At 28.5% G+C, this 58,716-nt stretch overlaps 17 protein-coding genes across 17 annotated transcripts; 11 read left to right on the top strand and 6 right to left on the bottom strand.

The window, feature by feature from the left end:
- Positions 1–6,460: 6,460 nt before the first annotated feature.
- OCT59_029863 (uncharacterized protein) lies at positions 6,461–6,679 on the top strand (the record flags this gene model as incomplete). The annotated part of the gene is made up of 1 exon (XM_066146267.1): positions 6,461–6,679. One exon carries the CDS (start codon positions 6,461–6,463, stop codon positions 6,677–6,679), a length of 219 nt encoding a protein of 72 aa, XP_065994930.1.
- A 1,090-nt stretch (positions 6,680–7,769) lies between these two features.
- OCT59_029862 (uncharacterized protein) lies at positions 7,770–8,000 on the top strand (the record flags this gene model as incomplete). Its single annotated transcript, XM_066146266.1, has 1 exon — positions 7,770–8,000. The coding sequence occupies one exon, from the start codon at positions 7,770–7,772 to the stop codon at positions 7,998–8,000; it is 231 nt and encodes a 76-aa protein (XP_065994929.1).
- A 1,981-nt stretch (positions 8,001–9,981) lies between these two features.
- On the bottom strand, positions 9,982–10,401 carry OCT59_029861 (uncharacterized protein; the record flags this gene model as incomplete). The annotated part of the gene is made up of 1 exon (XM_066146264.1): positions 9,982–10,401. The coding sequence occupies one exon, from the start codon at positions 10,399–10,401 to the stop codon at positions 9,982–9,984; it is 420 nt and encodes a 139-aa protein (XP_065994928.1).
- Positions 10,402–13,837: 3,436 nt separating this feature from the next.
- Positions 13,838–14,334, bottom strand: OCT59_029860 (uncharacterized protein; the record flags this gene model as incomplete). Its single annotated transcript, XM_066146263.1, has 3 exons — positions 13,838–13,902; positions 13,988–13,999; positions 14,088–14,334. The coding sequence occupies 3 exons, from the start codon at positions 14,332–14,334 to the stop codon at positions 13,838–13,840; spliced, it is 324 nt and encodes a 107-aa protein (XP_065994927.1).
- A 536-nt stretch (positions 14,335–14,870) lies between these two features.
- OCT59_029859 (uncharacterized protein) lies at positions 14,871–15,545 on the bottom strand (the record flags this gene model as incomplete). Its single annotated transcript, XM_066146262.1, has 3 exons — positions 14,871–14,886; positions 14,964–14,979; positions 15,344–15,545. The coding sequence occupies 3 exons, from the start codon at positions 15,543–15,545 to the stop codon at positions 14,871–14,873; spliced, it is 234 nt and encodes a 77-aa protein (XP_065994926.1).
- Positions 15,546–17,381: 1,836 nt separating this feature from the next.
- OCT59_029858 (uncharacterized protein) lies at positions 17,382–22,079 on the top strand (the record flags this gene model as incomplete). Its single annotated transcript, XM_066146261.1, has 18 exons — positions 17,382–17,630; positions 17,712–17,759; positions 17,853–17,864; positions 17,946–17,972; positions 18,056–18,233; positions 18,310–18,528; positions 18,619–18,734; positions 18,833–18,922; positions 19,004–19,076; positions 19,283–19,375; positions 19,449–19,534; positions 19,629–19,922; positions 20,010–20,108; positions 20,182–20,291; positions 20,400–21,145; positions 21,230–21,354; positions 21,441–21,588; positions 21,664–22,079. 18 exons carry the CDS (start codon positions 17,382–17,384, stop codon positions 22,077–22,079), a joined length of 3,129 nt encoding a protein of 1,042 aa, XP_065994925.1.
- Positions 22,080–25,788: 3,709 nt separating this feature from the next.
- On the top strand, positions 25,789–28,079 carry OCT59_029857 (uncharacterized protein; the record flags this gene model as incomplete). Its single annotated transcript, XM_025333332.2, has 9 exons — positions 25,789–25,819; positions 25,902–25,921; positions 25,991–26,302; positions 26,390–26,570; positions 26,657–26,668; positions 26,758–26,805; positions 26,874–27,479; positions 27,548–27,629; positions 27,716–28,079. 9 exons carry the CDS (start codon positions 25,789–25,791, stop codon positions 28,077–28,079), a joined length of 1,656 nt encoding a protein of 551 aa, XP_025173328.1.
- Positions 28,080–29,926: 1,847 nt separating this feature from the next.
- Positions 29,927–30,776, bottom strand: OCT59_029856 (uncharacterized protein; the record flags this gene model as incomplete). Its single annotated transcript, XM_025309455.2, has 4 exons — positions 29,927–30,289; positions 30,349–30,380; positions 30,537–30,584; positions 30,725–30,776. The coding sequence occupies 4 exons, from the start codon at positions 30,774–30,776 to the stop codon at positions 29,927–29,929; spliced, it is 495 nt and encodes a 164-aa protein (XP_025173327.2).
- Positions 30,777–32,252: 1,476 nt separating this feature from the next.
- OCT59_029855 (uncharacterized protein) lies at positions 32,253–32,579 on the top strand (the record flags this gene model as incomplete). The annotated part of the gene is made up of 1 exon (XM_025311266.1): positions 32,253–32,579. The coding sequence occupies one exon, from the start codon at positions 32,253–32,255 to the stop codon at positions 32,577–32,579; it is 327 nt and encodes a 108-aa protein (XP_025173326.1).
- Positions 32,580–33,034: 455 nt separating this feature from the next.
- Positions 33,035–34,140, top strand: OCT59_029854 (uncharacterized protein; the record flags this gene model as incomplete). Its single annotated transcript, XM_066146260.1, has 3 exons — positions 33,035–33,208; positions 33,878–33,909; positions 34,005–34,140. 3 exons carry the CDS (start codon positions 33,035–33,037, stop codon positions 34,138–34,140), a joined length of 342 nt encoding a protein of 113 aa, XP_065994924.1.
- A 205-nt stretch (positions 34,141–34,345) lies between these two features.
- OCT59_029853 (uncharacterized protein) lies at positions 34,346–35,409 on the top strand (the record flags this gene model as incomplete). The annotated part of the gene is made up of 5 exons (XM_066146259.1): positions 34,346–34,369; positions 34,466–34,514; positions 34,629–34,681; positions 34,892–35,037; positions 35,094–35,409. The coding sequence occupies 5 exons, from the start codon at positions 34,346–34,348 to the stop codon at positions 35,407–35,409; spliced, it is 588 nt and encodes a 195-aa protein (XP_065994923.1).
- A 355-nt stretch (positions 35,410–35,764) lies between these two features.
- OCT59_029852 (uncharacterized protein) lies at positions 35,765–36,729 on the top strand. Its single transcript, XM_066146258.1, has one exon. The coding sequence runs from the start codon at positions 35,870–35,872 to the stop codon at positions 36,185–36,187; it is 318 nt and encodes a 105-aa protein (XP_065994922.1). The 5' UTR covers positions 35,765–35,869; the 3' UTR covers positions 36,188–36,729.
- A 908-nt stretch (positions 36,730–37,637) lies between these two features.
- On the bottom strand, positions 37,638–37,985 carry OCT59_029851 (uncharacterized protein; the record flags this gene model as incomplete). The annotated part of the gene is made up of 1 exon (XM_025327008.2): positions 37,638–37,985. One exon carries the CDS (start codon positions 37,983–37,985, stop codon positions 37,638–37,640), a length of 348 nt encoding a protein of 115 aa, XP_025173323.2.
- A 2,423-nt stretch (positions 37,986–40,408) lies between these two features.
- On the top strand, positions 40,409–41,879 carry OCT59_029850 (uncharacterized protein; the record flags this gene model as incomplete). Its single annotated transcript, XM_066146257.1, has 2 exons — positions 40,409–40,523; positions 40,609–41,879. The coding sequence occupies exons 1-2, from the start codon at positions 40,469–40,471 to the stop codon at positions 41,877–41,879; spliced, it is 1,326 nt and encodes a 441-aa protein (XP_065994921.1). The 5' UTR covers positions 40,409–40,468.
- Positions 41,880–43,122: 1,243 nt separating this feature from the next.
- OCT59_029849 (uncharacterized protein) lies at positions 43,123–43,855 on the bottom strand (the record flags this gene model as incomplete). Its single annotated transcript, XM_066146256.1, has 6 exons — positions 43,123–43,156; positions 43,238–43,244; positions 43,296–43,317; positions 43,387–43,514; positions 43,593–43,677; positions 43,760–43,855. 6 exons carry the CDS (start codon positions 43,853–43,855, stop codon positions 43,123–43,125), a joined length of 372 nt encoding a protein of 123 aa, XP_065994920.1.
- An 11,585-nt stretch (positions 43,856–55,440) lies between these two features.
- On the top strand, positions 55,441–56,887 carry OCT59_029848 (uncharacterized protein; the record flags this gene model as incomplete). The annotated part of the gene is made up of 3 exons (XM_025308828.2): positions 55,441–55,464; positions 55,546–55,995; positions 56,072–56,887. The coding sequence occupies 3 exons, from the start codon at positions 55,441–55,443 to the stop codon at positions 56,885–56,887; spliced, it is 1,290 nt and encodes a 429-aa protein (XP_025173321.2).
- Positions 56,888–58,024: 1,137 nt separating this feature from the next.
- On the top strand, positions 58,025–58,492 carry OCT59_029847 (uncharacterized protein; the record flags this gene model as incomplete). The annotated part of the gene is made up of 2 exons (XM_066146255.1): positions 58,025–58,163; positions 58,278–58,492. 2 exons carry the CDS (start codon positions 58,025–58,027, stop codon positions 58,490–58,492), a joined length of 354 nt encoding a protein of 117 aa, XP_065994919.1.
- Between the last annotated feature and the right edge of the window lie 224 nt (positions 58,493–58,716).

Below are 58,716 nucleotides of genomic sequence, written 5' to 3'. Positions count from 1 at the left end.
CTATATACTTCTATGCAAAGGTCACACAAAAATGTCCGTCTGTCCGCCAGCACGTGACTATGTACCACAAACCTTTGTTTCCGTTTCCTAGTTATATTATATATCGCTTTATTTTACAGTTGATTTAATAACATTTGTGTAAATAAAACATATAAATGCACTAATTATGCTTATATAATCACATCTTGCAATTCTTTGATAATGCCCAACATTTCCACATTCCCTACATCGACGTTGCTTGAAATTAAGTTTTGACTCAGATTTGAAACGCTTAGTACAAACTGGTCGACCTTACCACGGTGTACCTTAGGATTTTGTAAATTAATTTCAGGGTAAACGTTTTCTTTATCTATAATCTGTTAATCGATTTCATTGCTTATCATTATCATCTTCAGTAAAATCTTGAAGTAAATCGATAAGTTGTTGGGAATTTGACTTGTTTTATAATCATGTGATCATGATTGAGTAGGCTTTATATTATGGCAGCACGAAAATCACGTGTTGGTGCAGGACCCGCTCCCTATAATCAGCTGCCATGTGAACTGTTTACCGAAGAAATAAAGCCGTATTCCATGGATTTTTCCATAAGTGACCTTCTGCTCAAAAGCTGTTAAATTCTCTTCACGAAAATCCATTCTTTCTTGACATAAATATGAAACCAAAAAATTTTCGGATGTTTGGATTTTGTATACTTATCTGCAACAAGAAATGGTTCTAGTACATTTGTACAATACCATCGTGATGGTAAAAGCCGAATATGGAACTTTGCATTACTTGTAGCCAACATAGTGCCTATATACAAAATAATATAAAGACATGAACATAAGTGTGAATTATTTCGAATCCGTGTGATTGTTAGAGACGTTATGTTCTTATGAATATTACAATTTACATCTACTCCGATTGAACTGTTATATAATCCATGCTCAAACTGATAATCGGTAAAAAAAGAACTCATCGGTTGGCCAGCTTTGGAGTCATTGGATCAGGTTTTATTATTTGGTACCAAATGCTTTTTGTTTATGTGTACTGTCATCTAATAAGGGAAGGAAGTTAGAAAAGAGTGGGACATTGCTTAATATGATCATGATAATGATGACGCCATGACGGTGTTCATCCTCAGGCGGTATTCAATTTCGATAGGGTTACGGTACATTTTGCCGAAGCCATTTCGCCGAAAATGATAGAAATGATAGCGATTATCACTTTCATAAAAATATTAATCGCGCAATGAAAATAAAAAATTTTTTTTATTAATTTATTAAATTACATCAGGAACCTTAATAGATATTCTGATTTACTCGAATATACAAATGACAAATGTATAAAATAAAACTTAGATGTTGAATAATATCTTCGATTCTTGATTGTATTTACATTTTTTAGTTTCTATTTTACATTCTTTGCCACGTCACCTATTTTTGCAATAAAAAATAAAAATTAAATAAATGTTTAAACAAAAAATTCTAAATGTCTTTTCTTCTATGATAATATCACTTTAACATTCAAGTAACTGATATTAATTGTTACGTAATAACTTTATTTTCCTGAAAACGTTTGAATATTCACGAAAAAGTAATTATATTTCGTGTCTAATAACATATAATGCTTTATGCACAAAATATTTGTATAATACGTTTATTTATATACTGTATATATTTTTTTTTTAAAAAAAAACAGATGATTGATTTCTTCAATTAGTTAAAAAATCAACAGAAAATCAAAAACTTCAAAATCATAAATGATAATGTTCAAATCTATTTCTGATCATAAAATTCACCATTCTAAGACTTCTTTCCATTCGGCGAAACGGCTTCCGGCGGAATGTCCTGATACTGTATAGAAGATATAGCTAGTAAGGGGGACGGGGAGGCGACAGAAAAAGGACAGTTTTAATTATGTTAATTATCTTGATTTAAGTAGTATTATAATTTATAACGGAAGTATTATCTAAATTTATGAAAAAGGTGCAAGTCTGTGAGATTGAGGCAATATATATATATTTTTTACCGTAAAGGCGTAAACTTCTATACCAATTGCTTTTATTACTTTAGCATTAAAAATAAAAATTTACAATGAACTAATTTCTAGAAGCGTGTATGACAGAAAAAACCCTCGCCGTAAATTTAATAAAGTAAAATAAAATACGCTTAATATATATATGAAAAATTATTAGAAAATGGAGTTTTTTTTCTTTAGATTACAAACTAAGATAGTTTAATTTAAATAATTCGTGATTAATTATCACTTTTAATTAAATGTCTAAGAATATAGTTATAATTTTAACAATACCTCAATTTTTGAATAAAGTGTTGGATTAATTATCGTCTGAATTCAAATTTTCTATAATATTCCGTTATTAGACTAATTTAAAAATTAAATTATATTATATTCATAGTGATAAAGTTTTACTTACTAATATCGACCAAAATCATATTGCGTACTATCATAGACTTTAAAAAAAAATTAATTCACAAAAAAAATGATTAAATACATCAAATTCTATATAACTTCTTGTTCCTCAGTCTATTAATTAAATAAAATAATCAATAACGTTAATTAAACTGTATATACATTTAGTATTTGCGTAAAGGTTCTCCATTTCATATAAACTAGTCGTTTCGCTAATTTTTTTCACGTGATATTATATAATTTTCTAATAAATAACGTCACATTTCTTTTCGCATCGTTGAATTTTTTATTTTAAAGATATTTTTTCGAGTACATGGGATGAAAAAAAAAACTTCTTTCAATTAGAAATAATTTAGTCTTTTTTTTTTACGAATATTCTTAAACGGTGGTATAGACCGTATAGTGACGGTATTGGAAAAATTAAAAATTAAATAAAAAGGTTTATGTCTTTGACGATTATTTTGCAAAACATTCTTACTTTATTTAATAACGTTGATACATTTAGTAAAAAAAAGTACAAATAAATAAATAAATAAATAAATAATACATACTAAAACTTAATTGGTTAATGCTGCAACGACGACATACTATTAAGGAAGAGGATATCTTAATATACTTCAAATCTTAATTTTTAATTTCTAATACATATTGACTTAAATATTTCTTCAAATAACATTTGAGATTCTCTTTTTGATTGAAATTTAACACTAAATTCTCTTGTTCCATATTTTGTTGAAATTCAATTCCAAGAAAGTTTTTACTCAAACAATTATTAATCACGAGAGGAGAAACAATTTCACATGATATATGATAAAACTGGTTATTATATTGTTGCTGATAATAGAAGATACTTTCATTTTCATTGGATTGAACGTTACTTTCTTTTGATGATTTATTTAATAGGTATATTCAACGGTGTCGTTTGAGATTTCCTTGCAAATAACACGATAATGATAACAATCATTTGGTGGCCGATAGAAAAAAGTAGTAGGATGAGTGAAAATAAGAGAAGGTTGATTGTTTTCCGAGTTAGAAATTTGAACTTGTGAGTTCATATTTCGATAGCTGATAATAATTATACAATCAAGAATTTTTAATATTAAACTCCGGCCGAAACTTATAAAATTTTCCTTAAGAAGTAGTAATTTTGCAGATCGTACGAGTGACCGAAATTTTTTTTTTTTTTTGAAGTAAAAGATTTTGAAAGGAAGGAAATTTTTAATGATATATATATACAAAGAAAACCAATGTGTATGTTATGTAACAAATAACCATGCAATTACGCCAAATTATTAAAAAGGCAATTGTTCAAAATTTAAAAAAAAAATCCGAAAGGAATACGCGATATCATGACAATAAAAAAGCACTAAATAGGCCTAGCAAATAGGATTTCACGTACAGCACACAAAAAAAGGAAGGGAAAGGGTGTGTGAAAATATGCAAAGATCAACAAATGAATACTCATCCAACCGAACATGACAAACAAGTCAACTAGGGTTGTGAGAGTTACGTTACATAGGTAACATCGACCCCTTGTAACTTACATCTTATATTATTATATAAAATAGATTTCTGTTGGTCCAAAATTTGCACATCATGAGATCAAATTTTCCTAAATAAAATGCACGAAACGAAAAACTTTATCAACTTTATTTATTTTTTCAAGAAATTAATTACATTTTACAATATTGTATTTTTAAAATTAATCTTGAAATTCATTTAATTTTTCATCCAATAATTCCTCCACTTCGATTCTTTGTAAAAAATGGCAGTTATTTAAGTATTTGTAATAAAATTTAGTTTTTATACAAACTTGCATCTCAAGGTTGAAGTCAAAAAAATAGAAAAAGTTAGTATAATAGAAACATTTCAAATAACTGTTGTTTTGTTAAATAGAATATTAAAACAGGTGGATAAAACCTAAAGAATAAAAGTTTACTAAGGTCTGTAAAGGCATTATTTGAGAGAGACATTTGTGGTTTTCATAGATTATTTTTTTTGTGTTATTTTATGTAATTCGGGTATATTACGGATTCCATTGGCCACAAATTGCTTACAAATGAACGTTAGGTTAGTTTTTCCGGTATTATTAAAAAAAAAGATGGATAAAAAAAATTTTTTTAGCTGATCTTATGACCTTTTATTTATTTTGGTTACCAGTTTAACAATGTAGATCTAAATAATATTCAGTTTAGTAATCCAATTTTTTACTGTCATCACTACTACTGAACAACATGTAGATTCTTGTGCAAGCTGGACTATAGATATAGATTTTATTTTTTTCTATTTTTGTTTCTTTTCATTATTTCTTTATATAATTATATTAGATAGAGCTTATATGTTGGTATGTGTTAATAGCTGGGGACCTTGTAGCTCACGTGTTAGGTTAAAAGTTTCGTAAATAAAAAAATATTTTTATTATTGAAAAGAAAATAATGAACAATGCTGATCAAATCACGTGATATTATCATTATTTTCCGCCACTACTATATGCACCACCACCTACATATGAACAGACTATAGAGGAGGATATAGGGTGAAAAGCTATATTTCTGCCTGGAGCAGAGCATGGGAGAGTTATTTTTGGGCATATCATATGTGTGGGGAATGGGAATAGGTATACACTTATTAGTATAGGAGGTATTATAATAAATAGAGTGCGAATGTCATACTTATTATTATTGGAACTAGTACCTGGATAACCTCTGCTCAGTCTGCAGGCAGAATACTACAATATGCCAAAATTGCGTAAGAAGGCTAGTAAAAGGGACGGAAATAGTGAGAACGAGACAATGTTAATTATCTTGATTTAAGTAGTATTATAACGGAAGTATTTATCTAAATTTATGAAAAAGGTGCAAGTCTGTGAAGTTGTGATTTTTTTTTACCGCAAATTTCTAAACCAAACGCTTAGTATTAAGAATAAAAATTTACAAAAAACTAATTTTTAAAGCGCGTACTACAGAAAAAGCTCTCGCTATAAAATTAATAAAGTAAAATACGCTTAATACGTATATAAAAAAAGAAAATGTATTTTTTTTATAGATTACAAACTAAGATGTTCTAACTTAAAATGCTTTAAATAATTCGTGCACTTATAATTAAATGTCTAAAGATATAATCGTAATTAATTATAAAAGTTTTGAATAAAGTGTTGGGCTAATCATCGCCTATAAATTTAAAATAAAATTATAATATATTCATAGTGGTAAAGTTAAAAATACTTTTACTTACTAATATCGTCCTGGATAATAAAATCATATTGCGTACTATCATAGATTATTTTTTTAAAAAAATAATTTACATCAAATTTTATTTATTTATTATTGTACCTTCTTGTTCCTCTATTAATTAAAAGAATCAATTTAATGTCAATTAAAAAATTTTATACACTGTATATACACTTACATTAGCATTTTTTGGTTCAGGTAAATTATAGAATTGAATGACAAGTCATATATATATATATTGAGTCATCAAGTTTTATAAAAAGGAAAGGTTAAAGGTGGAATATTAGGTGAAATTAAAGACTAAGGTTATTAGGTTTAGCTTTGGTCTCTGAAGTTTCCATCAGATGATTTGGCCAACACAATCTACTTATTAACCGTTAGGATGGAGCTACTTTACTGACAGCTTTTATTGCTTCGGGGGAGCATCAAGCTCTAGGCTCTGTCTTCTCGTTAATTTTTTCATGTGATATTATTTTATGGACGATAATTTTCTAAAAAAAGCAGAAAAGCATCTACTAACATCAATTTTTCTTCACACTATTGAATTTTTTTCTTTTGAAGATACTTTTTTCGAGTACTGTACATGGGATGAAAAAAACCTCTTTCAATCAGAAAATAATTAGTTAGTCCTTTTTTTTACAAATATTCTTAAACGGTGCTACTAATGAAGTCTTATTGTAAAAAAGCTTAAGTTTAATATACTATAATCAGATGTAAATACTGAGTTTAAATCAATCAATCAGTGATCTCAATATTAAGTTTATTATGGTATTTAGATATAAATACTTCTTTTTCTCTTCAAACATTTTTAAAGCGTGATGGCAGCCTCCAAATACTTTACCCTTTTCCCTTGTGAGTTTTGGTCGTTAGAAAATTTCTTTTCTTGCGTTACCTTTAACGCTAATGAAGGTGACGAAGATCACTTGGATAAGATTTACCATGCCTTCTATAGTGCTTTAGGCACTATTAAGTCAAACTCTCCAGAAATTTATAATAAAATTGAAAAACTTCAGCAGAGTACAAAGAAGGTTAGTTAATTTCTATAGAAATATGGTCAGTGTAGTGGTTTCTTACACCCCTTGGAGGGTTCGTCCTGACAAGGGTGGGCTCAGTATCCTCTGTAAGAAGCCAAGGTAACTTTTTACCAGGCTCTTCGCTCTTTATTGGGTTCGTCCTGGTGGGAGGTGAGGCCCTGCATCGTGCATTCCTTTATATATAACAAAAAAGTTAATGTGTCTATGTATCTATATCTAGCCATTCTGACCTTCATTTTCGCACATCCTTGAAATTTTTAATATTTTTTATTTTTACGATTTATGATTTCTTTTTATAGTAATTGAGTTTGCTTTTTTATAAACTATTACTATATTTACAAAATTGTTAACTTGAAAGCTAGATGAATTTTAGAAAATTAAACGAGTTTGAAGTTGTATTGACTATATTCAGTTTAGATTTGGCAAAAATCTAATTAACTTACCCTAGTTCTTATATTTATTAGTTCCAAATGTGCGAATATGTTTCACTTGATTTTACTATCTGAGGTACTATTTCTCACTTCTATTCTTTTTTTTTTGCAAAGGCTGATACTAAAAGGGTAAGTAAGTTATGGAAACAACAAAATACCTTAAAAGACGTGACTAATGTTGTATGCAATGAACGATGCGGAGAGAATACAACATCATCGGTCCCGTCAAAAAAGAGAAAGTCCAATAATAGAAGATACTATTTTGCAACAAAGTCAAAAGGACAACTCTCTTTAGCAGCAGGACTATATAGAGTTACCACGTAGGATTAATTAGTTTTAAATTGGTACTAGAGTTCGCAAAATATCTCAAAAAAAATACGATACGAATGAAATGGACCAGATCTGGATTGTATTCCAATTTTTTTCATAAAATTTTGGCTGAGAAACTTGTTGGGTTGTCAGAAATTTTCACTGTAAAATCTGATTTAGTCATGATATTTTTTATTATAATTTTATTAAATCGGATTTCGAATCAGGTGTTAGATCGTATTTCGGAGATATCTATGTGGAGTTGGTCGTTGTTCTCATTATACCATTTTCTTTATTTTATAGATTCCATAACCCGGTCTGAAGTTTAAAAGAGTATAAACTTTAAACAAGCCATGATAGAAAAGCTTCTATATCCTGCCCATGAAGTATCAGAAATTCCCAAACCTGTTCGAGAGTACCTAACTAAAAATCAGAGACCAGACAGCAAATCAGCTGAAGATGTAGTCCAAACATGGTTTAATGGACTGATGAAAGTTTCAAGTTCAGCATGGAAGAGTGTAACTGCAGTGGACACCCATAAAATGCTTATCTTGGAGGATATATGCCGGATATTAGTGTTTTAAATAATGATGATGCTGTAGAAGGCTTTTGTCCCCATTTATGTCCGTACGATTTTGGAAGTAAAGAAACAAAAAAGTATATCCGGTTTATCTGACGAAGATGTTGGATTATGCGAGAATATAATAACAAAAAAACCATATCTCGGCTAAATTGCCACAACATCGCATGACTTGTAGCGCAGCAAATAGGACAGAGACGTAACTTTCATGGAGAGGAATTTAGCATGCTTATTCACAGAATTACTTAGTTCAACTAAAATGATTTTTATATGATTATTTCTGGCAACTAGTGAGGAGCCATTATATTTGTCAATTAACATTTTAACATTCAAATTAAAATTTCGATTAGATGGATGATTTTTATACCAAGTTCATTTTTTTTTCATTATATTTCGGCATATTATTATACTTTATTTGTACATATAGTTATTTTTTCCAGAGACTATTACTTTTTTGTTCTTTCTTAATGATTCAAATATTTACAATTTATTGTAATTATTTACATTATAGTGACGAAAAATAATTCTTATAAATAAAACTTAAGCGAAAATCGTCATGAGAAAGAGACGTTTGATCGACGCCAAAAGAGTGCCGTTCAATATTTCAGATCTTTACCATACCTTATTTTGCATTTAAATTATGATAGTACTTAGTTTAATACTTGTAAATTAATATTGCTTAATTGCTTTGTTGTATAAATATATAGAATTGATATAATAAATAATAATTGGATAATATAAGTTATGGTGAAAGAGATAGATATCTTAATATATACAGTATATATTCCAGCAAATTTTGAAATATTTTTAATATTAATCGATTATTAATCGGGGTAAGGTTTTTTTGATCGGTTCCAACCTCTATTTTAAAAAATTCAGCTTCCGGACCGAATTCACACTTTAGGTGAGGAGAAGGGATATTTTTACCGGTACAATAATGACAACAATTATTATTTGGATTAAATTTATATTGATTGATTTTAAAAAAACAAAAGAACACAATTAATGTTAATGAATTATATTTTATTTTGCATATATATTAATAATTAAATATTGCTAATGATGAACGTAATCTATATATCATAATAAACCAAACAATAAAATATTAGTTATTATTTCTTAACCATATCACCATTATTTTCTTAATAAATAAATTATTTTAATAAAAAATTTCGTTGATTCTCATTTTTTACGCGTATTATTGTTAAATTACATCCAGTTTCACTTCCTTTTTCTGTTTTAATTAAAAAAATTTCAATTAGAATTATTTTTCAAACATATTTTGTGTTAAATTTCGCTCCCTTTTCTTTTTAATTAAAAAATTTTAATAAGGATCATTTTTCACACACATTTTCGCTAAATTTCATTAATCTTATTCCCCTACCTCATTTCATAAAATATTTCAATATTACCTTCCGCTTCCACATGTTTTTATTATTTAATTTTCTTTGACAATACTTCTTTGACTTACTGAAAGCTAATTAAGCCTTTTTCTTGTTTCGACTAATTGTAGAAAAATAACGGAAGGGTAATTATTTAGCAGTAAGTACAGTATAACCAAATTTATTATGTTCACACAATCAATAAAATAATGTCTTTTATTTTATTTGAAATACAAAATATTATCGCAATACGTTTCATATTATAAGAAAACTAGGTTGAAACCTGCTTTCTATTGTATACCAAGTTTTCGGTACCTAACAAAATCCAGTGCGCACTTATGAAAAATGATCGACATACACTATACTTTTAAAAAGAAATATTTTGAACGTATAGTGGCAGTATTGAAAAAAATTAAATAAAAAGGTTTATAGACCTTTGACGATTAGATACAAAACATTCCCACTTTATTTAAAAACGTTGAAAATTTTGATACATTTTTAGTAAAAAAAGTACAAAGATAAAAGAAATAAATAAAATAATACATACTAACTTAATTGGCTAATTCTGCAAAAAGTGATACATTAAAAAGGGTATCTTTATACTTAATTTTTAATTTCTAATACGTATTGGCTTAAATATTTCTTCAAATGACATTCAAGATACTCTTTTTGACCTAAAGTCAACACTAAATGCTCTTGTTCCATGTTTTGTTGAAATTCAATTCCAAGAAAATTTTTACTCAAACAATTATTAATCACAAGAGGTGAAACAATTCCGCATGATACTTGATAAATCCGGTTATCATATTGTTGTTGATAATAGAAAATACATTCATTTTCATTGGATTGAACGTTACTTTCTTTTAATAATTTATTTAATAAGTACTCAACAGTGTCGTTTGAGATTTCCTCGCAAATAACATGATAATGATAAAAATCATTTGGTGGCCGAAAGAAAAAGGTGGTAGGATGGGTGGAAATAAGAGTTGGTTGAGAGTTAGAAATTTGAACTTGCAAATTCATATTTCGGTAACTGATAATAAATTGTGTTAATAAAAGACCATAAAGAATTTTTAAATGTTTGTCTCCGGCTTGTGAATATAAAATAACAATTTTAAGTAATAAAGAAATATGATAATTTGGAGCAGCCCGCAGCAAAACTTTCCTTAAGAAGCAATAATTTTGCAGATCGTACGATCGAAAAAAAAATTTTTTTTTTGAAAGATTGGAAAGAAAGGGAATTTTTAATGATTTATATTAGAAATTATCTACATGCAGGTCATGTAACCATGCAGATATGCCGCAGGTAATTGAGTATTAAACTTTTTAAAACATAAAATCTGTAAAACCTGTGAAACCGGCTGTGATAAAAATATAAAAATCAAAATTAATCAGCGGGAAAATGAGTAACCGGATCGGCACACACGTGATCGTATAATAGTTTCCGGAATTACGGACAAGTCCACGTAGTAGAATATTAGCTTATTGACATATTCAAAATGGCATGATTGAAAAAAATTCACCGAATATTTTAAACCTAATATATGTTCTGCATTACTTCATATTTTATATAAGCCGGAATATGCGCTATTTATTAGTATTATATTTATAAAATTATATTATTTAAATTTTAATAATATAGTTTATATATTTCCTGCCAGAATTGCGTTAATAGGTTTGTTTACAGCTTATCCTTGAGTTATAAGTCAATTTATTATGTACAGTTTTGAGTTTCTTTCGTCTAATGTTTGAGATTAAATAATTTAGCATTTTTGGTAAATTAAAGGGTTTTAGAAGGTTATGTAGTTTTTCTGTAAATATTGGAACGTTTAGAATTTAGATTTATTAAATTGAACGAAACTATCTAACTGGGTATGTTTTTTTTTTATAATTTTATAACAATAGATATTTAATTCTTCAAACAAGTTAAAGGAGAAAAATTAAATGTTATTTAACAGATATGGCGTTGCTTAGATTAAGGTTTTATCCCTTATAAGGATTTAATTTGTAATTATATAGAGATATGGATTTGAGATTATAAAATATAAATAAAATAAAAATTTTTTTCGCTCATTGTTACATGACCGTTATAATCTTTCGAATAATTCTATTGTTTTTTTGGTTTCCGGCGATCAACTTCCCAAACAGTGATCACGTGAAATAACGCAGTGACGACTAAAGGAGTAGGTATGAATCTCTTAAAAGGTATATTATCCAATAACCAAGAATTATACTTACATTACTAAGTAAGCAACAATATCAGTTCGACTAACAAAATTTCAACTACAATCTAATTAATGCAACCAGAAGAACAACAACTAGTTGATAATGTAAAGTTGCAAAGAAATCGTTTAGTACTATTATTAAATTAATCGAAGATGTTGAAAATTTTTTAGAAAAAGCGAACTATATCATTAACATGAAAGATCATAATAATTTATCATTGTAAATTATATTATTTAGTCTTAAATACAAATTGAATAAATTTAGTGTTTAAATTAATATTACATTTTATTTTAACTTAATTTCTATCAATTTAGTTGTTTAATTATAAATTAAAAATCTATACCTGAATATCTTTGGAGTTAACTTTGATGTTAGAGTTGCTTATGATTAGGGTAAGCATAGGCTGAAGGATTACCTTTAATGTGTATATCGGGTTGCTTAGGGTTAGAAAAGGAATGGAATGTTTAGGTGTGTAGTTCAACTATTATGACGTTAAATCAAATAAATTACGTGTCTGTGCTTTTTGATGAAGGAGTCGGTGAGTTGGAATTGACTACGTGATTAGGAGCGTGGTAAAAATTTATCAATGCAACTGTGCCAAGGACCTCGTCAAATAAAAAGGCGCGATCAGCCTGATGCTTATGTCCCGGGTGGTTCCTGCAAGTTGGACCTCCAAGAAAGAAAAAGAGTGAATATTTTCAAGCAGCTATTAAGGTTCTTCCAAATTCTATGACGTTTACCACCTTGGTAACCCGCTGAGCTCTTGCTTATAGAAGGAATTAAGGGTTTCAAAGTTATACGGACTGCGTTAGGCGTCCGCATACTTATTAGATATTGAGATAATTCATTAGAAACGTATCAAATTTTGGCTCGGTAGAGATTTGTCATAGTGTCTACACGGCTCGTCTTCCAGTAATAATACGGCATGTGAAGATAAAGAGTAAGGAACTAAATATCAAGAAGATAATTGTAAATCTCTCTAAATTGTAAACACTAAACACCCGACGCTTATTTTGAAACATGATAGAAAAAATTGAGATGTATTTAATTAGACCATTGTTCAATATTTTGGAAATATACAGTACACTACCATAATTTCATCACTTTGCTAGCATTTTATTTTGAAATCTCATTTAGTTAATCAATATCACATGACACGAGTATAGTGTTGGGCAGAAGCCTAATGATTACAATAAAATTATAGTATCAATTGTAGCGTTAAACCGTACATTCTTCCAGTGTTATCGAGACCTTTGATTAAGAGTTTCGTTAGCAAGAATAGTTTGTAAACCGTTTAAATCGGCATGAACATAACATAATTGCTATATTAATCAATACACGCATATAAATTTAATATTTCGTTTACGAACTGAAGATAAACATATTAAATTTGAAATTATGACGAAATATTTTTTTTCTTTTTTTCTTTGAATGGAATTAGAATCACAGATGTCATATACATGAAGTTATATATCTAAAAAATAATATATGGAAAAAGCAGACACGGGGTTGGGTCCGAATCTTTTTATAATATTTTTACAGCTCACTTCAAAAAGGTCGGGACATTTAACAAATTTTAAAGAGCTCGGAAATATTCGGTAAAGTTCAAAATAAGATAAAATTATACCACCATTCTCGGAATAGTACTCCAAAATTAGCGTATAATTTTTATTTTATATCAAGCTTTCCGAGTTCTTTAAAATTTGCTAAGTGTCCCACACATTATGAAATCAGCTGTAACTAAAAATTTAAATTTTTTTTATATTACAGTAAATACAACCTGACGGGTCGAATCCGAGTTATCCGAGTCAGACTATATCAGGTCAAGTCGAATCCGGGTCGTTACTTTTACACTCTCGAATACACCTCAAAACCCGAACACTAAATGTCACTACACATCGAAAATTACTACGGTATGTTTCTTGATTATAATTTACTTAGTACATTTTGCTATTAAAATCATCAATTCAAAGTATAAAATGTCGTGAAAATGGTTTATTCATTAGAAGTTTAGATATAAGATTATTATTGATTTGTATATATAAGTACAAATAAATATTTTATTAAATTTAATTATAGCGAATAAGTTTTTGTTTATATAAATAAAATGGGAATAATTACACCTGTATTTTATACAAATATATTGCAATATTTTAATATTTTATATTGCATATAATAAATCAGAATAATATAGCAAGACCGCATCGTCTATGCGGATTTTGTAAAAAAGAAATTAAATATTATTTACAGTATACATACTGTCTGGAAGACTAAGATCATTTTGTAAACTATAATAGGCTTTTAAAATAAAGTAAAAAAAGGGTTCATCAATTTTATAATCATTGATATTTAAAGACAAGCATTAATAACATTTATGATTTACCTTCTTGTTCTACTGTTTTAATTAAAAAAAAAGAATGCATAATATTAATTAAAGATAGAAACTTCAAAAATATTATTTGAACATGCAATAAATAATTCACCTTTAGTAGCATTTCTTGGTTCAGGTAAATATTTAAAACTATGTGTTTTACTAAGGTAGGTCCTGATCGAAGAATTAATAGAACCGGAACTAGGACTTATACTAAGATTTAATTGTGAATTATAAATATTTGTGCTGTATTCATTATTTTCATTTTGATTATACGATTTTAATATTTGGTGAATTTCATGACTAAAATTATTAATATCAGGCCTTTTTGCTGGGTCAGCATCCCAACATCGTTCCATTAATATTTTGTATTCTAAGGGAATTCCTAGAACTGGTTTTGGCCTCATCCCATGTACTATATTCATTGCAAGATAATAATCATGATCAATATTAGCATAAGGTGGTTGTCCAGATGAAATTTCCCACATGAGCATACCAATACTATAGATATCAGACGCAAAAGAATACTTCATTTTTACAATAACTTCGGGAGCTATATAAGGAAGATTTCCATATATACTATTTAATGGTTTATCAACAGGTCCACAAAACCCAAAATCACTGATAGTCCAAAAATTAATATGTTGATAACATAATATATTTCCGGAATGTAAATCTCTATGAATTGCATTCTCACTATGAATAACATGAAGTGCATTGACTATATTATTAATAATTTCAAATCTTCCTTTCCACGTTAATTTACTATGATTTAGTCGTAAATATTTTCTTAAATCCATATCCATTAAATATACTACGAGCATATAACTTTTATTAAATGGATCTTGTGTTAGACCAAAACATCCTACTATTTCATTCCATTTATTACTTACAGCTAAATGAGATTTGGCCTATAAAGGGAATAATTTTTATTTAGCATTATAAATAATTAGATATTGTACTTGTATATGTATACATAATTACATACCTCTTCAAACCAGCTCCTATTAGCGCTTTCAATACTTTCCAATCTTTTGAGTATTACCTTGTGTCTTCCCTTTCTTTCTAATTGTTTTTCTTTAGAATTCCACTCATCATAACCTCCATTAATCCAATCCGCTGTATAAATTTCAGAGCAACCGCCTTTAGTTAAATATTTAATATTCCGTAAATTATTGTATGGGATCCATTCTACAATTTTATCAGGTCTAAATGTTTCCATTTGACATTTTCTTATTAAATTATCAATATTATCATTTCCAGATTTCCAATTTGAAAATTTTGTTTTTAAATAATTTCGAATACAAAGTTCACAATATAATGTGGCTAGACATTTTTCTTTACAATTTTCACAAATTCTTCTAATACCTTCACTATTAAGAACTTTATCATGATCATAACTTTTATTTAATAATTTTATTGCTTCTAAAATCTCAATTTTTGTAAGATATTCATCAGCGAGAATGATTTTTTTTCTAAATTCGAATATTTTATGTATATCATCATGAATATCAAAATCTGTTAATGCTGATGCTTTATTAATTGCGGCAGTAATTAATTCACATCGCATAATTTGAATATTTCGCATTTATTATTATTTTTTTTTTTTTAAAAAAAAAAGGAATCAAATTGCGAAATAATAAATTATGAAATCAGAGGAATTCATTTTTTATATATATTTTATTTATGGGAAAGATGTACATAACAATCTGTGTTACCGAAAGTAACATTCACGAAAACAGTAATATTACAAAGAATGGAATAATTATATAGAAAGTTCTTTTCATTCAAAAAAGAAAAATCAGATTATTCTTAAATTTTCTTCTTCATTATTTGATTGAAGTTTTCCTTGTTTAGTTTTATATATGCCTTTTCAGTTAAAGGAGGTTAATTTTCGGACCGTTAAACTGTTTGTTTGATGTTCTTTATAAGTAAATTGTTATGTTATATGTTTATTAACGGTGTACAGAAAAAATATATATATCTATTTTTTTTCCATTTTTTCGATCGCTCAAAAAAAAAGTTCTCCCGACAGAATAAAAAATAAAATGAAAATGGTTCATTGATGAAAGAAATTATTTTTAGTAAACTAATCTTTATAATTCAAAAATTGGAAAATGTGAGAACTGCAACTTAACTAAATTAGAACTTATCGTAGTAATAAAGTATTTGAAATAATAAAACGGATTTCTTGGTGGCGCAGCAAATTCTTAGTGCCGCAGCAAATACTCTTAAACGAAGAATATGCTTTGTCAGTCAACCTACTCGGTGTATTTTCGTAAGAATTGGATAAAAAAACTTCCAAAATCGGCTCCAAAATTTTTATTTATTTATTTTAAGAATTGTAAGATTTTATAATTTAAGAACGAGATAATTTCAAAATTTCGATGGAATTTTTTTTTCATTATAAAACTCGAGTATTCTAATGCATAATATATTCGAATAAGTACGAATATTACATTATATTACATTAAGAAATAAAAAATTCTTAGGACATAATGAACCTTATTTTGGGATGAAAACAAAGAATAACAAAATTCGGAAAAATATTTTAAAAATTAATTATTCCATTTATGCAAAATAAAATTAGTATAATAAGAAATCTTTTATCTTAGTGAGAAGGCGCGATAGGTATTACTAGTAAATAACTTGTATCTACGAAATAAAACAATCGCCAAACATTTATCTATATGGGATAAAGAAGGTTTATTAGTAATAATATTATTCCGTCAAAGGACAGTTATTTGATGCAAATACATGTGTATTTTTTAAAGTATAATAATGTACAATGTCACAAAAATCACAATAAGAATTACACAAGTAAATGCGTAAATGGAAATCACAATTAGAATTACACAAATGCGTAAATGGGAATGATATACCTAAAGATACTCCGTGGCTGTACGGATAATAAAAATATCCCATATAAAAAAAGTTACACAAATTCAGCAGAATTTTCCTTTTTGCGAATCCGTTATTATATGTGATACAACTAATACATACGGAGACTTATTATAAAAGCTGTTTTTAGGAAAAGATACAAGCTTTGAAAACTTATTAAAAATGGCCGTTAAGTATTTACTTACATGCCGTCGCACATATCCACATGAGAGTATTTACTATAATTCATCATTGTATATAAGCAAATAATTAATAATTATGATTTATGACCAAATGAGCTCAATTGTTATTAGCAGGAAACTTTCTTCCTTGTTTCATTTCTTGAGTTAGGTCAGTTGATCAGCTCCTAATCGGAGAAATTATCGGAGAAATGCTGTTCGGAGTTATTTATAACGTTGATCAAAAGTGTAAATGGTGTATAAATACAACTGTAAAAACCTTGCTCCTTCGAAAAAAATTTTGAAATTATTAAATTAAGAAATTTTTTTTTTGAAAAGGAAATATCATGGCACCGCACATTATAGCATCCGATAATTCTGACGGAATTTTTAATGAATTACCACAAGATTTTATTATTTCTAAAGATAAATCTTATATTGTATTTAATAAAGAAATAGAGAAATCAAGTAACGATGATCGCTCTTATAGAATAATTCGCTTAAGCAATGAATTGGAGGCTTTAATTATTCATGATGCTGAAGCTGATAAGGCTGCTGCATCCCTAGATGTTAATATTGGATCCTATCACGATCCGGTAATATTATAATAGTAATATGAATTCGTATGAAACTAAGGGTTTAAGACAAATGATTAACAAAGTAATTTTTTTTTTTAGGATAACCTATTAGGTTTAGCTCATTACTGCGAACATTTGTTGTTTATGGTAAGTATTTTAATCTGGTGCAATAACATTAATTAAAATTCTTGTTCGATTAAGTTGGTCTTAGTAATAAAGTTTTTTTCTTATTCTGTTTAGGGAACGGAAAAGGTATAATCTCTATTTGTCACGTGATTGTCATTTGTGCACAATTTCTTATTTTTATTTTTTTTTTTAATTTTTATTTTTAAGTATCCTAAGGAAAATGACTATTCCGAGGTATCTAAAACTATAATTTAGGTTTTGGCTCATATTTTATTTTTATCAATAAAACTTAGCATTAATTTCCTTTTTGTTTACAGTTTTTGAATAAACATAATGGATCGTATAACGCGTATACTTATACCGAAAATACAAATTATCATTTTGAAGTCGGACATGAGCATTTAGAACCTGCACTAGATAGATTTGCTCAATTTTTTATTTCTCCGTTATTTAATGCTGATTGTACCGATAGAGAATTAAAAGCGGTTGACTCTGGTAAGATATTTTTCGATTCTTCTTTATTATGTTTTTTTATAGTAAATTTATAAAATATTCTTTTTTTAAAAAATAGAATATAAGGGATATCTTCAAAACGATGATTGGAGGTTATATCAATTACAAAAGTTCAATTCCAATCCTGAACATCCCTTGTCAAAATTTTCCGTTGGAAATTTAGAAACTTTAAAAGAACTACCTACAAAAGAAGGTATTGATACTAGGGATGAATTAATTAAATGGTATGAAAAGTATTATTCTGCCAATCTTATGAAATTATGCGTTTTGGGAAGTGGTATGTTATATATTTAATTAAATGTTTTTTCCTCCATTTGTTTCTCTTCGTTTTAAGGAAAAAGAAACTAATTTTTTCTCAAAAATTTAGATCCTTTGGAACAACTAACTGAATGGGTTGTTGAAAAGTTCTCTGATATTAAAAATAAAAATGTCGCTCCATTAATACCTGTTGAAATTCCATTAAGAAAGGATGTAGAATTATCGGTATGCATAAAAAGGATAAAAATAATTTAATTCAAAAAAAAAATTAGGAGATTTTATGTTGAAAACCTTATTAATTAAATTACTTTCCATTTTAAAAGAAACAAATTTTGGCAAAACCTGTTAAAGATAATCACACTTTAGCGGTTTATATTCCTATACCAAGTCTAAGAGAAAATTATAAGACGAAGGTAATATATAAATTTTTATTTGTTATAATTATAGTAATATGATTATTTATTTATTTTTTATTCTTTTTCTAAAAAAAATAGGCTGCATATTATGCTGCTCATTTAATTGGTCATGAAGGAACTGGATCAATTTGTTCTTTGCTAAAAAAGAAGGGTATAGTATTCCTAAAACTTTGAGTATCACCGCTGTTGATTGTCGCCTTACCAGAATTAGGATAGAATTTTAGGCAGAATTGATGCCATGAAACTCCGCCCGTTAATATTTGCTAATGCTGGTGCGGTGATGATCGCCACGCGGTGAATTTTCACATTTTCAATTAAATCGAACATTTTTAACGTATTTTCTTTTAAACTTTGTAGGATGGATTACTTCCATTTATGCCGGACCGGAAGAAATTAGTGTTGATTTTCATATGATGACAATGAATGTTTATTTAACTGAAGATGGTCTAGGTATTTTATTGTCAAATATTTACTATTAAATCACGACATAAACGTTAATTTTCATCTTTTTATTATTTTAAAGAACATTACGAAGATGTTTTGGAAATTATATTTCAGTATATTGAAATGCTCAGAAGAGAAGGACCACAAGAATGGATATTTAATGAAGTAAGAAATTTTTAACGAAACCATTTTTTTTAAAAAATTTAATACTAAAAGAAATATTTACTTATTCTTTTCCTTTTTTTTTAAACGAAAAAAGATTTCATCATTAAATCAAATAACATGGCGATTTTTGGAAAAATCATGGGAATCTTCATATGTGTGCATGCTCTCAAACAGATTACATCAAACATATCCACACAATGAAATATTAAGTGCTCCATATATTAGTTGTGAATACGAACCAAAATTAATTACCGAAATGCTTGACTGTTTAAGAATCGAAAATTGTGTTGTTACCCTCGCAAGTAGATTGTTGAGTGGATTTGATAAAAAAGAGAAATGGTTTAATGCCGAATATAAATATGAACCTATCAATGAAAACTTGATTAAAGTAAGTAAACTTTGTGAGTAAAACGACATATACAAAACGACATACATTTTAGAATGATCCCTAAATAATTTTTTTACAAATAATCAGAAACTTGAAGATCCGGTTATTCATCCTGATCTTAAACTTTGTCCTCCAAATGAATTCATACCCACCAATTTTACTGTTAACAAGTTAGACAACGTAACAGTGAGTAAAAAATAGTTATCTTTTTTTTCTAATAGGAATAATAGGAATTAAATTTTGATTTTTTTTTCTTTAGCCAAAAACGCGTCCAGATATTATTAGTGATAATGATATAAGTCGCGTTTGGTATAAAAAAGATGATAAATGGTGGATTCCTAAAGTTAGAATTGAATTTGCATTTAAGACGTACGTAAACATATTTTACTATTTTATAATTATCATTGAAAGTTATAAAAAATTTTTTCAATATATCTAAATATATTTTTTACTAAAAAAAAATAACCACATTTACAGTCCGTTGATTAGACTTACACCGTTCAATTTGGTTAAAACCGCATTATACTACCATGTATTTGATGATGCATTTGCAGAAGAAGCGTATGATGCATCACTTGCAGGATTGTATTATTCAATATATACAGTAGAAGACAGTTTACGCATTAACGTATCGGGATATAATGATAAAGCTTCAATATTAGTAGAATTAATTATGAAGAGAATGAAAGATCTCGTAATTAATCCTGAAAGATTTAAAGTATTAAAGGAAAGATTAAAGAGAGATTATAATAATAGAAAATTATATAGTCCAAATACGTTAGCATCAATTTACGATTCACAATTATTTAATGAAACATATTACACAACAGAAGAAAGATTATCAGCATTAGAAGATATTAATATAGAAGATGTACAATCATTTTACCCTGAATTATTTAAACAAATGTTTATCGAAGCTCAAGTATTTGGTAATATGGAAAAGGATGAAGCAATGAAAATGGTAAAAATGGTTGAAGAAATATTTAAACCAAAAGTATTAGAAAAATCCAGAATTCATAGAGGTAGGAATGTTAGATTACCTAAAGGTAAAAAATATGTTTACCAAAGAGATGTTCATGATAAAGATGAATTGAATAGTGCAATAGAATATTATTTACAATGTGGAGATAATAAGGATAAATATGCTAGAAATAGGTTACAAATTATTGCTCAAGTTATAGAAGAAGCTACTTTTGATCATTTAAGAACCAAAGAACAATTAGGTAAATAATAGTAAAATTACGAGATTTTTATTTTAATGAACAATGAGTTAAACTAAAAAAATAACAAAATTTTCGTTCATTTAGGATATTCTGTATTTAGTTATGTAAGTAGTTCAGTAGGAGAAATAGGATTATTAATCAATTTACAAAGTGAAAGAGATTCCGTTTATTTGGAAAATAGAGTTGAAGCATTTTTAATTAAAGCTCAGGTAAACATTTTTTAAAAAATGTTGCAATAAATTAATAATGATTTTTTTATTTTTATAAAAAAAACTTATATATACATTATTTATAGTCAATTATTGAAGAAATGTCAGAGGAAGAATATCAAAAACAAAAGAAATCATTGATTGATAATCTTTTGGAAAAAGAAAAGAATATATGGCATGAAACATCTAAATATGCTAATCATATTACTAATGATTATTACGACTTTAATATAGGTAAGTAATAATGATAATCCAATTCATTTATTTTTTTTATAATATCAATTAACTGTTATTATTTATTATTTGCAGATATTGATGATTCTGAAGAAATTAAAACAATCACTAAAGATGATGTATTAGAGTTTTATAAAATTAATATTCATCCAAAATCACCAAAGATTAGAAAGGCATCGATACATGTAAGATCTTTAAAGTGTACCGATAATAACTCTGTTGATAAGGCAACAACAACTGATTCCAAAGAAAATGACAAATCGGAAGAGAAGGAAAATAAAGATAATGATGAATCAAAAGAAAAAGATCAAGAAGATGATGAAAATACTTATGCGAAATTAGAAAGATTGAAACCAGAAAATTATATATTGTCCGAAGATAATATTATAATTACTGATCTTTCAGATTTTAAGAATAGGATGTGTTTGGGACCCACTGCTACTCCTGTCGTGCCATTAAAAACTTATTATAATGAAGAGATGTTTAATTAAATAGATTAATATACATATACGTATATTTAATACTATCATTTTTAGAATACTTTATTATATTCATCATTTGTTTTATATTTTTTTATATTTTTTGTATTATTTATTTTTATTTATTTGGCGTTTTTTATTTATTTGTTCTTAAGTAAAAATTTTGATTATTAATAAATTTAATCTTTGACGCCTTTTTTTCAGTCATATGATGTAAAGTTAATATGAGGAGATTCAAAAGTAGCTGTTTTTACTATACATGTATATATATCTTTTAAACTACGTTTAATAGTTTTTTTTGCAAAAAAGTAATATGATCTTTAGTAGATATGCAGCAATATCTACACATTGTGTGACTTAATTGACTTTCAGAGAATGGAAAAAAAATCAAGTTTAGTTCTTCAACGTATCTGAAAATGAAACCGTTTATAAAAGCGTATTAAATTACATTATTAATATAAATAATATTTTGAAAAAATTTATCGTACAAACTGGAAAAATTCAAATCAATATGTTGAATTAAAATTCTTTTTCTTAATTTTAATAATATTACCGCTAAAAAATTTGTTAATGAAAACCTGGCAAATATGCTTATTATTTTGTAACTATTTCTTAAAAATTTCATTATACTTGAATTTCTTAACAAACACAAACTTACCTTTTGATGTAAGCATTTTTAACATGATGAAGAAATTTTGCACCGTGATTTAAATAATTTAATTTGTTTAAGATCATTTGTTTATATTACTTATTTTTGTAGCATTCCAATAACATAATTCCTTGGATCAATGCATTACATTAATTATAAAGATTTAGTAAAAAGAAAAAATTGCACTAACCAGCAATAATACATATATTGACGATTCGACCCTTTTTTGAGTTTACATTACATCCAAAATTGCTGACGCCCTACATACATGATTTATTAGGATAAATAAGATAGATACAAGAGTTTACCTTAATTTGTACTTTTTAAAGTGAAGAATTCTATCATTTATTTTCACAAAGCTTAGTCACTTAACCGTAATTGTTACGTGAGAAATTATTAATTATATTTTATTAAAAAAACGATAACAATACAGTCAGTCAATTTTACTTACTTTTTTGTTAATTATCAATACACCTTTTCCTCATAAATCCGTGCATACTAAATATCCAACTCGTTGAAATCCTATTTTAGTACTTGAGTTGCGATTTGTGAATCCAATTTTTCATCTTCAGTAGATTTGCTTTTATTCATAATTCTTCAACACTGCTTTATGTGATGCTGAATGGGAAAACTGGTATGGAATATGTAATGATACTTGTGTCTTTTTCCATTGATATGTTCGTCATGCGAAATTCTAACAATTGCTTTGATAATATACCTATTCATTAATAACCAAACTCAATCAACTTTTTAGCTTAATCATCATATCGAATGATGATCCGTAACATGTCTCATTAAGGCATTAATTAAACATAAATAAAAACGTTGAAATAAAGTTGGAAAAATTTTGGTTTGGTTGCTTTATCATTGCATCATGTAATATATAATACCGAATGATTCTATCGCTATAGTTGTTGAATTTTTATCTGTTGCGGTTAATTTAATAATTATTGCCGTAACAGGTCTGCAAATATTCACTATTAACGTTTGTTTCATTAAAATATTTATCACTAAATAAAAGAAATTGATTTATATAACAATTATTGAAGAAAGGGTTCAACCGTTTTTAAAACGGCGATAGATGAAAGAAGTTGATACTCTAAAGCTAAATTATTAATTTAATAATAGAAATCCAACAAACTTCACTAATGTTTGAGTTTAATTATCAAAGGAAATAAAAGAAATTAACGAATAATGGTCTATTACGTTAGATATTACACAAAACGTACCTATCAGATAACAAAGCATATTTTCAAATTTTTTATCTACCACTATATCTGATATCTACATTATCCCTTATTATTGGTAGAGTTCTTGTAATATTTTCAAAATCTAAACCTAATGTAGTTGTTTTACTGAAATATATTGATCATTAGTTTTAATAAATAATCAGTAGGCGTGGGTATTTAAAAGAATAAAAAATTAAAATTCTTATTTTAGTAATTTTATAAAATCATATTGCGCCAGTCAAACAATTATTATATAAAAAGTATAACTAAACTGTAAAACTTATTATTATATCAGTACGTCTAATGTGAAGATTAAAGTTTTAAACTAACGGACTACCAATTTCGCTTTATTTTATTGGAAGATGTGAATGTTGTAGTACATAGCATAGCGGACATCCTCATTTTATCACAATTTTGACGATCATTTGTCGATCACTTATTCAATCTTATCACATAGAATAATACCGTTATTTATAAATTTTGCGTAATAATACATGCTCAAATTTTGCAAATAAACTTCTTTTAATACACAAGTTTGTGTATTATTATTTAACATTTTTTAGATTTAAATTTATATTTAATAAATATTAAATTAATGTAAATTTGAGATAAATTTAAATTTAAGCAAAAAAATAATTAGTAGCGTATATTTATGCATTTATAATATTGATTTAATTTTGTGGCTCAAGCTTTGTGGCATTTATTTAATTACGTAAATAAATTTTGTGGCATTAAATCATTAAAGTTCGTGATATTTATTTATTAAATTTATAATATTATACACTAAATTCTCTACTGATAAAACTTCTGCATTATGGGTTATATAATTGCATTATTTTTGTCATAAATCTACTATACAGTATAATACTAATTGTTTTCCTGTGTGACAGTCACGTTTAGATTACATATTTATATCTGTGTTCCCGTAACGTTTAGACTACAATTTATACCTGTGTATCCGTAACGTTTAGACTACGAATTTATACCTGTGCACCCGAAAGACTGTATAAAATCGCGTATAACATTTAACCGTCGTACCGACCACGTGTATGTCGTTGCAGAGCAACGGGTCACGGCTAGTTATACATAATATAAGAAGTAATTTTACAAAGTTTTAAGTTTCTGCCATGAATATTCGGCTTCTGCCATCAATTTTAAGTTGATGATTCCAAATAATCACATATCAATAATCTATAATGTAAAAATTAAAAAATCATGCAAATCGTCATATAATTCAGAGCTGTGTAACAACATGACGCTTTTCATTTTGTCTAGTTATTTATTTCGTCATATTTCTTTCAAAAATTAGTTTTTTTAATAAAATACAAATATATGATCGGCAAATGATCGGCAAATGATCGGCAAGGTGATATAAGGATGTCCGCTATGCTGTAGTACATCACTTGCTGATATATAACACAGAGACAAAAACGTTAATAGCGGGTATAATGTGACACGGAATCATTTTGCATTTATCGTAGTAAGTAGTAACACCACCAATTTTATAATTAAAATTTTACCCATGTGACCGATGACATTTAAGGGGATGTGAAAAAAATAATTTTGTGAATCAAAAAAACCAAGTCCTCAGATAAATATAAACATTGAAAACGCAGTGGGGTGTGATGAATATTATTAGGTCACGTGGGTGAAATTTGGTGTTACAACAAACGTGACGAGAACGAATCAGATCTTAAACATATTCGTATTTATTTATTTATTTATCTATTCGGACTTTTTTCATTTCTGTTTTTCCTTTTTCTCTGATAGAATTCGTTGAACTTTTTCATTTCTTGCTTTTTTTTTTCCTTTGATAGAATTCTCTGGACTCTTTTTTCCATAAATGGATGATGTTCTTGTCGTAGTATCCATTGGTAATTATCTAAATTCATTTTTTAAATACTGTTATTATTTAGAAAATCATTGCTAAAAAAATTCATTTATTCAAACCAAGAGATTTTGGAACAACATATTCTGTAAGTTATTCTATTTAATCTTCTTATTTTAAACTATTGAATTTTCATAAATCATCGCAAAATTTTTAGGGATTCGCATATGCACGTACAGTAAATCCCGAAATTATCACGAATGATAGTTGGCCCGACCAAATCGGTCAATTAAAAACAAATACAGCATTAAAATATGACAAAAATTTTAAATTTGTCGAAGAATGGGGTTATCCAGCGTTAGCTAAACCAATAAAAAGTAAAGGAAAATCAAAAAATCAGTTTGTTTCAGAACCGGTTGAGCGTTTTAAATTACATTTATCTAATATTCCCGATAATGAGAAACCTGTTTTGCCTAAAGGCATAAATTATAAGAAAGCCATCACTGACTACTTGAAATGTATGGGAGAAGTAAGCATTTTTGTATTTATTTAAGTATGATCTTTTTTTGTTGATTGAAATTTTTTTTTCATTTTTATTGGATTTCTTTATAAATAGTTAATCAAGGAGACAATAACAACTAGATGGCCGAATGTAAAATTCATGAAACAAGTTTTGATCATATTAACAGTTCCCGCAGGATTCTCCGATCAAGCGAAGGCAATAATGAGGGAATGTATTTATGAAGCAGGTTTAATTAACGTAAGAAGTTCTAAAAAATTACAGTTTACTACTGAACGTGAGTTTATAATTAAATGTTAACGTCTTATATCCGATTTTAATTTATAAAATAATCAATTAACTTTTTCATTTTGGTTTCAATAGCTGAGGCAGCCGGTAGGCTATTTTAACAAGTTCAAAATTATTATTTGAAATTTATCTAACGTTTTTCTTTCAATAAATAAATAATTAAATAAATAAAAAAGCTATATACTGCATGAAATTGTTTGAGCATACTTTAAATATTGTGGGAAGTAAGTATATTTGATTTTTTTAATGCTTATTTCAGAGTATGAATTAATTACTAATATATTTTGGTTAGCCAACTTCTTAACTGTTGATTGTGGAAGTGGCACAGTGGATTTAACCACACGGCAGTTATTGAAAAATGACAAATTAGGAGAAAAAACAATTAGAGCATGTGGATTTTGCGGAGGAGTTAATGTTGACAAAGGTTTTCTTGCTTTTATCGGAGGGAAAATAGGACCTTCTGTTTTGACATTGCTTCAAGAAAAACATCATGGACAACTACAATATATGGTTCAAGAATTTTGTAAAAAAGTAAAGTTTTTATTTACGGGAAATAAAGAAGAGTATAAAACTTTCGAATTGGATTTAGAAGATGTTTGTCCAATTATAAAACAATATGTTACGGGTGATAAATTAGAACAATTGGAAAATGATGATTGGACCATAGAACTTAAATTTGTTGACGTAAAAAGAATGTTTGATCCTGTAATTAATAAGATTATTAAATTAATACGTGAACAACTTAATAATAGTGGTCCCATTTCTGCTATGTTCTTGGTAGGAGGTTTTAGTGTATCTAAGTATTTACAAAAAAGAATTAGAGAAGAATTTTCGAATAAAGTCAAGAATAATAATATTTTCGTACCACCCCAACCAGCGGCTGCCACTCTCAGAGGAGGTAATCGTATATTGGCATTATAATTTTTGTTTATTGATAAATCTAAATAATTTATTACAAAATTAAAGCGCTTGAATATGGTCTTAATATGAAGAAAATTAAAACCAGAAGGCTACCTTTAACATATGGAATCGAATTGGCTCCACTATGGTATGATTTGTTTTTTTTTCTTTTCTTTTTTTTTTTGAAAAAAGAAAGAAAGACTTAGTATTGAATAACTTAATTAAAATTTATAGGAAACCTGGCGACCCACCGGAAAGACGACAAACGCATAATAGAATCTTTAAATTCAGACGTTTAGTTGAAAAAGGTGTTGAAGTTGACGTTGATCAAGAATTTGGATTCGAATTACGCCCTAGTTTTGCAAATCAAACAGAACTTTTGATGGAAATATATTCTACAACCGCGAATGAAGCAACTTATTGTGATGAGCCTGGAATGAAAAAAGTTGGGAAATTAAAATTGGATTTCCCGAATCCACGTCTCGGATTTCAGAGAACAATAAGTTTCACGCTAACGTTTGGTCAAATGGAAATTCGTGCTTATGCAAAAAATCAGCAAGGAAAAATAACAAATGCAACATTCGTAATTTCCGTTTAAAACATTGTCCTTTGTAAAATATTATTTTGAGTCAAACATTATTTACATTTATTATCAAACAATTTATTTATTTATATATATATTTTTTAATCAACATTATCGATTTTTACAAGCAAATTAGTAAAAGGAGCGAGTAGATTAAAAAAAGTAAAAAATATTGTTATTGCAAATAAAAAATTTAAATAAAAAAGCTTTGTTTTTCTCAGTTAAAAGGATAATACACAAATTTATTCGCGTCGCAGTTTATATACGGTAGTTATTCTATAAATTTTTTCTTTATGGTTTTTATGTAAACTATGAATCAAGAATCAAATTGTCACACTTATTAATAATTCTTAAATCAGTTTACAAATTTAGTAATAAAAAGAATGTAACCTCCCTGGTTAGTATGATCGAGCGAGACGATACTACAATTAAAAAGCTAGGCACATTGTACAAGCCTTTCGGCATTCTTTGTTTCCACGACTATTAAAAAAGCTTATTTTTCCTTTATTTATGAGAATGAAACCGATATCATGACCAAAATTGAAAATGAAATCAGAACTTTCATTTTTCAGTTTCACTTCAAAATATTTTCTTTAAAAAATTTTTTTTTTTACTTTCTTTTGAAGAACTAAATGATTCTTTCCTTTTACTTTTTAGATATCGGGCTTCCTCGGGTAACTATTTGGATCAGTAAGTTTTTAATGAGAAGCATCAAAACTTTAATTTAATTTTTTTTTTTAATCCATCTGTTTTTAATAAAGGTCAGTTCTGATTCTTTGGATTCCAGGAAGATTTCGGGTTTGACTACTTGAAACTTCAAATTTTTTTTAAAAAAAATGTTAACTTTTCGTCATTTTTTTTTTTGAATATGTTTCAAATGCTTACATTTAGACAATAAACTTTGGAAAATATTATAATCTATATAAACTATAAAGCTACAAGAAAGAATAAATAAAACGAACAATGATATCAAATAACTTAGGTAATTTTGCTGATTTTTTCTTTAAGCGTAGATTTAGCCGGATCCACGGGAAGCAAGTTTTTGGGGTAGATGGTATATTCAAATTAAAACTTGCAACTTTAAATTCTTATTTACTAATAGATGTTCACAAATTTTTTTTTCATACATAGGAGGCAATAAATATATCATAATAATTACATTGTATTTTTTACTTACCTCTCTCACATTTCCTTTTTGAATACTTATTACGCTATTATCATTTTCTATAAAATTTTATTTTCTTTCTAATAAAAAGCCTGACACTTATTGCCCAATATTTATTATTCTGGTACTCAATAGATTATCAAAATCATTACATATGGAAGCGACCATTTTGCATAATACTATAGAAATTATACATAATAATAAATATAAATTAATTTTATAAAATTATTAGTATTTGCGATAATGAGTATAGGGGATTTCAGGATATCGGGTTTGTAATTTGTCAGGATTGTGAGCGTTGGGATTTTGAATGGTTCACTTTAAGGAGAGTGCATCTAGTGGTAGTTCTACAATTAAACGCTTAAGGAATAAGATAAATTTCTTTCGAAATAATTTCAACATCAATATTATCTAAGTAAAAACAATCTGTAGTTTCTTCGAGTCACGGCGAGAATATAAAGGTTCCTAGTACTTTTTTAAAGTTATTTTTTATAATGTTAAATCATGCTAGTTGCTAATTGAATATGATAAATTTTAAGGAGTGAATTCATAAATATATAAAATAATTATATAAAAAACGAGTATTCAGTATTTATTCTTAATTTGTATTGATATGATAAAAACTTTTAATAAGACGCTAATATTGATTTTTATAACTATTAATAACAAATTTAAAATATTTCATAGTTAAAAGCCATCACTTTTTCAAAAATAACTGTCTCTCGTCCTCGCGACGTCTTACCAAGCCAGGCAACCTTTTTCTTTTAGCATGTACCCACCTGCCAAACTCTTCTGAAGCACCTTGAGTATCACCTGCTTTGAGCTTTTTAAGCAATATGGATGTCCTAAGCTTGTCACAGCCAAGGTTGTACGCGAAAGAAACCACGGCGGAGAATTGATTTGAATTAAGTTCTGGAACTTGTTTATTAACGTAATCTTCAAACTTGACTAAATCCTTTCTAAGTAATTCTTCAGCTTCTTTAATGGAGATAGGAGCTTTAATTTTATCGCTGTCTTTATTAGCTTTGCAGTTATGACCATATCCAATAGTTGTAATGCCCTAATGTAATAAACAATGTTATTTCAGTCACACCCGACGTACTGTACAATCGAACTTACCACTGGGTCATCGTAAAAATTTTCCTTAAATACTTCAAATTTTTTTGATAAGGTTTAATCCTTCGACATTAATTCTACGTGACATTTTGACAATGTTATTATAAAATTCTTCTTGTGAAAAAAGTGAGATTTTATTTCAGTAATGCAGGCATATTTATACAAGATCCGAATTACTACAATCTACTAACCAAGATACGGAAATAATGAACGAGAATTACAAAGGATAATCGATACTGCTAATTAATATATGGAAATATTAACGAAGTTATATCAAAAGATTTGGTTCTTCAAATGACAATGAAATGAATTTGTTATTCCATGAGAATATTATGGCCCGCCGTAGTTACAAAAAGGTTGATGAAAAATCATCATGCACCATTGCACCATGATGATTTTTCATCAACCTTTTTGTAACTACGGCGGGCCATAGAATATGCTTATTTGTTCCATAATTGTTTACGTACAGTACGATCGTTAACAAATAGAAACAAAATTGGATTTCATTAAAAAACATAAAAGATAAACATACTAACTATTTTTAAAATTCTAAATAATAGTGCCAAATTACTTTGGCATACTATGATGTATAGAATAATGCCAATTAGTAATTTATAATGAAGGTTGTTCGAACTCCGATATTCGCTACTAACCATTTTTAAAATGGATAACTTAATAGTGCCACCCAAATTTTTAGAGTGAGAACCTTTTTTACAAATAAACAAGGAGTAATTCAATCTATCTGCCTTTAATGCTTAAATTAAATATTTATTACCTGTTTTGAACTAATTAATTTAATAACGTCACATTGTACGTCATTTATTTTATATTTATTTATATACATTTATTTATTTGTATAGTATTTAGGTGCCATCAGATTATTGACACAATCTGAATCGAAACAAAGAAGATTTCTTTATTGTATTCTATTGATCACATTATAAAGTCTCATGGGAGTTCAATTTAGCCTTTATTTTTCGGTAATTTTTTATTCACAACCAATTAATTTTGGATACATTTTATTATGTCGGATACTTAATATTTTGTATTTTGTATTATTTTATATTTTTTATTACTTCTTCGGTATTTATTTATATTAATAAAAACTTATAATAAGTGATATTCATCGGTCTAAAAATACTTCAAAGTTGAGAATTAATATTTCAAATATCGACTCATTATTGTTTGGATAGATTCATATCACGTTATCACGTACGTGCATTGAGCTTTTGTTACTTTGCTTTTGAGATAACAAAAGCTTCATTGAACAAAGCAACAAAAGTAATGCAACATTTAAACAATTTATTTTTTTTTGTTTTAACATTCCCCGAAAAAAAATTATTATTTTGATTATTTTCTTTTCTAACAATAAAAAATAAACCTTCTTTTTTTAGTGAAAGATAAAATTGCTTTTTTTAGTCAACATATGAAATTTTCTAAGAAATAATGAATGGTTTTTCATCCCAATTTAAATATAATTCATTATTTAATCTACTTGATTTTTTTTAAAAAAAATACATTCGTATCATGGAAGGTTAATACACGGTAGTAACCTCTTTCGTTGATATAAAACATTAAAGCATTCGGCGATAGGGTACGCTCAGCGACTGGATAACCAGCAATAAGGTAGCCAGCAATAGGATAAGCTTCCTCTCAAAGAGTCCTTCCAAATGTATCACTGAATAACCTACATATTACCGAACAGCCTACGTATTACCATGTCTGCTATCGTTACCAAGTTCGTGAGAGAGAATAATCTTAATCCAGAAATGAGACTGAAATGAGCCTCGTTGAACTTAGCCAACTTGTGCCAGAATTGCACAAACTCTTTAGTTAAAGTAAAAAGAGATCAGGTGCGTCGATGACTTCTAAATGGATGCAACTTTAGTAGAGAGCAAGCGTCTATAATGGTACCCTTTCAGAAAAGTGGCCGACCTAAAGGTGGAGACGCAATGCCTCCGGGCGAAACTTCTGATTCACTACCGGAAGGAGGTGCAGTGAATGTATGCCAAGTATCGCAAGAAGAGACTATCGAAGAATTGGCTCAGCGCATCGTCCGGGAGAATCTTAGTGAAATGGAAGTAAGAGATATGGCTAAGGCTTTAATCAAAACAGCTTCCAATGCAACCAGTGGACTATCGCGTTTATCACAACTTCGAAAAGAACTGCGCAACTTGAATGCATCAGAAAAAATCATCTCTGCTACCTTTGATCCCAAGACAACCCGCTTATAAAATAAAATGCAGAAGGAGCGTCGTCTGGAACGTGAGAATGAAGGAATCAATTGTCCAGACTACTTTGTGTTAGAATCGGTTAAGGAGAGATTGGATGGGTGTGATGCATCAAAAATGCCTGACACACAAGTTCTTGCCGATATAATGATAATGCTCTGTATACGCCTAGCTGAACTCAAAACTTACGCATAGCCGATGGGAAAGTAACTGGCTATGCAAAAAATCGAAATCAGGAGGACGTTCACCTAGATCGATGGAAAGAGCGAAGAGCGTGCTAACCAGCTACTTTCTTGGATGCAGAATGCAATTTCTTCAAGACAGTTAAGAGATCCAGGTATGCCCGGGTTAAATGGTTAAATACATTCCTAAAGAAACATGACTTATTACCTTCTCATTTGCGCAAAATTGGAGCAGTATTTGCGGTAATGGCATGGAGCTAAGATTTATCAAATGCTATGAACATTGCCAGTGAAGCACTTATGCACAGTCCCGATAATAACACTTCACCGGCGCAAAACTATACAATAGTTAATTACAGACCTCGTGGGTACCTTACGATCAGGCAAAGCCATTCAAAGTCTTTGACGAAAACTAATCATATGGCCGTGCATCCCGGGAAATTGGCCGAGGTGAAATTTATTTTTTTTTTTGAACAAGATATAGCATATATAACGCATTTATCTGTTTAGACGTGCGGTTAGATCGAAGGAAGGAAGGATAACGGCCGACCGAAGGTCACAAGCATTCATCTGATTGTAAACCCAGTGCGCCAGTGAAAAGATTGGAGGATAATACTATTCAGCACAAAAAGCGATTCGTCCGAAGAATTTGAGGGCAGTCAATCCCAGTCGGGTAGATATTGCACTCCAAAGAGACGATCATCATCTCGGGAGATTTCTAATGGACACGTGAGTTGGCTGTGCTTGTGCGACAAAAAAAAAATCGAAAGAAATAAATACTTACCCACACTCCTCCTTTTCCCAAAAACAAACGCGAGAAGAATGTGAAATTGCTTTGTTGCGACTTTGAACCTACCATATAAGTTAATATTAACGTCAAAAGCATATGTCATGAAGGGCTGAGGACTTTGCAATTCTGAGATCGTCAGGCACAAAGCCACTTAGAAACTGGCGAGGAAGAAAACTAAAAGGAATCAAGTTCACGTACACGTGTGCTTTTGAAGGTTTCTTGGTATCATATGACAATGTTAATCAATTTCCTGTCTGCGGAACTCGGCCATTTATTATTCCACTCGCCCAGAAACAAGATATAAAGCGTGAAGGACTGGTCGTAGGTAGAAGTTCAGTCAACCTTCCCGCGAAAAATTAAGGTATGAAATTATGTTTTTATTTGTAGAATTATGTTCCGGAGCATCTTTACAACTGTACAAACGGACATATATTCGCTATGGGCCTTTATAATTAGGAAGAAGCGTACAATGGCCGAAACCACGCGAAGCGTCAGTCTTAATGTTCTTGTTATCTCCACCGAGCCTGAAAATATCACTAAACAAAGTATTATCACACTTAAGATCCTCTTAACGACAAAATTGACCAACTAAGGCCTATGATTAAGGAACGGTGGGCCATCGTTATTTGCAAATATTCTTCCTACCAACTTTATTCTCCACAAGACTGATTCGCAACTTAGTCAATATATGATGGGGATGCTCCCGGCTGCGAAGAAATGTTCTCACATGAATTAATTTCTAAGCATTTTAACACCCAGCTTCATATGATAGAATTCATATTGTTGTAAAAATGTAAATGCCATCCATAACTTCACTGCAGGTTGTAACAGCGACATATTCGCATTTTTTATGTATTAGTTGCTACTTCCGGCAACGATTTATTTTATTAAATAAAGCATTGTTATACTGGGAATAGGGTCGTTTCCAAACGAGTCGAATATACTGTGAACTTGAGCCCTTACAACGTATAAATATCACTATGTCAGAAACTAACACACCCACCTCTACTTCCATACTACACCAGGAAATGAGACGCTTAGAAATTAAAAAGTATGGCGAACTTATCTTGTTTTTAAAAGAACAGAACTTAGGGCTTAGCGAGACAGCTCTCAAAATCTTAGAAAATGAAGAGGTTAATGGCCGGGACTTCTCAAGATAACCAGCCGAATTACGAAAAAACGTCAAGCGGGTGAGGGCGTAGCTCATTATTGGGCTGTTGAAGGATAGGGCAGATGTTGAAAAGGAGCCGGAATATTTCCTGATGCAAATAAAAATAAACAATCATGTTATCCAAGCTTGAAGTTTGAGACAGTGAATCTTCGAACTGGAGGCTACGCTTAAGATTAAGAATGATGAACCTGAAGCATGGAGGCAACGCGCTACTCTGAACGAGGAAAAGGTTGACGAGCTTAAAGCTCGAAATGCTAATCTCGAGGTTGAGAATTCCGATCTTAAGAACAAGGTTGTGAAGCTTGAGCAGGAACACAAGTCTACAGTCGAATCTAAAACGAAAATTTGAGAGTATGCCCGTGAAAATGAAACAGGGTTCGCACAGTGGGTGAGCAGTCACAAGTGAAGACGCGGAGCGCTGCTAATACCAAGACATGCGAAGCTTCTGAAAGGCAAAAGAAAAACGTTAGTGGTGAGATTCAGAGTAAGCGGAAAAAGAAACAAACGCTTGAATCGTCTGCTCAGGACTCAACGAGTAATCATCGGATGATTTCGGAAAATTCGGGAAGAATCGTGGAAACCGTGACAAAAAGTCACGATCAGATTGAGCCGAAGGTTGATACTGGCAATTCTGATAATACCACTGAAGTAGCTGAAACGGAAAATCAAATAATAGAGGGGTTGATTTAAGCGCTGACTTTGTGTTGTTCGTTAACGAAATTAGTAAGTCTTGTATGGAAGATATGATCCCGGACTCCGCACAAAAATTATCGGAATTATTTGATAAAGCAATAAAAACAGGCCAGAAACAAATCCTATACTGGTTTTATTATTCTCTTGAATTTGAAAACAGATTCAGAAGCCTTACAATGGATGGCAAGGTTAAGTATAAAACGGCAAGATCGAAAATATATAGGGTAATGAAACCTTTTCTACCCATGATTACAGATGTAAATTTGCGTAAGAGAACTGAGAGAGCTCGAAAAATCCTTAAGCTCTTTGGTGAAGGAGGTGTAGGCATAGACAGGATCCAAAACGTTACATATAGTGCAAGTGCTATCTCGGGATTAAAAGATACTCAAATTCAGCATATTATAAATCAGTTGACTTCGAAAACCGAGACATTTTGTCATACTACGACGACGCTTTTATGAAGAGATTTGATGATGATTCTGGGGATGAAACTTTCGAAAGAGGATGCAGAAATAGTATCCAGCCGGAGGCTAGCGAATTTTCGGACGAAGGAAGCCAGAATGAAACGTCAGCAGGTTCTTCTAGTTCTGACTCTGACTCCGACGAATCTATAGACTCGAACCACCAGATCCATTACGAATCTTCAAATGAAGAAAGCCAGAATGAAAATTCTGTAAGTTCTCCCAACTCTGATACTGATTACGATGAATCTGACGCGAAACGTGAGGAAGTGACGCCTCGAATCACGGATGAAGACATCTTGGCAGGCTTTTAGAGTTTCCGAAGAGATAAGGATAGAGGAAGGAACGAATGATTATTATTAGTACTAATAAAATTATTATTATATGAATAAGAAGAAAGAAGAGAAGTTGTTATAATTTTTTATAATTTAATGAGACGTTAGTAATTTCACCTAATTCTGAAGATTCTGAATCCCGCCGAGGTGGACCTATAGACCATCCGAACCATGATATTCTACGCGAAGAAATGACTCGATCCGAAGGTATCTCGATCATAATCCGGGCGCAACACTCATGTGAAAGGCGCGGTATGACATCGGAAAAATTCTTAGGGTCTATGCAATGTAAGATTAGATTCGCATTTTTTTACTCCGCGATTGTTCCATCCACGACTAGCATCTAGGAAAAAACAATTATCCGCGTGGGCTGTTGCCACACCAATACCGGGCACATTCCTCCCTTGAAATATCTTTCCGCTACTTCATATTTTATTAGTTTAGTTAGTTTAGCTGAACTTTTTACATTGATAACTCATTTACAAAATAAAGATGTGCTGTTTTATTATATATTCGCAAATATAAATTTTATGTTACTAGTAATCAATAATGTGAAAATTTCATACTAAAATAATTCTCTAACAAGTGTATGTTCATATGGTGATTTCGCATACATTACTTTGCAGACTAATATTTTTTTCATCATGCTATTCTGTTAGTGTTAGATCCATCGAATTTTCTTTATTTTCCATCTTTGTCTAGAATAAAAATTCTTACATTAGAATGCATTTGCTGCCAACTTATTGTGTAAGATACGCACCTTAGAGTTTCCATTAGCTTTTTAATGACCGGTCCAAAAACGTGTTCCATATTACGGTTGTCCACAATAATCACGAGATCATCTTATCGAAACAATTTTGACCTTTTATTCTGCCCACGAGGAAATTCCACTGAAATATAAATATGTTTCCGATTCTCCGTTGAATTTTTGATTGTCTCATGATTCTTTTTATCAGAACCCGGTATTTTCGGTGTAGTTCAAATCGTAATCTACACCATCAAAGTCTAAATCTTGTCCATACTCTTCCTTTTCATTAGCTGCGGGAATTCCTATTTGGAGGCATAATTGTTTTTTATAAGAGGAAAATTTCACGGGTTCAAATTTTTCTCTTTCCCGGGGTTTCTATATACTGAGATTTCATACACGACTTGATTAACTGCTTTTCGACTTTTTTTCGCCCAATAGGTCTTCCAGAAACTGTACAGCTCACTAATAACAGTACCACCTTTTGCTCATTATCCACAAGAGAGAGCACCAAGTCTGATCCTGAGCAGGGTTCTGATTGGATTGCACGATAACGATAAGCTTCATTACTAAAGGAACTGCATTTGATAGATTTGGAACTGTTACGAATTTCATCGTGGAAGTGATCCATGAAGGAAGGTTAAATTGTTGACAATTTTCCATTTGTTAAGTTCTTTTCGTACATTACGCCCACATTTCTGATGAATTAATATTGAGCAGGATAATGTTATCAACAAAGACATCTACTAAAGATTTCCCTCTTCTTTGAAAAAAATCTTCGATGTCAGAGACGAGGTAAGATTCAAATGATGGGTTGATTTTGATCTCTTCAGAAAAAGTTTCATTATAATGGCTAGGAGTGAAATATTCCTGTGACTCGTAAGGAACGATGCTGTATTGGAGTGGTTTTATAGCTTGGCTGTACCTTTGATTGTGAAAAATATGAAGCTTAAGAACATCCATAATCGCTTTTTCTCGATGTAAATTATCTGCACCCACATATTTACATGCGTTTTCCAAATATACTGCCATATCAAAGCTTATAATCCTTACAAGCTACGAACAAAAAAGTTCATGAAGATACTCAGGAATAACTGGATATGGGCCTTTGTAATACCAAACTACCTTCTTAGTGCAATGACTGCAATCCCATTCTCTTCACAGAGTTTCTTTTTGATCTGATCACGCATCAACTGCTTTTCAAATTCTTCCAGATCTTTATGAAAGTGTTTCACATGTTACTCATGTTGTTTGCCTTGTACCTCTATAGCAAATCCATACTGTAGATAGTAAATATCGAGTTCTAATCCTTGAGAATGTATTTTCAAGAAATCTGCAAGAATGTTATTATGGCTTCATGACATAGATTTTCATATTTATTTAAGCAACCATTGCAACCATTTCTTAGAGTGCTTTATACAATTAAAACTTGAAACCCATCTATGACCTTTGTTACATATCCATTGCATTGGAACACAGATTAATACATACCGTCCCTACTGTGAGCGATTTCCTTTGCTTCTATAAGACCACAAAGAAATTACCAGCACAATGTGAACACTATCTTACCATCTTCCCATATTTTTTATTCGATAAAGGGTTGTAGCCCATTCATGACCTTTGCCACATCTCCAAAGCATTGGAATAGTCGAATTAACATATTCTGTTGAAAGACCCGCTCTTGTGCAATATTTTTTGCAAAATCAATAATATTTCGTAGTTTACGGACTGGGATATATTTTTTGTCTTCTATAACATGTTTTCTGGCTAGTGTACGGCACTTACTTGTAATGCAAAGACCCCTTTTTTCTCTGCAAACTCCTTCATATCTTAATCGTTCGAGTACGACGTTTTTCAACTGCAAACCACGGGCACCATGTTTTGCTATTTTCCACACAATTGAGGGTTGCGGACCATAAATGATCTTTAACACATTTCCTTACTATTGACATATTTTTCGGAAAGATATTAATAGTTTATACATCTTTTCAACAGTCAGCCGGCATAAAATATAATAAAAAGCTCTACTTTGATTTTTAAACATGTGTGCGTGTTTTCGTGTGTATGGCGTGAAATGTCATAAAAATAAATTCTTTATTAATACAGATAAAAGATAAATACAAATCGGGTCAACACCCGTACATGTGAAAAAATAAATTACAGATTCACCGAGGCAAGCAAATAAATATAATTTTTTTATAAACCATGTTCCTTATGAAAATGGAAAAATCTATGTAAACAATAAGTCTAATAAAATATATTTATCAATGTGAAACATTTTCGAATATAAACTTAAGAAACGAAAAAAAAAGATAAAAAAAAAATACTTATCAGTCCGTGGCACAGCAAATTTATTTTTTTCATCCTTTATTCATCGTTTTAATTCGAAATAAAAAAATTCGGTTTATTACTTTGATTTGGTTATATTTTTCCTACCGTATATGACGGAGCATAATTTTTTTTTCATATCATAAATATCATAATAAAATTATGGTTCATATCTAGTAATATTCAAGATATTTAAATTTTCGAAGTTTTTTAAAAAAGTAAAAAATTTCATTTCCGTGTGGGATTATCTGGGATATACTAAAAATCCCAAGAAAATCATTTCGGGCGGTGTTAATCTCATATCACGAATAAATTTACTTTTTATGGTTTAATCTTTTGTACAAGATTTTTTTTTTGTTTGTACAAGATTTTATAATTATAGAATTGTGATAATAATAAAACTACTATACTGTGTTTCTGTGTTTGATTTTCATTATTCTTATTACGTCAAAGTCGTCAAATGAGTAATATATTAAAAAAAATAAGTTTTTTTTCCTGATATTGTGTTCATAATTTATGAAATAACTTTATATGTAATCGAGAATTTATTGAATAAAATTAACGTAAAAGTTTCCTTTTTTTGATAACACCGGCCAGAATTAAATAATTACTAAGGACTGAAAAGATTTGTAGATCAATTGCATGCATGACTATCATAACTATCATTATTTCTACTTTTAGTTAAACTGATAAAAAATTGCAAAGGACAAAATGAACAATGAAAACAATCTTTTTTTTATATCTATGAAATTACCATTCTTTATAAGAAAAAGTAAGAAAAGCTAAAAATATATACAAATAGTTTTTTCTGATTATAATAAAAAAAAAATGAATTAATTAATTTTTTCATTTTTTTTTTGTTGTTCGCGAAAAAGGATTTTTGTGAAATTAAAATGATCTATTAATAAAAATGTTATTTTATATAATAGCTATGAAGTTTCCTTTTACGTTCTCTTTATACAATTTCAATCATCAATTTTTGAAAAGAGTTGGTTGAATATAACTATGAGATTTCTATTTGAAGGAATTATTACTCTTTAATTTAAAAATATATGAACTTTTTAAGAATCTTTTTGATTTTCAAAAAATTATATAAACACTCGTTTTTTCCCTTCAAAATTTCTTCAGTTCGATCTGAAATAATTAAAAAGATCGAGATAAAAAAGATCTAATTAATAAAAAAAGAAATGAAGTTCACAACTCTTGTTTGTTTAACGGCTTTGGGAGTTTCGGCTCTTAATGGTGAATAATAGAAACTTGAATATGAAATTATTATGTAAATAAATGAAATTAATTTACTAAATTTTTTTTTCAAAAAAATTATTAGTTAATGCTGCTCCTATTTCTGAGGTTGAATTGAATAATAAACGTGACGCACCATCTACATATTATTATGATGATGATAAGAAGGATAAGTACGATGACGAATACGGATACGATGACAAAAAGAAGGATCACAAAGATGACAAAAAAGACAAATATTACAGACGTAGCGCAGTAGCCGAGGAAAAAGATTACAAGGATGAGAAAGACAGCTACGATTACTACCCCGACAGCTACGATGGAAAGGATAAGTACGATGACGAATACGGATATGATGACAAAAAGAAGGATCACAAAGATGACAAAAAAGAAAAATATTACAGACGTAGCGCAGTAGCCGAGGAAAAAGATTACAAGGATGAAAAAGACAGCTACGATTACTACCCCGACAGCTACGATGGAAAGGGTAAGTACGACGACGAATACGGATATGATGACAAAAAGAAGGATCACAAAGATGACAAAAAAGAAAAATATTACAGACGTAGCGCAGTAGCCGAGGAAAAAGATTACAAGGATGAGAAAGACAGCTACGATTACTACCCCGACAGCTACGATGGAAAGGATAAGTACGACGACGAATACGGATATGATGACAAAAAGAAGGATCACAAAGATGACAAAAAAGAAAAATATTACAGACGTAGCGCAGTAGCCGAGGAAAAAGATTACAAGGATGAGAAAGACAGCTACGATTACTACCCCGACAGCTACGATGGAAAGGATAAGTACGATGACGAATACGGATACGATGACAAAAAGAACCACAAAGATGACAAAAAAGAAAAATATTACAGACGTAGCGCAGTAGCCGAGGAAAAAGATTACAAGGATGAGAAAGACAGCTACGATTACTACCCCGACAGCTACGATGGAAAGGATAAGTACGATGACGAATACGGATATGATGACAAAAAGAAGGATCACAAAGATGACAAAAAAGAAAAATATTACAGACGTAGCGCAGTAGCCGAGGAAAAAGATTACAAGGATGAGAAAGACAGCTACGATTACTACCCCGACAGCTACGATGGAAAGGATAAGTACGATGACGAATACGGATATGATGACAAAAAGAAGGATCACAAAGATGACAAAAAAGAAAAATATTACAGACGTAGCGCAGTAGCCGAGGAAAAAGATTACAAGGATGAGAAAGACAGCTACGATTACTACCCCGATAGCTACGATGGAAAGGATAAGTACGATGACGAATACGGATACGATGACAAAAAGAATGATCACAAAGATGACAAAAAAGAAAAATATTATTAAAATTTTTTGATAGTTATTTAATATGAGAAACTTATTTCTATTACATAGAGAGAAAAACAAATTGAATACTCTTCTTATTAATAATATTAATAATTTTGATCTTTAACCATTATAGAACTATCAATTTTCTTTTCTTCTTAAAATGTATTTATATTTACCATTTTTTTTATTTTGTATTATAATCATGTCCAAAGCTATAATTTGCAATTAAATAAATAAATTATTGTATTTACTTATACTTATTTTGGTTATTTTGGTTGAATACTTTTATTTAAATATTCAGGATAATCTAATCGAATAGTTTATAAATAATAAATATTGTAAAGCTACGTGTGATATAAGGAGAAGATGATATTTTTATTCGAACTTATAATACTTATTATTATTGATTCAAAATCATTACGACTTCTTTTTCATTTTCTAAACAATGTTACTAATACAACTTTTGTTCATATGAACAATTTCAGTCTATCTTTCATTAGCTTGCTGTTTCTTCTTTCGAAAGATATAATATCGAACTTTATATCTAAAAGCTAAATTAGAGCTTGGACTCGCACTAGTGTAACTCGATTCGACTTGAGCATATCCGAGTTAAACTCTTTTATAATTATTTAGCTAGAGCATTTTTCTTTTTTTTCTAAAAAAAAACAGACGACCGGTTGGTTTATGGTTATTAGACAATGGCTAATCTTTTTTTTTTAAAAAAAACAAAAAAAATTTCAATAAGAAGAACGTTTGTGTCTTTGTTGAAGGGAATGTGGCGAAGATTTTGTACTTACAACCAGAAAATTTCGTAGTGTAAAGAAGCATTTTCTGTGAGAAGTTGAAGACATTGTTAGTAAAAATAAGGTATTGATTTTGCGTTCCAACTTACATCAAACAAAGAGTATTAGAGTTTTTAATACAGTGTTGGATTTATATTGCTTGCTTCTTTGTGCGGTAAAAAAATTTTGCAAGTTCTTTTTGAAGAAAAATGTTTTAAGATTACAACTAGATGCTGCGCATCGGCACGTTATCATGCTGAAGATATTTTTTAATGATCGCAAATTTTTAGATCAAGGGTTTCAGCATCGCCACTTTTAGCATGGTTACTAACATATATACATAATATATATACCTTTAGAAAATACTTTACACCTTTATTATATTATCATATATAGCTAGCCTGGCCTTCTGTACAGCCAGCAGAGGATGTTAACATCCCTACCATCTAGGTCCTATAATATATACCTAACATTCCATCTTACCATCCCTTGACTATTTTTTCAATTTCCGTCCTTATTAAAATTAATGAATGAAACCGTGTTAAAACGCGAAAAAAAAAAAATTATAACAAGATTGATATTAATATTAATCACCTGGAATCTCACACGAGCTTATATTCTGTTGGAACGATTCGAATATCAACCGAATCACTATGAAACAAATCTCTGAAACCCTGCATTATATTTGTGTTAGAATCTTGTATTTCAAAAAAAAAAAAAATTAAAAAAATTTTAATATTCACATTCCAACCAGGATGGTCAAAATGCTTCAGTTTGGGTGTTTCTTTATCCTTACAAATACTACTAGTATTCTGCTCCAACATCCGTTCAGACATACTAGTAGTCTGGCTTCTCTGTGAGAGATTCCATCCTAAAATTAATGAATGATACCGTGTTAGACCGCAAAAAAAAAAATAAAATTATAACGATTGATATTAATATTAATCACCTGGAATCTCATACACGAGCTTATATTGGTCCGGTGGAACGGGTCGAATATCAACCGAATTACTATAAAATAAGTCTCTAAAACCCTGCATGACATTTGTATTAGAACTTTTATATTTCAAATAAAAAATTGTTTCCTAAAAAAAAAAATTTTTTTAAAATATTTACGCTCCAACCAGGATGGTCAAAATGCTTCAATTTATTATTTTTAGCTTGTTGTTCAGACGTATTTTGCTGTTCAGCTGTATTTTGTTGTTCAGACATTAAAAATTTTATAATGAGAAATTTTTTAATAACAGATAAAGAAATAAAAAAAGGGAGTAAGGTCTTTTATATATTTTTTTGTTGTACAAACTTTTTTATAAATTAATAATAACAATAAATACAAAAAATGTTGTAATTGACTTATGATGTCATTATGTCATGATGCGAAAGTAAGCAAATACCGATCAATCTATCCAAATATATCAATAATTGTCAAAGAAGAAAACAAGCATATGGAATATGTGGAGAATGTAAAGAACCTGGCACAGGATGGAGATGGATTGTTGTGTATGCCGCGTAATAATTTTTATGCTGTTTTACGCGCTTTCATAATAAAATGTTGATATTAGTAAATATTAATAACATTCCCGTTTATTTTTATTAATATTATTAATAGTGAAATTATTATTATTATTTAAAAAAAAAGATTCTTAAATTATTTAAATTTTTATGCATGACGTGTTGGCATTAAGGATGGTCATCGGTCCTACCGGTCCTAGTCGGTCCCAGGACTTGTAGGACCGGACCGCGGTTTTGCATTTTTCATGGCGCAGTAGGACCGGTCCCGAGGACTGACCAGTCCTCATACCGTTCTTCATATAATAATGATTTTTATATAAAAAATTTTTTCGTTTGCAAAAAAAAGAAAAAAGACTGATCGTCTTAAAAAGACTGCGGTCCTTAAAAAGACCGACGATCTTAATATATGCGATACAGGACCGAAAGACCGCAGTCCAACACCAAGACGGACCGGTCCGTCTTTTTAAGGTGTAAGACCGTAGGACCACGGTCTTTTAGAACCGATGAACATCCTTAGTTGACATAACTAAAAAAAGTTTTAATATTACGATCGCACAATTCTCACGAAATGATCCGTGACTCGATTTAGACAAGAGCGACTTACGATGTGGTAACGATGGTAGAGCCTAAAAGTTCTATCCTATACGACTATTACAGATAAGCAATCAAATATAATGCAAAAGTTCTAATATTAACATTTCAATAATTTCGAAATTGACAATTATGAAACAATATTTTTATAAATTTTATCTTATCGAGAAAAACATAATATCACATTCGATGAACTAAAAAAATTATTTGTTGATTTTAAATTTATCTATTTATGACAGAATTGATAATATTCTTTTCTTATTTCGGAACGGAAGATCGTGAAATGATAGTAGATAGTTTTTTTTTCGCGTCAACAGTTGTTCGGTCAGACATCGCTGACTAAATGATTAACATTAAAATATTTTTGTTATCAAAAATTTCAAAAAATTAATAATTATTAAGCGATAAACAAGAGTTAAAATAATTTGGTTTGGTATCGGGTCATGTGTACGGTGTGCTTTCCAATGGCCAATCCAATCCGTGAAGATTTTTTTTTCTTATGATACTAACGGAGAAAGTATAGTTTTTTTATTAATTATTATTATAAAGGTTTTATTTTCGGTCGTTCTTGTGATCCAGCGGATCGTTATCACCACAGCTATCCGAACGTTGATTTTAAATAAAAAGTATAAAAATTTTTTTTTCAAAACCGAATTTTTGATTTTTTTTTTCGTTCTTTAACCTTTTAGGTTTGGATCAAGTTTCAGTACTGTGATATAATCGAAATAAATATATTTTGCGTTATTCGAATAAATATATTTATAATAATATTAATAATAGTAATAATTTCACTAATTAATACTATTTAAACAAGAATACTATTACGTAACAGTTATTAATGTTTATTTAATATAAAAATTTTATTAGAGGTTAATAAGGAATTTATCGTAAATCAAATTTAATTTTTAGAAATTTTTCGTAAAATTATGAAAAAATATAGATAAGGAATTTTTTATAATAAAAAAAAAAAATTTAAAATTTTTTTGTTATTTTGATTATCGATTACCGGAAAATTTCGTTTACTTTCAGTTGTTGTTTCTTTTCGATTTTGCATTTTAGCATCATCGATCGATTTAAGCGTTCAAATTCCTTTAATTCTCTGACTTGATCTGTTTTATATTTTAATGCTGTAAAATTATCATAACTTTAAAACTAATTTTCATGACGCCAACTCTGTTTTTTTCCAATGTAATAGTTATTTCACGGCTGCGCCGTGAAAATCATGATATTTATGCGACACGTGAAATAAAATAAATTATTTAATGTATATTATAAAAAAGCCATTAAATCGAAAATTGTATATTTTTTAAAAAATGCATCATCACTTTTTGGACAATTTGAGGAATTTATCGTAAATTGAATATTTTTTTAAACAGTAAATAGCTTCAGTTTCTTTTAGCGTCGGGCGATTAGTAATATTAAATTATTACTAATTGTCGTTTTATTTTAATTTTTTTTAGATATTCTGCTGCGGTGCTGCGGTCAACGGGCTAATGATTTTTTTTAAAAAATTTAAATTATATTTATAATATTCTTTCTGAAAAAATTTAATAATTAACCAACTGGAATTATTAATTTTGACCAGGATTAAGATTTTAATTATTACCACCAACATAAATTATGGAAAATTCCAATTACGTAATCACGAATTTTTTTTTATATGCTTTATTATAAGCGGTATATGTTATTGGTATATCGAGATTTTTAAATAATGTGAAACTGGTAAGTTCAGTAAGTCAAGAGTTCATTATATCATGGGTTGACTGGGTTCGTTATATCAAGTATTATCAATTTATACATTTATTAAACATGATAAATAAATAATAAATAATGGTTGTATGGAAAAAATAATTTATTTATGATTGAATTTTCATAGGCATCACTCTGTTGTAAACTTGTAATAAACAGCAGAGAGATGCAGCAATGGTGACTGCTAATGATATCAATGAAGACGATAAAGATGATAAACCTATTCGGAGTTTTTTTGGAATAAAAACTAGAAAATGATCATTTATCGGAGTTTTTCCCAGGAAATTTTTTATGGGAAGTATAAGGCATATTTGTTCCCGAAAGGTCCAAATATTGCCAAAGTCGACAAGTCCCTCTCTCTCTCGCTCGTTCTTAGGGTTTCTTAGGTATAAAGGCCACAATTAACTAGCCTATTCAATTTAAAAAAAGAGCCCAATAAAAGCCCAATTACAACTTTAATAAAGCATAAAGATTAAAAGAGCCATCCACAAAGTAAATATTGTTCAACCTAATGCTCCAAGTTCGGAGAAATTTATTCATGCTTCCATCTTTTTTCTTAATTTTAGCCAGTTTTTACTCATGCTCCATCTTCCAATATTTCCAGTAAGTTTTTCCTCTTGCTACTTGACAACTGGATTAAATACTGTTTGCCTAACACTTTAATTTTTAAAAAAAGAATTTTAAACCTAAAAAATTTCTTTTTAAAAAAAAAAGCATGACATCGTGACATCATCGTATCGTCGCAGCAAAAAAAAAATTTTCGTCCCTAACTCCCAAACGGTAAACCGTTTATGAGAAATAATATTTTGGGCAAAAAATGGGCTAAAGTATATGAAAATTTTTTTTTTTACCAAATATCATTAATCATTTTTTTGTGGGGTACATTATTTGCATTGCATACACGCATTTATTTTTTGACAACTTTTTTTTTTTTTCGAATTCGAGATTTGTTCTATAAATAATACATTAATTAATAATATATCAGATATTACCAGATATTACATGACCATTAACCATCGAACCATCATATACAGTGGTATTGTTTCGAAATTGTTGAAAAGTAATTTTTTTGGCGTATATTCTATATATATATATATATATAAATAAACATCTAAATGGTTTGATCTGCAAAAGAATTTCTTAAAAAAAAATTTCATTTCACTATTTTAAAATTATTTTGGGTAATTAGAATAAAGTGAAAAAAAAATCAGGTTTTTAAACAGGTCAATTCTATCAATCTCTTTACAAATTTGGATACAAGTCGCTTTTTTTTATAAAATATAGATATATCATATATGGTAATATCACAAAAAAAAAAATAAAATAAAATGTGGCAATTTTATTACAATATATAGTATCTTTAGGTTACCCTGCTTTTTTTTTAGGTAAACAAATTTGTAAGAAAAGAAAAGCAGAAGGTACCTTTATAAATATTAAACAAATAAATTATTAATATAAATAATATTTACATTATATTTATAACAAAAGTGTACTATTTTTTATGAAATCTATTATACTTTTATATCTATTTATTTACCCAAAAAAAATTTTTTTAAAGAATTTGGTGTTAATAAGATTAATTCTCGAATCAAAGATTACATTTCTCAAATTTTTGACGTGCATCTCTTTTTCAAAGAAAAATGAACCATAATAACCATAATGAAATATAATGAAACATAATGAAACGTTCGTTTTGAATTCTGCCTTTTTTAATTTAATATCTTTCATCATTAAAATTATTATTAAAGTTTGGAATGTAAAAAGATCACGTTATCTACACCACATTTACTATCATTTACTACATTTATTACATCATTGATTACATTGATTACATTTTTTATTATGTCAGGTCACACACTTTATGTACATATTCTGCACATTATCAAACTTTCATTGTAAAAAAAAAAAAATCTGGTTAGAAAGATCCTTTACATGGAAAATAGACCGAAAAAAAATAAATAATAAATTTATTACTTAAAAAATGGTGGGATAAATTCATTTACAAAATAATGTTTTTTTAAAAAAAATTTTTTTTTTTTATTTTTATTTTTTTATTTTTTTGTTTACCGTATTTATCATTATCACTATCGTTGATTCGCTTTAGAAAAAAAAGATTTAATGGAAGAGTTTCAAAATATTTTGACGCATTAATGCATATGATGCATATGATGCATTAATGCGTAAAAAAAGAAATCGCTTTTTAATCAAATGTAACATGTGTATGTATGTATGTAGTTTGAAGAAAAAAAAATAGTAAGTAAAGAAATACGGAATAAATTCTTTGAGACAGTGAAACTCCATGCCTGGTAAACAGCGTTTGTTACCCTATAAAAAATTTTATCCGTTATTTCTGTAAAAACTCCGTGAAAATGAGCCTTTCACGGATCCATTCACGGAAAATGCAAATAATTCCATGATATAAAGTTATTAATTCCGGAAATATGAGCCTTTTACGGAAAAAAGATGGAATAAAAAAAACGGATCGACTTTTTTTTACAGGGTTATGAATGATTAAGAAATATAAGAAAAAAAAATGCAGGGTTTAGGTTTTTATTACTTTAAAATGAAATTATTACAAGTTAAAAGAATAAAATTAAACGCAAAACAACTTAATTGAGGAAATGTTGAGAAATCCGGGAAATACATTAGCAAGAATTGGGGTAATCAACAAAAATATCTTATGATTGAAAAGAAAGAAAGAAAGAAAAATAACAAAAACTGTATAAAAAAAGGTTTATAACTAAAATTAGATTTTAATTAAAATATTCTAGATTGTAGGCTATAGTAAAAACGACCTAAAGTGGGATGATGTCCTACGTAAAGTTGCTTGCCGAAAAATAAAAAGGTCATTACCGAAATGGTAAAAATAATTTCGACATTTCGACATGTCGAAATAACGAAATTATTCTATTATTAAAATTGACCAAAATGCAAATGACGAAATAGAAAAATAATTTTGACAATTTCGACATGACGAAATTCACAAGTAACTTTATGTGGATAATTATTCATGTGTCATGTAAAATGTACGTAATGCATAATCTTTTAAATGTGAGAAATGCAAAAAGCCTCTTTTCTGCCCAATTTATAGCATATGTATATACATACAATTGACCTATTTTTTTTCTCACAATAAAAGAGATTGCGATTGTTTTTTGGGGTCAATGATGAAAATGTTTGAAGTTCGTGAAACAATAGATTTTTTTTTTTCGATAGTTTGATAGTTCGGAACAATTAAAATGTAAAGACTCCTCAATGTATGGAGACCCTAACATTATGATTTTCATTGTAATTAATTATTATTATTCAATGAATACTATATCTATGGAATAATGCCTAAATAGGTTTTATTTAAAAACTGTGGTCAATGAACATGAATATAATCATGTGATTAATCATAACATTTGTATTACAACGTCCATTGTTTGATAGGATCTTTCCGGAAACCTACTCCCGGAATTCAATCTTATTTTTCCGTAAATATTTTATCGTATTAACAATCATTTTTTATCACTAATACCAACCTTTAATGATTTATTCATCAATCAAAAAAAAATTGTTTTTTCTTTCCCACTAATCGACTTCATCTCTAAACACCAACGCAACACAAATATTCATAATAATAATTCATGATTCCACAAGATCGATCTACCAATTTTTCAGATCTTTAAAGGAAAAAATGAATCACATGTAACATTTTCCGATAAAGAACAAAAAAAAATTAAATTTAACCTTTTTAAATAAAGTTATTATCTGTTATCCATTAAATTTACAAGAATTTTTTCTGAGATGAACTCTAAAAAAACACAGTAGTAAATAAATAGTAATAAAAATGATAATAAAATCATGATAATAAAATAGTAATTAAATAATAAATAAATAATAAATAATTTTAACCATATCCTTTTAAACCATTAATAAAAATTTTTATAATTCCGATTTCCGAAAGGAATCGATTTTTTAATCTGGTATCTTTTGTTTTTGTTCACGAGATTTGGTTTAAATTTAAACATTTTATTATATGAATAACATTTTATTATATAAATCGAAATTCTTAAAATTTTTCGTTGAAAACTTTGATATTCCTAAATAAAGATATTTGAAAAATTATAAATAGTGGGTAAAAAAAAAGTGTGCCGTGAACATGATATTTAATAGTGTCCTTCCTAGTTTGAATTATATTTAAAGTGGATTTACGCCAAATTTATCTTAACTGTTAATATTTATTTACCTCATTAGTTTTTTTATATGCAAATATACAAAATATACATAAATACATAATATACATATTTCAATATCGGGATTTACAATATTTTTTAGTCCGGCGTGCACCAAAAAATCGTTAAAGAAAAAAAAAACAATGATACAACCACTTCACAGCTCCATCCCTTTATATATATTTAGACCTATCCCTTAAACTGTAAGGGCTAAAATTAATTTTAAAATTTTTGAATTTTTAAAATATCTTAAGATCTAGTGATTATAGAAAGATGAAATTATATTTGTTAGATTCCTCTTATTAAGGCGCATTTAATAAAATCATAACTCTAAAATTGATAAATAAAAAGTTATATTAATTTATAAAATTTTAATTTTATAAGTTATCCTGTTACATAATATTTGTAGAAGGACAATTTTATTTCTATCAGATTCTTCTCATTAAGACGCATCAAATGGTGGTAATTTTATATTTCTAGGGTTAATGGATAAAAAGATATTTCAATTTAAAAAATTTAGCTACTATTTGTTATAATTTATCGATCATTTTACTTTCGATTTTTACTTAGAAAATATTATAGAATTTATAACAAAAATATAAGTTTATATAATAAAATATTTTAAGATATTTAAAAGTATCTTTAATTAAAAAACGAAATTGCAGGCAAATTTGGCTGCAAAACAGTTTAAGGGCTATAGTAAATACTACATTTTTACCCATTTTACTATTGTTAGTTTTAAATTCACCCACGTCACGACGTCACGTTGTTTAAAAATAAATACCGCATTTTACCATTATTTTCATGGTTTTATTAGACATATTTAGGAATCACAATAACTACCATTATAGCTGGAAGAACAATCATTCCTTTAACAATAAAGAAATAACTTTTTTTTCTGAAGAATGAGAACATTCTTTTTCATTATCTCAATACTTTATATACATTAATACAAATTATTCCAGTTTTTTTTTTCCAGTTTTTTTTTAAAAAAAAAAGAGAGAGAGAGAAAAGAATATTTTTCCTATTTGAACCGATCTTAAAAAAGCGAATCAGTTTTATTTAATTGTCACCTGCATTAGTTTGTATAATCACCAAAAAAAAAAAAATTTCAAATTCCAAATTAAGGAAGATTTATTTTTTTTTAAAAAAAAATGACCCTATAAAAAAATTCTGGAAAAAATTCAAAAATTCCATTTTCCATTTTTCTAATTTTTCTGAAAAATTTTTTATAGGGTAAAATCATTCGATAAAAAAAAAATTTAGTATTTAATTTACCAAAGTTAACCGAACATAACCGAACTTGAGAATTATAAATAAATAAAACGTCTTACGCACTTCTCAGGACATGTGAGATTTTAAATTAAAGTTTAAAAGAGATTTTTAATCTGACGAATAAAGATATAATAAAAACTTTAAAGCGATATTATGCTTCTAGGTTATTTGCGTGGGTTTTATAAAGAATAAAAAAAAAGAAAGTGAAAAAAATTATTTTTTTTTTCGCCCATGCACAAAGCATGAATAAATTAATAATTTTTAAATTTATTTTGTTTCCCTATATATATTCATTATTTTTTAATTTAACCCAATACGAAATCCAAGACACGAGGTATAACAAAGTATAACCAACATTTTTAATAATACAGTGCCGGACCTACCGACAGAATGAAAAAAAAAGTATTTTTTTTTTTGAATAAACTATTAACTGTGAACTATAAGATTTATGAAACTGCGAAAGTATGGATTTTCAGTAGTTTAAAATTTTCTATTGAAATTTACCACTTACTTGAATATTTTTTTTTGACAAGTAATTTGTGAGATGGTCCATGCTTTTTTTTCCTGCGAAATGCAACCAAAAAATTTTTTATATAAAGAAAAATTAAATGTATGTAAAAATGTTTTATTCAAAGAATACTTTTTTTAGAAAGGAATTTCATTATAAATGTTTAAATCAAAGTATGTAAATTTTGAAACGCATCATAATGTGGGTTTATGCCGGGTTACCAATTACCAAATTTGTAAAAAGTTTAACAAAAATTTCTTTTTGACGTAACAAACCAATGTTTAATTTTATTAATGATTTTTAAATGATATATTATATAATAAACATAATTACCTAATAAATTGTCATGTGAATTATGTTATGCCGATTAAAGATAATAAACATTATATACTGAAAAGTTTATAGTTATAATAGGAACATAAAATAGTAAGTTGAAACTTCATTTAATGTGGAGAAAACTGACTAAACCTTATAGAGAAATAGTACAGTTGAACCTTGCGACGATAAATGAATAAATACAATCCTATATTATTAATGCATTTGATTTACGGAAAATTATAGGGAGATTGAGGTAAAGATAAGGTAAAATAGTATATATTAATTATCAAATACAATAAATAATGATATACATCAGATATACACAATCCCATTTTTTGGTTTCACATATATAAACTTAATTCCCAATGTTAATATTGAAAAAAAAAATTTTATTGGTTAATAATAATGTTTGGCTGAGGGCCCCTTTTTATAGAGATCTCACATTTTATTTATATAAAATTATAATTTATATGTATAAAAAAAAAAGAAGGTAATTAAAATAAGGGTTATTCCTTATTCCACAACATTAATAAAATTAACTAGATATCAAGTTATTACCTATAAAACTGCGCTATTCTTAGTATAGTAATCCGATAACTAGCTCTACATAGTTATACGATTTTCAAATAAACGCGAAATCAATTTCTTCATTTCAATTTTCTTCGTTTTTATAACTTTCCTTATTTAGAGATTGGCACTTAATGTTGTTTGTTTGTTTGTTTTTTCTTTTCTTTCTTTTCTATATTTTTCTTTGAACACATTTTTTTTATTTTTGATAAACGCATTTTTTTCAAGGGTTATCTCATGATCAAATAAAAATAAAAAAAATTTTTTTTTTTTCTCTAAAAAAAATACACTTCTTTTCTCGTATAATAAAGGATAATGTAAAAAGGCTAATTAATGTAATGGTTTATAATGCAAAAAAAAAAAAAAAAAAAAAGCCCACCTACTGTATATATATTATACTAGGTTTTATTTTTTATTGCTTCTGCGTTATGTCCGCACCTCTATAATATGTTACATATAAAAGTCAACAATGACATTCTAAATCCTTTTTGATATATTGAGAAACTTGTAGAGCGGTCAAACATACACATAGCGTAAGGTTTCTTATAGTACATAGTGCATAAGGTCTCACGCTAGGATTTTTAAAATGGGATCTTCACGAAGTCATGTGATCTAATTAATATATAAAAATTACTTTCTATATTTTTTTTTTTTTTGTAATCCTAGTAATCCCAGTCCAAACGTCTATATTAATTGGCTAGAATCCCTTTTTTTTCTTTTCTGAATAAATTCAAAAAATTTTTTTTTGCTTCATTCAAAGTATCTTTTGAAATATCTTCTCAAGTAAATAATATTAAAAAAGGATATCCCTTATTTACGGATTTATTCCCTTGTATATATTTTTCGTTTATATTTATAACAAAAATTTATTTTTAAAAACAATTCATATTTTCTCTTATATTATTTCTTTTTCTTCCTTTCTTTCTTACTTCTCTTACTTTCATCTTCACACTTTCAACGAATATATGCATACATACACACGAAAAAAAATTGACCTCGTTACTACGGTAAGCCACTATATCTTACGTGGGGATACGAAATAAAGACGCTACCTAACTTTTATTATTCCTATTTCTCTCCCGTTTTTATTTATATTCCGTCCTTTCTTATAATAATAAGGTTGCTTTGAGAGCAAGGGCCTTTGATAACAAAGAAACGCTACAAAATTATAATAGATGTTTAATTGGACAAATGAGTGGATACCATATAACCAGTTTTATATTATCGAAGAAAGAAGTAAAAGTAGCCATTTTACAGTATATTCAGCAATATGGAAAGATGATCCATTATATTTTGATGATAATAAAGAGAAATAGACTAGAAAAATCAAATACAGAAGTTGTTTTGATACACCTATACAATTCACAAAAAGATATTGATGAATTTTTAAATAAGGTATGATCCTTTTCCTCGGATTTCAACTGGACCAATAGGTATAGATGATTTATGTATTGACACGTGATGATCTACAGTTAATCACGAAAATCATTCCTAGCTTTTTTTTATAATATTAATAAGCAGTTTTGGGCTTTATGTAATGCTTTGTATTCGTTTTTGAAAATAACAAAAAAAAATTTTTTTTTTTTTATTCTAAATAATATATTGATAATTGCACGTGACCCAAAGGCTGAGGCACAACAGATACATTTAATTCAAATATCGAATAATAAAATCTTTTCTTTTATAAATAGGTTAGAACGCATTCAACCAATACTTATTGTGATATTCAAATATGTATGATAAAATATATAAATATGATAATATATAAATGGCGTAGGCCTTATCGAATAAATTATATAAAAAAAAATTTTAAAATTTGGACTAGTGGTAATAAAAAAATCGATGATTTCATTCAAAACGTGCAATTAAAAATTAATATTTGGAATGATACAGTATTTGAATGGATACCATACAATAAATTTGATGATATTAAAGAAATAGGTAAAAGTGGTTATTCTTCAGTATATTCAGCAACATGGAAGGATGGCCCATTATATTATGACAATAATAGTAAAGAGTGGATAAGAAAATCAGATAAAAAAGTTATTTTGAAGTGCTTAATGATTAGTGAATTTTTGAACGTGGTATGTGTTATGAAACTTAAACTTTTGATCTAAAAAAAAGTTTTTTTTTAATTATATGAATTTTTTTTTTATGTTTAATAGGTCAAAGCATACTTAACAGATAAAGATAAGATTATTCTTGAAGTATATGGAATATCTCAAAATCCGGATACGAATGATTATGTTATAGTTTTTCATATTAATAAGATGATTGAAATTTATGAAAAATATACGAAAAATTTTTTTACGAATTGGTCTTATAATTTGCCAATTAATAAAAAGATTATTGATTTCATTCAACAGATGCAATTAAAAATTAATTTTTATTATGATATAGTATTTGAATGGATACCATACAGTCAGTTGAATAAAGTTAAAAAAATAGGTAAAGGTGGTTTTGCTACGGTATATTCAGCAATATGGGAAGATGGTCCGTTATGTTTTGATGACAATAAAATGGAATGGACAAGAGAAATAAATAAAAAAGTTGCTTTAAAATGTTTACATAGTTCTCAAAATATCAATGAGGGATTTGAGGGATTTCTGAATGAGGTAACACTTTTATAGATCATGGATTTTTAAAAAGATTATAAATAATTTAATAATTACATTTCTTTTTGTTTAATAGGCTAAAGAATACTCAATTGATAGTCTTAATATTCTTAGAATATATGGAATATCTCAAAATCCAGATACTAAAAACTATATTATGGTTCTTCAATATGCGGAAGGCGGTGATTTTAATAAATGGATCAATAAAAATTATGAAAATTTTGATTGGACAAATAAAATAAAAGTATTAAATAATATTATTAATGGTCTTAAAGAAATTCATCAAAAAGAGAAGGTTCATCACGATTTTCATACAGGAAACATATTATTCCTTTTTACTAGCACTAGTGATATTTGCGATTATACACGTATTTCAGATATGGGATTATGTGGAGAAGTTGACAATATTGACGAAGAAAAAATTTATGGAGTTATGCCTTATGTAGCTCCTGAAGTATTAAGAGGAAAACTTTATACTCAAGCAGCGGATATATATAGTTTTGGTATTATTATGTATTTTGTAGCTACTGGAAGACAACCTTTTGCTAATCGTGTGCATGATGAATTTTTGGCATTAGATATATGTGAAGGAATTAGACCTAAATTAAATGAATTGGAGGCACCAAAGTGTTATATTGAATTAATGAAAAAATGTTGGGATTCAAATCCAAATAAGAGACCAGATGCAACCGAAATAAGTGATCAAATATATTCTTGGAAAAATGATGATTTTGAACATGTAGAAAATTATCGAAAAGCAAATCTTTTTAAAAGAAAACAATTAATAATTCATCCGCAAGCTATTTATACATCTCGAATACTTAATCCTTACACAGAAAATCTTTCGAAATATTATAACTCTAATTGTTCAGACTGTGCAATTGTTGATTAAAAGTAAAATATTCCACCTTCCCTAAAGATTTATTTATTTCGGATCCTATCAATAAGATGTATTATTATATAGTTTTGTTCAACATTGATTGTATATGTATAGTACATGTAAATTTTTTTTTTTTTTACATAAATAAAACGATTTGAAATTGAACAAATTTAATTCGTGATCCACGAGTCAACTCAAACGATCCGCAAAAAATGAGAATCTGTGGCGTCAAATAAAAGTAGAAAATTATGTGAAAAAATTATTGTAAAAAACAAACTATTTGAAACTTTGGGATAAATATTATGTATTAGAATATGTTGGGTTAAATGGGTTCACATAAAGAGCATTATTTAGTACTAATCAAACGGATGGATCCGGATTTGTATACAGAAATAGCAGATGACGAATCATTCGTATCTTCATCCGGATCCAATCCGGATGGTTTCGAATCGGATAAATCCGCGGATTGACGGATCAACGGATCGCTTAAATTTTATAGTAACGGATCCATTCGGATGGTTATTCGGATCATCCGTTATTTACGGATCGGTCATCCGGATTTTTATATCGAAATTCAATCGGATGGTCATCCGGATCATTCATTTATTTACGGACCGGATTAAACGGATAACGAATCCATCCGGATCATAACACTAATTTAAGGAATGAAAATCGGGTATCAGAAAAAAATTACTATGAGCTACACCGAAATTATGAATTTTTTGCAGTTGACTCACGATCACGAATTAACAAATTTAAAATTAGATTATCAGAACCATCAAATTGTTGAATATAATATTAAGATGGTAATTACAAAAATTAGAAAGATTTAAATATCGTCCAGGTATCATCTATTTATTTTCATGTTTACTAATTGGTCGCCAGTGATTTTTTTGATGATATATACTGTAGATAAGAGTTATTTCACGGGTCACATAAATATCGATTTTCACGGCGCAGCCGTGATATTTATGCGACACGTGAAATAACTATTACATATAAACTGTTTTCTTAAGCACTTGTATTTGTAATGGACTTTAATTACTACTCTTTTGAAATAAAATAAAATAAAATAAAATAGTATTCATGAATGTGATCTCATTCACGGAAGTATACATACACGGAGGGAACATATTGGTTGAGAACGAAATGGATTCAATAAATGCTAAAATTGCGGACACAGGACTAGTACATGGGCATGTTGATAAACAAATACCTTTTAAACAAATTTACGGCGTAATACCTTTCGTTGCTCCCGAAATCTTAATGGATATACGTTATCCAAAGAGTCTGACATATACAACTTCGGCATGATCATGCGGATCAGCGGATGTTGTCAGCTGGTGTACGCCCTTATCACATAGACCTCATGATTTACGACTTATACAAGAAATTTGTTCAGGACTCAGACCGAATATAGTCAATGGAACTCCACTTGTTTTCGCTAGATTAATGTTACAATGTTTAGATGTTGACCCATCTAATAGATCAACAGTATCTCAACTTTACGAATATTTAGGAAATTGGACTATGACAATTTGTGACGACCCTGATCCATTCGATTTATCTAATCAATTTGACGTTGCTGAAGAAATTAGATTCTCAAGTTTAGAATAATTGCAATTTAACATTTTATCATGTCATGAAAGAGTTATTTATTACAGCAGTCGACCATTAAATTTTTCGGAATCTTATTTATACGAAAAAATATAAAAAGGGAATACACATCGTTTATCGTAACTTTTGGCATAAATAGAATACTAAAATCGGTAGTAAATTGTGGATAGATTTAAATATTACTTAATTCGTTTAACGTTGATTCGTTACATCAGAAATTCCTT

Source organism: Rhizophagus irregularis, chromosome 9 (assembly GCF_026210795.1).
Source record: "Rhizophagus irregularis chromosome 9, complete sequence".
NCBI lineage: Eukaryota > Fungi > Glomeromycota > Glomeromycetes > Glomerales > Glomeraceae > Rhizophagus > Rhizophagus irregularis.
This window is presented reverse-complemented; position numbering and strand designations above follow the sequence as displayed.

What these genes read in the sequence shown, in the direction of transcription:
- OCT59_029852 (XM_066146258.1), top strand. Translation starts at nt 35,870, where the DNA reads ATGAAGAGATTTGATGATGATTCTGGGGATGAAACTTTCGAAAGAGGA.